The following is a 72,089-nucleotide window of genomic DNA, read 5'->3' on the forward strand; positions in this document are numbered from 1 at the left end:
TTAGCCTTTTTCTCATTTTTCTTTTCTTGCACTTTTTTCTTTCCTATTTTTTTATTTAGATTGACTTTTATTTTTTGTGAAATTCTTAATAGAAATAAAAAAATATTGGCAAAGCTTAGACAGTTTTACTACAGAAAACATTGATTCATTGAGCTGAAATCAGCACATCTCCCAGACCTTTTGTATATAACACTACAATGCCACAATATTAATGGTTGGTTGGTTTACATGTATTCTGGGACTAACAAAAAAAATTGCCTCAGGACATGTTTTTCTTGAAGCCAACACTTCTGCTTTGGAATTGTTCATTTAGCAGGGTTAACTTCAATCATTTTCCTTGATGTTATCTTACTAAAATTGTTGAACTTCTTTTGCCTTATTTATTTTCTTGTATTACCAAAATGTGTACTATTTTAAAAAAAAAAGGTTTATGGATGATTTTTACTTATTTATATGTCTCACCCTGTATTCATTTTAGAATACTGGCATGATAACAAAATTGCCATATAAAAATACAGTAAGGTGGTGCAATAGTTAAAATTCAGTATTTCGGGCAAACTCAATCTGGAGTTTGATCCTGAAAGGGCTAAATGTTGACTGAGCTTTTTATGCTTCTGAGATTGATAAAATTAGTGCACAGATTGTTGGGGGCAATTAGTACACAGATTATTGGGGGCAATATGCTGACATTGTAAACTGCCCAGAGAGTTATGTAAAGCACTATGTGATGGGATATAAGTCCAAGTGCTATTCATTATTATACATTAATTTCTGTAGAATTTAATTTCAGTGCTGAAAAAAATGTAATAATAGAATAACAGTATAAGTTAGATTTCTTTATTTATCACATTTGTTATTTATTTTTAAAGAACCTTAAAACAATTCTCCTAAATTAATTATACTTTCAATATAGCCTGGTTGAGTGATCACATGCCATCAAGTTACTGTTGATTCTTAATGGCATGGTGATATGTCCTTAATCTTGTATTTCAAGTCTTCCATTGGCCTCCCATTGTCATTGTAATTAAGTCTATTGAGCATGCTTTTGGCCATCATCTTCTCTTCTCTTCTCTTCTCTTCTCTTCTCTTCTCTTCTCTTCTCTTCTCTTCTTGCCCAGCTGTTTTGGGCAAATTTATGGGTTAGCTCATTACCAGCTGAGAATTTTTCTCAACTTCTTCTGTAATAATTTGGTAGCAATGAGCGAAACAGATAATTCAGATGCCTCTTTCCTCATCTAATTGGCAGATTGTATAATGAGCTACATGGACCAAAAGATAGTTTGCCATTGTCAATAAGAACACCTACTGCATTCAGTAACATCTATTCTGGCTTTGAATTATGATAACGGTCTTGCTCTTCTGTATTTTAGAAAAGGTTGTCTTGGAAACTGTCAGCTTTTCCCAGTGACTAACTAAACATATTATTTAGATGCACACATTTAGTCTGTGAAATCCTTGGTGCTCTCTGAGTATAGTTGTTTGGTTGCAAATGACACCAGTATATTGATGATCTTACCTAGCCAAGTAATGAGACACCTGCAAGCAAAACCCAGATCAAAGAGCACCACAGTTTGAGCTACATATATATTTTCTCCTATTGAAGACATTTAGTTTTCTTAGTTTCTAGGATCACTTCAAGAGAAGAAGTACAGTCATTGGCATTGATTTTACTTTGGCAAACTGCCTAACTTTTTTAGAAAGAGTTATCCAAAGTAAATTGGAGTAAATTTAAAATTCAGATACATGTGCTGTATATTGAAATAATATAGTCCAGGAATAGATATGCTATATCTTTCAGTTGATCATGTTATTTGCTTTGCAAGTTCTATTCTATAAAATGGAAATAATTGTAGCCTATTGCAGAGATAATTACTAGAGAGAACTCAGTAGTATTTTTCAAATTAAACAAGTTATCCCTTGTGATTGATTGTGAAGAAACATAGCAATATTCTACCATAGGCTTATTACATGAGTTTCGGCAAGAGCAAATTCTTACGATTTGAGAAAAAGCAAATATACTTTTTTTGTTGTTATCATTCCAGAATTCTCTCATGCAAGCACTCTGATAATATATAGCCTTCAGACAAGGCATTTTCTAATACAAAACACATCAGTATGACATTTTACTGTGCAGAGAGTAGAAAGAAATGGCTCACAAACTTTCTTTCTCCACTTTTGCTTCCATTATTGGCCACAAATAATAAATTGCATCTGCAAAAGCAGAGAACACCCTCAAAAGCAATGTCTAAAAATGCATTATAATGAATTATCACTGCCCTCAGGAATTAGAATAGATGTAAAAGGTAAGATAAATATCCTGAGGAATAAAAATTGAATTTAGTTTTTAATTTTTTGCTTTAGTATTTATTTTACTTCAGTACATATATTCATCTTGAAACAATACATTGGAGAGCATTTATACAAAACTTGAATTAAAATATATTTTACTTTTTTAAAAAAAATATGGCATTTGATATTTTGAACAATTAATAACATTAATGATATTAATTAATACCAAATAAATAATTTGGAATATTGAAGATAGAAGAGTCAAGTATAAATGATGCTCTGAATATATATGATAAATGGAGTAACCAATACCCTATTAAAGAATAACTAAGCATCAGTAGTTTTTATGAACAGTTCAAAAAAATTTAAGCAGGGAAGGAAATTGAGAGATTTTCTTGATCTCCTTCCTTACTATGTATATAAAAATTGTATGTACCTTTAGCCACGATAAACTAAATGGTAGCATGGATTAAATGAGAAGTGATTCGCTGAGCACAATTGGAATTCCTATATGATATAGTTCTTAAGATTTTTGGCAAAATATAGAGATGTAGACGTAGGGAGCTTGTGCAGGGATGCATCTCCCTAATCACGCTACACATTTACATATTCTGAGTACATAATGCAAATGTTTGATTTGATTATACCAGCAGAATAAACAATTTCCTGTGATAAATGTCACATAAACTGTTAATATGTTTAAATGAAAGAAGTTTAACATTTTCTTTATGCATAATTAAGGGAACAAACTGGGTCTGATTCAGAAGAAAATTGGGTTTATATTAAAAATGCTGTGTTGAACTTGAAATTTTGCTTTTGGAGTGTTTTTCTATTTTTCAAAAAGCATTGAAGTTTTTTTCTGTTTGAAAAAGCAGCAGTAAATCTGCATATATATATATGTGTGTGTGTGTGTGTGTGTGTGTGTGTGTGTGTGTATTTTCTTAAGTTTTCGCAGGTACTTACATGTATGGTATTCAGCTTTTTTTCGGGTATTTTCCCACGTCATTATAGTTGTGCTTTTAAAGTTGTAGCAACATTTCAGCAGAATCTCATCTGCCATCATCAGGCTTCTGTATTGTGTTCATCTGTGAGTCAGACTTTCACAGCCGTTTCAGTTTTAAATTTGGGGCTAGCCTACTGCTGTGCCAGAATGGTTTTTTCTTCACCCTGATTGGCTAGGAGTCTTGGTCTGTGTTTAGTGGTCTTGGAATTTGCTGTGTTCTGCTTGATTGGTGTTTCTAATATCTTCTGTCTGTTTTGTGGCTTTTTTTGTCTTGATTAGCTGACAACATTGTGCTTTGAGTGCAGCTTGGCTCTGAGTAAATGTATGGCTATCATTTATTAGGAAGCTAGGTTTCATCTGGATGCCTGGTTGGGGTGTGTTTGAGCTGGAGGTATCAGGGGGGATCTGTTTGTGCGCAGATGTTTACCTAGCTTGTGGTGTGGAGATTTTTTTGTTTGTGAGTGCAGGCTTCCAAATAATTGACAGTCTGGTGGAATCATCTCGTCTATTCAAGCTTTGAGGTCTTTTTCAATCTCTATGGCTTCTCTGATAATTCTGTGGCTGGGGTTTTCTATAGTGGCTAGGGTTTGGGTGCCACTGAAGTCGATGCTATGACCTGTTGCTTTCATGTGTTGGACTAGTGAGGAAATGTATTCCATCTTTTTTACTGCATTTTTGTATTCATTCAGGCAGGTACTTATTCTTCTATTGGTCTGTCCAATTTATGTGGCAGGACATGATGTACAGGGAACTTCATATATGCCTTGGTTTTCCAGGTCAATTTTATCTCTGGGGTTTCTTAGGATGGCTGCTATTTTTCTGTCTGTTTTGAAGGCAGCCTTGATGTGATGCCTGTGTAGTATCTTACTGATTTTGTCTGTGGTACCTCTTATGTAAGGCAGGACAGCTGTTCCATAGGTCTGTTCATCTTCTAGGTCTCCATTATGTCTCCGTGTGTTTTTGTGGATCAAGCCAGTGATTTTGCTTTTGTGGAAGCTGTTAGCTGCCAGTACTTTAGTCAGGGTGCACAGTTCAGTCTTTATGTGTGTCTTGTCTGCCAGGCATTTGGTTCTGGCAATTAGTGTTTTGGCCATGGAGTTTATCTATGCTGGGTGGTGGTGGGATTGGGCATTGAGGTAGCAGTTGGTGTGTGCTTTCTTCTGGTATATGGTGTGTCCTAGTGTGCCACCTGTTTTTTTGTAGATTAGTTCGTCTAGGAATGGTAGTTGTTTGTTTGTTTCCGTTTCCATGGTGAATTTGATTTTGGGGTGTGTGCTGTTTAGGTGTGTTAGGAAATCATTTAGGTTTTCTTTTCCATGGGGCCAAATCACAAATGTGTCATCGATGTATTTTAACCATAGTTTGGGTTTGTGGGTGGCATTAGCTAGGGCTCTGGATTCAAATTCTTCCATGAACAGGTTTGCAATGACGGGTGACAGTGGTGATCCCATAGGGGCTCCTTCAATTTGCTTGTATCTTTGTCCTTTGTATATGAAATATGTGTTGGTTAAGCAGTGTTCTGTTAGTTCCGTGAGGTGTTTAGCTGGTTGGTATTTATTTTTGATGATTTCAAAAATCATCAAAATCATATATGTATGTATGTATGTATGTATGTATGTATGTATGTATGTATATGTGAGTATTCAAATTCTATAGGTAAAAATGTAATATTTGATTACTTACAAATGCAAAATAAATATTATTTTATTATTTGCATAATATTTTGTCACACTTTTAGGACAGGATTATGTTTTAGTTATAACAGAAAGAAGGAGAAAAAATGCTGGAATAAAACATAATAAAACAAATTAATATAACACAAATTATTATAAAACACAGCATGAATAAACCAGTTTAACCATTCAGAAGGCTGAGATTATTATTATCTACTAGTAATGGAGGATGATAACAAGGGAAACTGAAAGAACATATCATTCTAGTTTAGATACTGACTCTATCATCTTGCCAATGGTGGTAACCAATGCATACAAAGGAAGGAAGAATCCATTTTCCCACATCGTTAATTAACCAAGCCTAATCTATGAGTGTGAAATAGATAAGTCTGTGAAGATCCTCTTGTTATTTGACTCAAGAAGCAGATTGACTTAGAATGTCCAGGGAGGTACAGTGTATGAGATAGAGCAAGCTTAGGCTGTACCAAGGAAAAAATGGTCATGAAAATAAAATCCTGTCATCCTTCTCTGCTAAGGAATATTGCTTGGGTTCCCTGAGAAAGTGTTTGTTCTCCAGAGAAACAACAAAATGCTAAATTGCCATGATGCCCAGAAGCACAAGAAGAAAGCCAGAGAAATACAGGTACACAGTATGAGAGGTACAATGTCAAACACTGTACTGAGATATTATGTTCACACTAACAGGTTTTTTTCACTAATAAAAATACTCTAACCAGAAAGAACTTCATACTCTTAGCACTGCATCTTTTCATCCTTTACAGCATAAGATCAAAGGCACTGTACACAGTACTAAAAAAAATAATATTGGCATTTCAGTACTGAGAATTTTTTTATAATCATTTTTTCTAATGATCTCTGCTAAAGAATTTGTCTTTTCAGCACTACTGTGCACTGAAGTAACATTTTCACTAGTCAATGGCCAAGATTTTTTTAACTTGAAATAGTATCTTTGCTTCATATGAAGAGGATATTTTTGCCCTTAGGTGCTGAATTTAAAATTAACATTAAATTGCATTTGTCACACTCTTGCCTATTCAGACAGATTTTTTTGTTAACTTTTTGCAACCCCTTTTTGCATGTATTTACTAAAATAATAAAAACTTGCCAGTCATCCTTCCCACATGTCCAATAAGCTGACTCATGTAGGAACCAAAAGTCCACTATTTTCAGCAGTGCTCATAAAGTTGTATAATAAGCTTTGAAGTAAGTATTACCATGAGGACAGCAATTGAACAATATGTTATTCCAACACTGATAAAATAGGCTCAATAAATAAGGATAGAATTAATTTAACAAGCAGTTTATCATATTTCACCACTCCCCCATTCCCCAAATCATCCTCTCAAAAGAAGCAGCCAGCTGGAGGAGTTCTAGATGAACAATTAAGAAATAATTTAAAGTCATATCTTGCCCTATTTTAGCTTAAGTTTCTCCTTCTGCTTCCTCAGGCTCATTGATAGGTCAAAGACAGATTTACATCTGAAGGGGAAGGGAAAGGACTCTAAATCTTAAATTGCCTCACTATGAATCAGACCATTGATCCATTTAATTCAGTTCTGTTTATATTAGAACTGGGCAAAGTTCACCTCTATGCAATCTGTCAATTGTTTTTAGAAATACAAAATCCACCAGCTACACATTGTGTAAAATACTCTTAGAATAAAGTAATTATTTTTTAAAAAGTAACATATAGATATAAGTGCATCAAGAACTGCTGCAAACTAGATTTAGATTTCCTTCTTTTTTCTGCTTTTCTGACCTTATTTTTTTCTACTTACCATACCTCAGTTTTTGTTTTATTTTACACCTTGCATAACACTGCTTGTGTTAAAAGGGCAGATTATTATGGGAATTATGTAAATATGTGTTTAATAAACTAAACTAAGGTTTGAATTTAATTCCCAAAGAGTACTGAAGCAGCAAATTAAATTTGATCCTTTGGCATTGTTTTGGAAATTTTTGAAGGCAATTTGGACTTTCTGGCTTTGCAAAGACTGAACTAGAGATCAGTAACATGTATGATCAATGTTGTCTGAGTGTTATGTCACAGTCTGCAAAGGGTTCAAATCAGGGGTGTTAAATTCACATCATCACAATCCAATCTCTTCTTTAAGATCCCAAGTGATGGTCTCTCACAACTTTCAAGGACAAGCTGTTCCATTGGTTGATTGTTCTCGGTGTCAGAAAGTTTCTCCTTATTTCCAGGTTAAATCTCTCCTTGTTCAGTTTCCATCTATTATTCCTTGTCTGGCCTACAGGTGCTTTAGAAAATAACTTGACCCCTTCCTCCCTGTGGCAGCCCCTCAAATATTGGAAGACTACTATCATGGTCCTTCTCTTCACTAGATTAGCCAAGCCCAGTTCCTGTAACCGTTTTCAAATGCCTTAGTCTCCAGTCCCCTCATCATCCTGGTTGCTCTTCTCTGCACTTTTTCTAGAATCTCAATATCTTTTTTATAATATGGTGACCAAAACTGGATGCAGTATTCTAGGTGTGGTCTTACTAAGGCTTTATAGAGTGGTATTAGTACCTCACTTGATCTTGATTGTATTCCTCTGTTAATGCAATTTAGGATTGCATTAGCTTTTTGGGCTGCTGCTACACAATGCTGGCTCATATTTAGCTGGTTGTCCACTAAGACTCCAAGATCCCTCTCACAATTACTGCTATTGAGCCTGGTTTCATCCAGTCTACCCAGTCTTCATTTTGTTAGATATGGCCCAGTGTTCTAGTCTGTCTTCTTGGGTGTTAGCTATTCCTGCCAGCTTAGTATCATCTGCAAATTTGGTAAGTTCCCCTTCTATTCCCTCATCTACATCATTAATGAAGATATTGAAGAGTACTTGGCCTAAGACAGAACCTTGTGGCACCCCACTGCTTACTTCCCTCCATGTAGACTTAGACCCATTAAGGATTACTCGTTGAGTATGGTTTGTCAGCCAGTTGCGAAACCATCGAGTGGTGGTGCTATCTATTCCACTTTTTTCTAGCTTACTAAGAAGTAGGTTGTAGTCTACTTTGTTGAATGCTGAAATCTAAATATATTATGGCCATAGTATTTTGCTGATCTACTAATTTAGTTACTATGTTGAAGAATGAAATAAGTTTGGTTTGGCATGATCTGTTTTTAACAAACCCATGCTGACTGCTAGTTATTACTTTACTTGTTCTGGATGTTGGCAGATGTTTTGTATTATTTTTTCCAGTATCTTCCTAGGTATTGATGTTAGGCTGATTGGTCTATAGTTTCCTGGGTCTCTTTTCCCCCCGTTTTTTGAAGATGGGAACCACATCAGCTCTTTTCTAGTCCTCTAGTAGTTCCCCAGTGCTCCAGGATTTTTGAAAGATATGGTGCAATGGTTCTGAGATGACCTCTGCCAGCTCCTTTAAAACTCTGGGATGTAATCCATCAGGCCCCAGTGGTTTGTGTTCATCAAGATCAGAGAGGTGTTCTTTTACTATTTTTTTGCTTATTTTAACTTTTATTTCTGGTCTGTCTTTTACAGTTGTGTTTTGAGCTATAGTTTCTTTTTGCATGAAGACTGATGCAAAGAATGAGTTAAGCAGTTCGGCTTTCTCTCTGTTGCCTGTTATTTCCTTGCCATCTTCTCCCTTTAGTACATTGACTGTTTCCTTGATTTTTTCTTGTTATTTATAGGTTGGAAGAAACTTTTTTATTATCTTTGACTTTTGTTGTTCATTCTGAGCCTTTGCTTTCTTGACTTGGTCTTTGCAGATTCTGGCTATCTGCTGATATTCTGCCTTAGCTGTATGTCCTTCTTTCCATTTTTTGTACTTGTCCTTTTTTTCTTTCAATTTGCCAGAGAGATCTTTGTGTAGCCATGCTGGTTTCTTCTTGGATTTCTTGTGTTTTTTTTTCTTCTCAGTGGTATTGTGCTGGTCCGAGCTTCTATAATCATACTTTTCAGAGTTTCCCAAGATCCTTGAGTTGTTTTCCCTTTTAGGATTTTCATCCATGGAATCTTTCCTAAGTTCTCTCTGAGTTTATTAAAATCAGCTCTTTTAAAATCCAAGACTCTGGTGTCATTATGTTCTGTTGCTTGTGTTTGTGTTATGTTGAATTCTAGTATGACAGGGTCACTCTCACCCAAGGTTCCTTCAGTTTCAACTCCCTCTATCACTTCTTCTCTGTTTGAAAGAATTAAGTCCAGTATGGCTGTCCCTTTAGTTTCACCCTCTACCTTTTGGACAACGACAATATCAGCTAGGTTGGTTAGGAACTTATTTGATTTCTCATGGTGCAGAATTAGTTTTCCAATTGATATCAGGATAATTGAAGTCCCCCCATTACTATTACTATCAGGCATGGGCATGGCCAGTGCATGACACATTGCCACAATGAATTCCCTAATATGTGCCTAATCCCTAATCCATGTTATGGTTTTCCCAGAGATTAGCATGACTGGGGCCATTCAAATCTCTGGGAGAACCTAACATGAATATACCATAAAGACCTGGCTTTTTCCAAGATTCTGGCCTAGGACTGGATTAGGCATCCATAAATGAGAAGTTTCAGTGAATATTGATTTACCATTCAGTAGATAGTGAATTATGATTATATGTCTTCCTTTTCTGTTTTACTTGTTATTTTATACCTTTAGTTTTTAATTTTGTGTGTTACCCAAGAACTGGGTGGCCCTAGTAACAGAATTATAAATAAATAAGTCATTCTCAGAAAAAAAAAAAAGGCATTAATTGCTTTCCAATTATGGAAAGTAAACAATAAAGGCTGTAGATTATGATATTTAGTTACAGCTTATAGTTTTTTGAAAGTTTTTAAAATGGCATAAGATACTATCTTCATTGTTTCAGTTCAATCTCTGTTTAGACTGAAGAATTTAAGATCTCCTGTCCTCTTCTTAATTTTGTAGGAGGAATAATTTAATATGTAACCCTTGATGTTAGGATTTATATTCTCTAAAGGTTATAGCATCCATGGTATTTACATCACACTCTGCAGAAGAAGAAGAAGAAGAAGGAGAAGAAGAAGAAGAAGAAGAAGAAGAAGAAGAAGAAGAAGAAGAAGAAGAAGAAGAAGAAGAAGAAGAAGAAGAAGAAGAAGCCGCCTGTGGTTAAATCTTTTATTAAAACAAATCTTAGTTGGATCGAAATAAATCTTATCGCATTCAAATTTCACATTTAAATAGGATCTTGTCTGGTTTGCACCTAATTCACCTCCTTATATTCAGGAAATTATTCTGGATATCACATGAAACTGATATACACTCCAATCAAACAAAAACCTCTTATTCATTATCCAAGCATATGTAGCTGTGCAAATAATCATATTCAATCCCATGAGTAAATAACTTATCAAGTTTATCTGATTAACAGTGAACTAAATCAATTTAAAACACAGGTAGATTGAGGAACTGTTGGAAGCTCTCCCTCAAACTTTTCTCATTCTTTTCAGCAATGAATCTGATAAAGCATGCTAGATGATCTGTAGAGGTCAAAGAAAACTTATTTATCCAATTTAAGGTTGTCAAGTAACATTGACTGCAATGGACTGCTCATCTCTCTCTCTTTTTGCAAGGTTTAAATATTTAGTTTAAAGATTTAGCCAATCTTTATCAATAGATATAATGTGTTAGCTTATTACAACAGCTCTTGCTCCAGTTTGAAAATCTTCCTATACAATCCTTCATCCTTTCATTTTCTCTTAAAACAGATGTTTCCTCATATATAACTAACCACTATGTAAATGCGTATTTTATCTTTCTTGTCTTTTCCTTTAAAAAGATTTTGCAATGTGATCTCCTCATTTATTTGTAATGGCACAAGTAAGTCTTTTTATTTTATAATACTAATGATAATTATATTATAATACTAATTATTATAATATTAATTTATTAGTACTGTCTATATGATTTTTCATACATTTAAACTTAAACCTCTAAGGAAAATATTCCAAGACTTCCATATTATTTTTTCATAGATTTCATTCACATCATTTGAGAATGTTATTACCCACTGAATAAACATGAAATCTTCAAATATTGTTGAATATTTTATTGCTTTATTTACCTCTGTTCTTCAATCTATCACCATCATACCCTTTTTCACTTACAATAGACTTCCTCGTTGATTTAAAATTATAATTTGGAAGGATTAGAGTAACTTTGAGAGCTAGATATAAATACACCAAGTTAGTTGTTGGTATCTTATTTATTTCTTAAGTGTCTTAGTATCTCCAAATCCCTTTTCAAACCCATATTTGTATGTAGTTACATGCATACATACATACATACATACATACATACATGCAGGCAATATAGTTGTCAGGCCTCAAACATCAAAAAGGACATGTAGTGAATCTTCCAAGTACATTTTTTTAATTTATATTTTATTTTTCTAGCTCTGTGGACAGAATCTTGCCAAAGTAAAGCAAACTACATAAAGCTTATACTTTGTTGTTAGGAATGCACTTCCATCCTCTTGAGAATCCACCTTCTTGCTACATTCCACAATGGTAGAAAAAATACCATGGTGACATGCAAGCTATATGCCATATTTGTTCCCAGATGGCCACTAACTAACCTGCACAAAATACAAGCTTGTTGTGTTGAAGTAGGGTAAAAGTGAGAGTCTGAAAGTTTGTCTGACCACACTAAGACTCATTATGAAAGACAACAAGTTTCTGGACAAGGAACAATAATGTCTATAGGCAGAAAGAATCTTCTAGAAGGAAAACAGGAAGATGGTTGGCAGCATGTAAACAGATACAAACTCAAGGTTAACCGCACCAAGCTTGATTGCAGGAAATACGACTTCAGCAACAGTGTGGTCAATGTCTGGAATACTCTACCCGACTCTGTAGTTTCTTCCCCAAACCCCAAAAACTTTAACCTTAGACTGTCTACTATTGACCTCACCCCTTTCCTAAGAGGTCTGTAGGGGGCGTGCATAAGTGCACCAACGTGCCTACCATCCCTGTCCTATTGTTTCTTTTATTTTTCTTTTATTTTTCTTATATGTACCCATTTCATGTATTCATAACTATGTATACACTTATACTTATTATCTTGTAAACAATTGACAAATAAAATAAAATAAAAAAATAAATAAAATGTAACTTAAAACACCAAGAGATGTTCCCAGTCATTGGAAATGTACAATCATGTTCATCTGTATGATGGATTAGTTTTATCCATAATCTTAACCTTCTGGAGAAGTTTTTCATCCAGGGTTTCCGTGGATTGGAAGAAAACAAAAAGAAACTTCAGTGATGGAAGTGAACAATAAAATAGTTATCAATAGTTATCTTCAAAAAGAAAAAAGACAGTGGTAATGACTGAATCATTACAGGATGGAACAAAGTTGTCAATTTCAGACCATGATATCTAGGGAAATGTAGTGTCTCCCAGGTGCAAAGATCCATGATGTGACAGAAATGTTTGTCCAGTTAATCAAAGCTACTGATCACTATCCCTTTCATCTTTAAATATTAGTCCTATATGCAACTATATAAGGATTGAGCTTATGCTGTTACATCATAATTCTTGTTTTGTCACTTCTATGAAATTTCAGCTGTTGCAGCACTCGAGTTGTTTTCAAACCTTTCTTAATCAAGTAGAAGTCAAGCAGTATTTACATAGCAAGCCATATAAGAAAATTATTTTTAATTAGATATCCTCAAATAGCCTCAGGAACTCTGGCATCAACTCTATCTTCATTAATTTTGATTTGCTGCAATATCTGCTTCGTTAACAATAATACAGTTATCAAAATGAAACGATCAATGTCATACATTGAGGTGCCACAAATATTCAATAACCATTCAGTCATAACATTTATTAAGTATATAGTGATTTCAGTTATACTAAGCAGAGCCTAGAGGCAATCAACAGCCCAATAGCTGACATCTTCAGAAATTTTAGTGCATCAGTGAATATCAGTAAATTTCCCCTGTTTTTGTTGCTGTTGTTCAGTTCTCATAAAATATCTAGGCAGATTGGTTAAGTCTCAGAGAACCACCTCTGATCAAAAGTCATTAAGAATTTTTTAATGACTTAAAAGTCATTAAGAACATAAACATAATAATCAATATTCAGTATTACTTTTTAATGTTTTTATAAAAAGGAGATTTTATAAAGACTTCAAAATCTATAGAAACTTGACAGAAAAAATTGAAAAAAATTAAATGGTAAAAAAAAGTAAAGAATAACAAAAAACAAAAAAACAAGAAAGGTACCTAAGAAGTGACTTCTCATCTTTTCAACATTTTTAAACCACCTTGCATGTTGCATATCATAGTTCCCTTCATCTCATTAACTCTTTTGGTGATAAATTGCCAAATCAGCAGTTTATTATTATCTCTTTTCAGAAAAAAAGTATACAAAGGGTTTTCAGACTTTTATTGTAATTGTTCATTGTAATCTTCTTGTTAATCAGCATTTTATATGCACTAGATCCACACCATGCTTCTGAATCAAGGCAAATATATTACTTCTGGTGTTGTAGGTTGCTAATATATTGCTAAGAAAGTCAATGATTTCTAAGAGAGAGAGAGAGAGAGAGAGAAAGCGGGGAGAGGGAAGGAGGAAGAGGGGGAGGGAAAGGGAGAAGGAGAGGGAAAGGGAGAAGGAGAGGGAGAGGGAGAGGGAGAATGAAACTGCTAAGGCCCAGAAGAATAAGGCTACCACAGCTTAGTATAGCCTATAAAATCCTCTTGTTTTACCAGTTTTTCTTTTTTTAAAAACTTTCAAAAAAAATTTAATTTCAGAGAAATTGGCATGTGATATTCATGCATCCTTTGCAGTTATAAACTGGCTAAGAAGGTAGTCTGATAAACATCCAATCTCACTTTGCAAAATCCTGGTTTTCTATTCCTCAATTAAATTGCATGGGAGAAGGCAATGGATAGAATTGGCTAGATTTGACCACCTACTTGGTAGAGGTTAAAATTTATACTACTATTTTGAAATATGAGACAAGTAATATTTTTGATACAAAGTTTTTTGATATTATATTTCATTACTGTTTTAAGCCTGAACTTTTTACCACCTTGATCCTAGAAACCTTACAAAGCTCACTACTATAGTAGCAGTATGATCATTATTCTACTCGCTTGCCATAGTTTAAATTATGATGACACTAATAATTGCTTTCCCAAAGTTTAATGTTCTTCTGGCTTAAGTCATCACAGATCTTCATTAAAAAAATAGTGTAGACGTATCTCAGACGCAGGATAGAATTTTTCCTCAGTATAAGAATGAATTAATCATCAGTAATTATCCTTCCACCTACTGATGAATCTGGTTATTAAATGGCTTTAAAATAAAAATAATAAAAATACTAGTTTTGAATATATATGTACACATATATGAAAGGCAGCTTTATCTCTGCCAATTGTTATCAGTACCCACTGCAGCTATTACTTCTTATCAAATCAGACAGATGCTGGAAATGAATTTATTAAATTTGCCACTTTGCCTGCAGAAAAGCCAGTGCTGTCCAAATTATTCTATTTTATTTATTTCCTTCAATTTATGTATAATTTTCTGAAAAAACTTTGCACAAGGTGACTGTTACCATAATATGTTCAGAATGCAAAACAAAAACATCATATAGTAGATATTCTGTTTATATATTTTATTATCAATACAAGTTTTTTTCATTTTTTCATAGTCTCTAGGATACAATTTATCACACACATAAACTGGATAGATAGAGAGATAAATAAATAAATAAATAAACAAATGAATAATAGAAATTAATTAATGATGACTTTCTTGTCAGGGCAAAGGTCCATTAAGCTGTAAAAATATTTGATTGGCACAATTAAAATCAATAAAAAGAAAAAGAAAAAAATAATGAACATTACATTGGAAAAATCCTATAAAATAATGTGTGCACCATAAAGTATATGATTAAAATATAATTTCTAGTAGAATTCCATATGATTTACAGATAATCCTCAACTTACAACCAGTCAATTAACAACTGTTTGAAGTTACAGTGAACTTTTAAAAAGTTATTTATGACTCATCCTCAAAGTTATAACTGCCCTCCATAATTACATGATTGCATTTTGGTCACTTAGCAATCAGCTTTCATCTATAACTGGTTCAGTGTCCCATGGTCAAATAATCATGATTTGTGGCAGTTTTTGCTGGTTTGAATTGATTTGCTTTACAACTGGATTGACTTCTTTGTGACCATTTGAAAATGGTCTTATCATAAGTCTGATCATCTTTACCTCAATTTATAACCACAAGTGACTTATAACTGTAATTCTTGTCTCTATTGTGATGGTAAATTGAGGACTACCTATATAAAGTTTCTGCTTTTATTACCTGCCCAAATACTTAATGAGTAATCAAGATATTAAAATGCCTGTGTATAGGAAAGGAGACTTGTCCTGTACATGCTTCTAATAAATTAAACAAATAAGCTCAAATATTCAACAATACTCCCAGTTGCTCTTCACATTTCATATTTAACTGGATCTTTTTTATATGACTGAATCAAATGAATTAGATGTTAAATAGATTCAGAGGATCAGGCAGTATGGGATAAGAGAGCTCTATTAGAATGTGAACAACAAGAAAGCCTTTATAGTTAGAGTGACTTGATACAAATCATATACAGTTTGCTTTTTATTTACAGTTCTTAAATAATCCATACTTTGGTAGTGACAGATTGAAAAGTTGCCTAAGACAACATATTCAAATAAATATTTCTGATCATTTCCCTTCAGTTAACTGAATAATTCATTCTGTGTTATATCTTATACACCCCTTCTTAGGATTCATGGATGTAGTAGCAGGAATAGCAGAACCTGGGGTTGGGGTGAAAAGGGAAATCAGCCTGGAATCCACAGTTATGTTTGGTATATTCTGCAAATTCAGTCATTGTTTATTGACTAACCTTTGTTTCAAAGTCCATTTCCAACATGATTTAAAAGGGAGCAGTATTAGTGATGGTGTCAATGATACCACTTAAGCAAATTCCAGCACAAAATAAGTTGAAATTAATAAAGAGAAAAAAGCTAGGTAGTCTTTATTTTCCGCAGTAATCATGATAAAAGATCACTCAACACACTATAGGCAGAAAATGTAGAAAACAGGAATTGAACTGTTTTCATGAAATTAATAAAGAGAAAAAAGCTAGGTAGTCTTTATTTTCCTCAGTAATCATGATAAAAGATCACTCAACACACTATAGGCAGAAAATGTAGAAAACAGGAATTGAACTGTTTTCATGAAACTTCTTTTGTGACATTCACTACAGTAAGACAGATTCCAGATAGCTATTGAACAGTGCTATATTATTTGATTAGATAGTTCTTCCTCACCTGCATTAAGAACATCTTGATAAAATACCAAAATAAATTCTATTTAGAATGAAAAGTCACAAAGCAATTTAAAAGAAGAAAGATTTATAGAATACAGATAGTACTAGGCTTGAACCAAAAGCTGCAGTTACATGAGAAAAACCAAGAACAAAGAAGAAACAAGAAAATAATTCACTTGAGTTCAAAGAGGGAATGTTTGTTACAAAGAGCAATGACTAGTTTGCTTTAGTACACAGCTGATGTCAGTGCCAAATGAATTATTAATTTTGTTTCTCACATATTTCTGTTTCTGATGGAAATGTCTCCCTGAGGAATATTGGCTCCTTATTTTCCTTTGCTCATTCCAGGAAAACGTTTTCCTTACATTTTAAATAATAATATTGATATTAAAAGGAGTTGAAGGCTTGACAAATATGTCAAATCTAGACCAAACATCTGGATGACTATAAGGAGGAGGAGGAGGAGGAGGAGGTGGAGGAGGAGGAGGAGGAGGAGGTGGAGGAGGAGGAGGAAACTAGGGAGAAGTTGTGTTTGTAGAAGCAATAATGCAATATATTTTATAATATATAATAATATATTTTAATTTTATTTAATAAAAAAGAAATAAAAACAATATATGTCACTTTAAATTTAGATTTATAGCATTAGAAACCATGATGATATATTGGTGCTAAACTGATATTATTTACAGATATGGGGTTGTAGAAGCAGTTGAATTAAAATTAGAATATGGGACGTCATGGTTATAAAGTGCATCCTTAACTCAGCAATGTATCAGCCTACTACATATATCTAAGCATGTTTACTTGAAAAATAAGTATAAATAAGTAAAATACTTACATATGAATATAATATTTTTTTAAAAAAATTAAAATATAATTAAAATCAATAATGGTTCAGGACCATGCATAAACCCAATCATAAAGTTCATATGAACTGAAATGTCTCTTCCAACTATTGGACATTATCATCTACAATACACCTACCTTCAAGGCTTATTCAACAGCTGAGGTAGAATAGACCTCATTACCTTTTATGTAGGTATGGCTCAAGTTCAGATCTGGATCTATTCTGCTTCTGATACTATCATTTATGGTTATTCTTATAAACTTCATAAATTATATTTAGGATTGTTGTAGTCATCAGGAGCTGCTTATGCTTTTTTCAATGATGAGATAGAATAAAGAATTTTCACCTACTTTTTCCCATCTCTTCCTCCTGTCACATGAGATGTCATTATAGCTGAATGCCAAATAAATGTAAAATGAGAAATCTAAGGACCATGTTGGCATAAGTAAGGTCTAATTATCTTAGGGACATAGCATCTGCTGCCCACCAGGAATTCCACAGAGTTGGTTTTATTTGGTCTCAGCCTTTATGAAGTATAATTTAATCTAGTGGGACAAAAAGCAAGCCTTGTCTCTTCCTCCAACTGCCCTCTAAAACAGTATCCTTCTGCAGATAATGATATCTTTCTGCCTACCTTTAAAAAGACTGTTAAAACCTTGCTTTTCTTCCAAGTCTTGGGTTACTGGTTGGGCCCATTGAAGTTAAAGGATGGGCTAAGTCTAAGTGATATTTTTATTTGTTACTTCTGGGCAACCACTATTCTTTTTATGTATGTATTGTTTTCTCTGTGTTTTTCAATTACGAAAATATCTAGAACAGCGGTCCCCAACCCCTTGATCCACAGCATACCAGAAATCAGGCCGTGTAAATAAGCAAAACTCCATCCATGAAATGCAGGCAGTACACGAAATCATGCTTCCTCCATTCCACAGAAAAAAAAACTCTGTACAGAACCAATCCCTGGTGCCCAAAAGGTTGGGGGCCACTGATCTAGAATCATTTTGGAATTGGACAGCCTGTATTAGAAGGAACAAATGGTGAGTGAATGAATAAATAAATCAATAAATCTTGTCAATGCCATCATTTTAATATAGCTATATTTGGAATAAAAATTCTTCCCTGTGCAGGTAACAGCTGAAACTGGAGAAATTGGATAGGGTCACTGGCTTTAACATATCTCAAGGCTATAAGAATGCACCCAATTCATATTCTGAGGTACTTACAAAGTTCACTGATATCAGCATTTCCTCAGAATTTCTAAGTAGCCAACTGTGGTTGAATTAAAGGAAAGCTATATGATATTTTTCATATGAAAAAGAGATAACTGAATCAATTGTGGGAGCTATGAATTTTATGAAAATAGTTTACCAAGCATAATGGCTTCTTCTAATCCCCTAGCTTGTTAAAAGCAACATCAGATAAATCAAGCATTTTAATTCTTATTTTCCCACTCAAACTGGAAAAGATTGTATTGCATTCCTGCTGGAAATGATTCCTCTGACGTGTTTTTTTTTAAAAAAAATATTGTAATATTTGTGATACACAACAAATAATAGTAATGTAACAGCACTATACCTATGAGATACTTATGTATCTTGCAGCAATGGCCGTATTTGAATATTTGCTATTTAGAATATTCTAAATGCTTTGAATATGAAATGCAGTAACTGCTTGACAAGAGAGTCAAAATGGAAATTAAAAGCTTGATATAATGAACAACTCTTACTTAAATGCTGCATGCATAGTATTACATTATCTCAAAGATACCTTGGAGTGTCTCTGTCTCTCTCTAAGCATTCAATTAACAGTTAAAATACATGCAAACCCACTTTGTGATTTTATATGTGGCACATTGAGCACATGGATGTGAAGAAATATGATAGCTCTTCATTATTTGTTGTCATTGTTCTCCAAATATTGGCAGTGAACATCTGCAGGGTCAGTCCCAATAGTGGTTCTTGGTATGTTCCCCTGAAGAGGTTTTGAAAATGTTGGCATATTCTTACACCAATGAAACTGAATCCATGGATGGAGAAATGCCATTTCAACATGGTGGATGACTTTACAGAAACTACATGAAGGATCAGTTTGTGCTCTCTTTAGAAGGGATTTCTTGATAATCATACTATCCACCTTCTGAGTTCCTACATTTTCTGAAGGCAACAGAAGTTTAATATATAGCAAGCATTGAAACATGGGAAAATATAAACAGGAAGGTAAATTATTTATTGCAAGCACCACTTATTTATCAAATTATTTCCTCTTATTTTAATGAATGGAGAAAGAATTACAAATAAATAATAAAATAAAGTTTGCAGGATTGTGCATTTTTGTCAAGATAACAAGCATTGGATGATTATTTTTCTCTACAAACTTACAAAAAATCTTATTTTACAAGTTACAAAAGTTACTATTGCCTTGTTGCTAGTGTTTATATTTTATTTAACTATGTTGATTAATTATAATGTTTATGTAACAAAAGATGAGAAACTAGCATCTACGGCACTTGTGAGAAAATGATACCAATGAGGAATACTTTTCTAAAATACCCGAGGAAGCTTTGACAGTAAGATAATATTAATATAGTTCTATTGTTTTATCTTTTTCATTTACATTATCCCCTTGGAATTATACATAATACTTGTATAAAATAATTTGCAGCATTGATCTCAAGGAACAAGAGATACAAAATGTACAATATCTGGACCAGTATATGCATGCAGAAGATTTGAAGTAAAATAATTACCTTGTATCAGTTCTGTGCCACAATGAATATTTATGGTAAAATTGGCATTTGAGAATTCTTAATTTGCATAAGTTTTGGTTTTTAATCAAGGCTCTTATCTTTACATACAATATTTCTTGAAAACACTATGAAGGAGTTTTGATTTTTTTCACATATTTCACATTTTTTCATATCTGAAAAGAATGTTCAATACAAAAAGGAAGCATCTTTCAGATTAGTTCATTTTCTTAACAGCAATTATATTCATATTTTCCCCTCTCTCTCTAAGGTTACATCAAAGTTTTTAAATGAACAATTCATCTTTTCTTCTTTTTTCAGCAAAAGGTCCATAAGAGGTTTTCAGTAACTAAGAAATGTAATAGTCAATCTTTCCAAGCAAACAATTTAATTTATTTTTTACTGCAGAAAAGTCTAAATAAGCATATTAGTTTTGCCATATTTTCTAGTTCTCACTTTCCTTCATGTGCATATGATGTTTGTTTACTAAATGAATAACTTCAAATCTGACTCTGAATTTCACTCTGTTATTTCTAGTTTTACTGCTCTAAACTATCAACATTGCTTAAGTGAAAATATGAAACAATATACAGTAGTAAATGCTTTATGTTAACTAGTTCTATGTCTTTTTTTCTTCTATTATTCATCATTTTTTCTGTACGTTAAAATAAGCACACACAGGCACATATGTGTTTTAGTACAATCCATATGTAACTTGTTATTTATTTATTGAAGAAATGTAATTAAGTCATTACATTCCTTAAAGAGTCACCTGTTACCCTGATACTTGGATGCTAATTGACTAATCATTAAGAACCCATATTAGCTGCTAAATTAGGAATGAAAGTAATTGGAATCAGTACAAATCACTTTCTTTAATCTTAAGCAACAAAGTGATGCATGACATCATATGAAGACCTGGAAGGCAGTGAGTAATAGCCTGTAGACATTCCTTCTGATGCTAATTGCAGTCTATAACCTTATCCTGGAGGGTTTACATTAAAGCTCTGGAATCAGAGGTGTGAAATGGCAGCTTGATTTAAAAAAAACAACAACAACAGGGTTTTACACCTGACCTAAAAAAAGGTATATTTTCAAGACTTCCATTTAGCACATTTTCTCAAAGTCTTAAATTTATTGCTCAAGAATGAATTTGTGTTGCCATTATATAGTAAAGCTTTTACTCAGTAAGCTATTGTGCAGAGGTAGATGAACCATAGTGGCCACTGTCTCATTGGATAAAACTGCACAAAGGATTGTATCCTACTGTCTAAAATATCAGTTAAACACAAACACCGTTATTTCCTGAGGATTTTAACTATAAACTGACAGGATTTAAAGACCAACAAGGTTTAGAGAAGGAACCAACAGGGAGTAAAGCAAACAGAATGAATGCCAAAACAGCCAAACAGAAGTTAAATCAATGTAATCAATACTATTTTTGATTAATTGTCCAGGGTAGTAATAAATAGGACATTTATTTTAGGACATGGAATGTCCATCTTAATTAAAATAGTAATGAAGTGACTTTTGCATATTCAGGAGATATATTCTACTGTGTAAAAATCCCTCCCACTGATTAACCAGATTAGAAATTAGCATATGCCAATTGCAACTTTCTTCTCCTAGCTGATCTCAAATTTTGCTTGGTCAATCTTCCTGGGGAAAACAATAAAAAGATGAAAACAAGATACTAAGATACTAGGATACTAATTAGATACTTACTATCTAAAAAAAGAAAAAGAAAACAACTCAATGGAGCACTGGCTAATTTCCTTGGTAACCCATTCGTAGCTGAAACTTTCCCTACAGCTAGTATAGAAAAAATATATTTATTTTTATACTTTCAGACTAACATGAAATAGAAATTCTATTTCAAATCCCTTTTTCTCAATTAATGCAACTTATGATAGAATGACCAAGAAGACAAAATGATCCCTATCTTTTATTTTTTCATTGTCTTCATTCTGTTTCATGTAAAATATAACACACATAAGAAGAATGTTGCTAGGTACATCACATATTTGGTTGTTCTCATACACATTTTATAAAGTCTCTACATTTTAATATGAATATCTGTGTACAAATTGAGATGAGATTTTATAGAAAGGAAACTCAAACATTAAGCAAAACTGTTGCTAAGTAAAAATGTTTCTGTGCTTATGAACTTACTTCAGCTTTCCTTTGCTTTGCAGAACTGCAAAAGTCATAAATCTTGTATGCTTTTTTTTCCCCATCATCGTTGTAACTGCAAATGGTTACAGACATTGAAGTGCCCCTACAATCACCTGAACAAATTTGCTGCCCACACTTACAATCACAGGGTCTCCTCACCTCCCCATTTGCCTATCTTCCCCATCTCTGCCCCTTTGGTGCTTTGCATAGTGGCACTCCTTGACAGCAGTATACACTGAAATAGTGCATAATGCAACCAAAGAGCTTAGATATTATTTGGTATATATAACATAATATTTGATGTATTTATTTAGATTTTATATTGCTCCAAAATATCAGACCCTTCAATCAGATCTATTATCTTCCTCTTACACCCCAACTAAACTTTCTTCCCTTCCTTCCTTCTTATATTATGTCACATGATGTTACATTACATTTTATTACATTACTTTATTCATACTCTGTTATTCTTTTTCTGTTCCAAGCCATACTCTTCATATGGCATATTCAAATCCAGTTAATTATTTTTAATTGATCATAGCTTTTATAAGACACAGATTTTATATGACATCCTTTCATTAAATGGGATAGCCCAGTGGCTCAGTGGAAGATGAGCACCTATCTTTGCCTAGCTCCTGCCACCTAGCAGTGAAAAACCATGCAAATGCAAGTAGATAAATAAGCACCACTTCTGTGGGGAGGAAACAGTCTCTGTGATGTCATGCTGACCAAGGAAATGGCCAAGGAAATGTCTTCAGACACTGCTGCTCATGGTCTCAAAATGGAGATGAGTGCCACCCCTATATTCAGCAGTGACTAGTGAAGTAAAATCCGCAAAAACTCTTTCCTTCCTTAGTAAAATGTTCTGAAGATGGCTGCACATAGCTAGGAAGGTGAGGCTCTCACTCTGCTGGTCAACTGATCGTGAGTGGGGCTCTTACCATTTCCCTTCCTGATTTAATTGTATGGTTGATTATGGGAAGATTTGCTGATCATCCCCAATCAAGAGAGACTCTGTTGGGTTGCCGCCTGCATCGGTTATTGGCAATTGGTCACTGGAACTTGTGATGGAGGGCCAATTTCCAGTGTGCTCGCCACCTGATTACCATCCTTGATGACCGCTTATACCAGAGATCCCAGAGCACTGAAGCTCCTGATTCTTTGGTGACACTGTAGCCCTGAGCCCGTTAGTGCCTTTACCACCCATCAAGACCACCACCTACACAAGAGATCTCAGGGAGCTGAAGTTCCTAATTCATCGGGGAGAGCTGTAGCCCAGAGCCTGTTGGAACCTTTGCCACCTTTTAAATCCATTGCCTGCACCGGAGATCCCAGGAAGCTGAATCTCCTAATTCCATGGGGTGCACTGAAACCCAGAGCCCATTGGAGCCTTACCACCTGTGGCATCCACGGCCTGCACCAGAGATCCCGGGGAGCCTTAGTTCCTAATTCCTTGGGGTGCGCTGTGGTCCAGAGCCTGTTAGAGCCTTTATCAACGGCAGAGCTCTAACCACTAAACTTTCAACGGCTGAAGGCTGGATCCCAGAGTGCTGACTTTCCAATTGCTGCCTAAATTACCACCTACACCACTGATCGGAGGTCCTGATCACAGAGTATAGCCCTACTTATTCAAGCAGCAGCCTAATTCTCAAGATCGCTGACCAAGACAAGGGGATCCGTGAAAAGACAGACCTGATCCCTAAATTCGCTAGGTGATGATCTGAAGTGACAAGAGAAGAGTAGCCTTCTGCCAAAAGACATTCACCTATATTTTTCAGCCTAATACATCCTTTCTTTATATACTCCCCAGTAGCCACACAAACCTAATCTTCTCCTCTTTCTGCCCTACACCCCAATTATTCTCTTCCTTCCCTAACATTTTTTTTCCTCAATATAACTCTGTTTAATTGATAAACTGACCTTAACTAATTAATTAATTAATTAATTCTACAATTATTTATCTTTAGTGATTAATAGATTATTACAGATTATTAGTGACGAATGGTTATTAATTAGGATAATTAATTGTTTTGAATATTAGTATTATCAGAATGTTTAGTGTAAATTAGTGATTAGTGCAATTAACTGACTAGTGTATTTAGTGATTAGTATAATTAATTATTAGAATGATTATTGATTAGTTAAATTAATTCACTAGGGTGTTTAGTATAATTAACTGTTTGGTGTGATATTACTTTATTGATTATCTTGTTTGATTGATAATCCAATCAACAAACCATCTCAACAAACCCACCATGCCAGGAAAACAATCCAACGTCAAACCACAACCTAAAAAGAAAGAAATCCCTATTAAAGAACCACAAGACTCTTGCTCTTGCCTTATTTGTAAAGAATCTTTAAAGGAGATGGAAGATTACATCAAATGTTCTCTTTGTGATAACTATGCTCACCATAATTGCTTAGGTTTACCTAAGCAAATGACTCTATTCCTAAAATCATCCACCAATGCTTTTCCATATTTCTGCCCACTATACAAACCCAAACTAGAAAAATGCATTACCCTGTTTGAAAGAGTTGATACTATAGAAACACATATAACATCCCCTGACACCGTTGTAGCATCCCTGGACACTATACAAGCTACATTGATAAACCTTGAAATAAAAGAGACAACACAAAAAAATGAATACCAAACATCTACAAACCATACTTCCACCCAACTACGGCAACCAAAACCCAATCCACAAAAAAAAAACAAATCCTACAAATATTGATATCCCCATCTTCATCAAAGAAGCTGTTGAGCATGAATGGAAACAACCAAATGCCATCTTATTTGGTCTAGAGGTCACCGACAATGATGACATCACTAACGTTTGAAACATCATCAGGAAATATCAAGCATCAACCATCTCCCCTGATGAAATACTTGATATTTCTCATGTCAGTCCCAAGCTCAAAAATAAAGACAGTTTGATGTCCTCCACGCCTCTGCAAAAATGAATCAAGCAAACACAAATTGATCTTCTCAATAAATTCACTTGCAAAGAGCAACAACAACCACAAGAACCTTCGTTCTCATCCTAATCTAACCTTACAGCAACATGTACGATCCCGGGAATTACATTCTGAGGTCAAAAGACTACACAAATTAGGTAATACTAATCTATACATTGATTACCATGCTGACTGTATCAAAAGCAAGAGCCACAATCCAGGTCACAATAACCATCACCCAATCATCCAACATTAGGAATGCACACCCCTTACTTCCACCAGATCCACTCCCTCACATCTTAAATGCAAACTACTCAATGCAAGAAGCCTTGCAAATAAAATGTATGAACTCCTCATCCTTCTAAGCTCAACTACATTTGATATTATATTTGTCTGTGAGACATGGTTAAATGCATCTGTCCCAGTCTCCATTACCACTAAGAGAATATCAAGTTTATCAGCCTGATTGCAAAATCCGTAGAGGAGGTGGAGTTGCTATATTCTATAAAAAGTCTCTAAATCTAAAAAAGATCCAAATTATACAAGAGCTTGCTCTTCCCAAGACCATCATCAAGACCATCATCTGTGAACTGTCCTTAAACATCTCAATCCACTTCTTACTTTGCTATTGTGCCCCTGACTATGATATAATTCATGCAAACAAGCTAACTTCACTACTGACATGGGCTGCCTCCTGCCCACACTCTCTCATTTTTCTTGGTGACCTCAACTTATCTCTTATAAATTGGACACTAAATGAATGTACATCTGAACCCATTCATACAACCCTGTACAATGCCGTTACCACACTAGGACTGGAACAACTAGTAACCAACAATACTAGACTTAACAACTGCCTCAACCTCATCTTCTGCAATAGCTCAAACTCAATTTATGGCCTACAAATTCAGGAACCATTTTCAAACAGTGACCATAGCATGATTGACTTTTGTCTAAATTTACACCCATTAAAAGAGGATCATAATGACGGATCTCCAAAATACAATTTTAAAAAAGCCAATTATGAACTCATAGCTGCCAACTTATCATCTCTTGATTGGCACATTCTGTTCTCTGACTGTAACACTACAGAAGAACATTATAATGCCTTCTTTCTTGAACTTAAAAGAGTCATTAAACTATATGTTCCATTAATAACTGCTCTAAACAAAAAAAAAAAAACAATTTACACAAATTAATAAGAAAACTTCAATCTAAAAATAAATCCTTATGGTGTAAAAACAAAACTAAACATGTAACTAACTTTAAAAACCAATGCAACACCTTATGCTGACAGATAAAGGCAGAATGAATCTATTACCACTGCAAGCAAGAGGAAAATCTTCTATGCACAAAATCCACCTGTGCCTTCTATAACTTTGTAAAACTAAACTTAAAGACTCAAAAACCACCTCTAAAAGGTCCTAATGGAAAAGACTATAGAAATGAAGCTGTTAAGGCAAACCTCCTCAACACGTTCATCAGTTTAGTCTTTGTTAACAGTAATGGCTCATGCCCCTTATTTCCTAATCATACAACAACTAACTGCAACGAGCTACAAATTGACTTTACTGAAGATAACGTAGAAAATGCACTACGCCCCCTTAAACCATCTTTATCTATTGGCCCTGATGGATTTCGTGCATTCTTCTTAAAAAGTTCTCCACTTCTATAGCAGAACCACTAAGCATAATATATGAGTTATCATTCAGAACCACCTCTTTAGCAAACCTATGGTCTTTAGCAATGGTCATTCCCATTTTCAAAAAAGGTGACCCTTGCTTAGTTGATAACTATAGACCAATCTCATTGTGTTGTGTTACATGCAAAGTTATGGAATCAATTATTAATCAATGCATTACCTTCCACCTAGAGTCTAACAACTTACTCTCCAATAATCAATTTGGTTTCAGAAAAAAATTGTCCTGCAATTTGCAACTTCTACACTGCAAAAGCATATGGATTACATTTCTCAACCAGGGTAAAGCAATAGATGTAATTTACATTGACTTCTGCAAAGCATTTGACTCAGTGATACATGATAAACTACTATTAAAATTAAATTCTTACGGCATTTCTGGATCCTTTCACAAGTGGATTACTGCCTTCCTGACAAACAGGCAACAAAGAGTAAAAATAGGAAATGCCCTATCAAACCCTACACCAGTTATCAGCGGTGTCTCACAAGGGAGTGTTCTAGGACCCACACTCTTTACACTCTGTATAAATGACCTTTGTAATCACCTTATTAGCAACTGCGTCCTCTTCGCTGATGATGTTAAACTATTCAATACCACCATCAATGCTATCGTCCTTCAAAAAGACCTTGATTATGTGTCTGAATGGTCTAACAGTTGGCAGCTCCAAATATCTACCAACAAATGGTAAAAAAAAAATAATCTATATATCAAATACAAGCTAGGCGGACATGACCTTGTTGATGACCCTCACTTTGTCAAGGACCTTGGAGTTCTCATATCAAATGATCTAGGTGCCAAAGCTCACTGCAACAGTATTGCCAAAAAGGCTTTAAGAGTTGTAAATTTAATTTAATTTTACGAAGCTTCTCCTCTAGTAATACTGTTTTGCTAACTAGGACATTCAAAACCTTTGCTAGACCAATACTTGAATTCAGCCCTGTTGTCTGGAATGTGCACTGAATATCTGACATAAATACAATTGAGTGAGTCTAGAAGTATTTTACCAGAAAAGTACTACATTCTTCTGTTCACAGCAGAGTACCCTACAGCACCAGACTTGAGATTCTTGGCTTAGACAACTTTGAACTACGCCGACTAAGATTAGACTTAAGCATAGTACATGAAATCATATGTTAAAACATCTTACCAGTTAATGAATATTTCAACAACAACAACACATATAAACTAAAGAGCGCACAACAAATATAAACTAAATGTAAACCACTCCAAACTCGATTGCAGGAAGTATGATTTCAGCAACAGAGTGGTCAATGTCTGGAACTCACTACCTGATTCTGTTGTCACCTGCTGAAAGCCCCACTCCTTTACCCTCAAACTAACCTCTGTTGACCTCACCCCATTCCTAAGAGGTCTGTAATAGGCATGCATAAGCACACAATCGTGCCTACCATCCCTGTCCTATTGTCCCCAATTATTAGTTCCTTTTTCTTGTATTTAAACTTATGTTTATTCTTGTTTCTGTTATAATATAAGCTTTTGACAAATAAATAAAAATAAATAAAATAAAAAATAAAATAGAGGAATGATAAACAAATGTAGTAGCTTTAGATTTTCTTCCCCTCCCCTTCCCTTTACTGCTAATGGTAAAGACAAAACAATCAGTACTCAGATATTTTGGATGATATGTCAGAAGTGCAACCAAAGCCAAATTTTATATAAAAACAACTTTTGATATTCTCTGCAGGATGCAAGTTAGGACCTATAATCTAAAGATTCTTTTGCAAGGCAACCTATTGTTACATACATCCTACCAGTTATGACACACACTCAGAACAGCTTTATGTAAAATAATTGCCTGTAGTGTGGTTTATTTATTATGTCATACAGTAAAATGAAAATATAATTATATCTGTATGTCATGCACATATTTTTTGGTATCTAGATACAAGTGGAGAGAGAAAAAAATGAAGGCTGGAATTTTTAATAGTATTGAAAAATCAATAACTTAAAAATAAAAGAAGATTCTACATCTTTTGTTCCCCTTGCCTTCCTTTCCTCTTATATCCTGTTAAGTACTTAGTTGTTTTATAATGACATTTCTCATTTGTTTTTATTTTGAGAAACATGTCCATGTCAGCAAGATTTCAAATTTATTATCACTGGAATTAGAACAAATAGTTTACCTACAGTAATTCAGGGGAACAAAATATTTCACTGCGTATTGGCATCTCTATAAATTCAGTGAGTTATATTACAAAAATGAATTATTTTGAGAACAAGAGATCAAACCTTGGCAGGAAGAAAGGATTCTTCTTGCCAAAATAAAAAAGATGGTCACAACTCTGACATTCTAAATAAACTTTTAATTTAATAGGGTGCTGTCTGCTTGGTTTTATTCTCAGTATAATTATACCGTATGACTGCTCAGAATATTTATTTCCCCCTATTGGAAAAAAATCTTCTGGCAAAAGTATCCAAACTGAAATTGGAAGCTGGAAATAGGGGGTAGCTATCCTACTTTTAAAATAGATAATAACAAATATTTTATTTTACAATAAAAACTGAAAAAGAAAAGACACAGAGAAAAATAGAGAGAGACATTTCAGCAACTTAGGCATCCAGGAGTATATCAGTAAGATAGCATCCAAAGATGAAAGAATTCCTGGGAGGAAAATCAAGTAGAGGAAGTGTAATGGCAAGACAAGACCCTGTTTTGGGTGTACCATCAAGAGATAGCTGAAGTGGCAAGCATTAGAGAATCTGATCACTGTCGGGAAAGAGATGACAAAAACACCGAGGCACTGATCATAGTAGCACAAGAAGACGCACAAAGCACTAGATCCCCAGAAACATGAAGCAATACAGGCCTCAGAGAAAGTCCAGTGGCAATATGTAAGATGCAGGCTGTATTGACATACAGTGGCAATATGTAAGATGCAGGCAGGAACAGCATTTACTGAATGGCATAACCAAGCAGTTGGCATTATGTATAGAAACAACCTGCACAGTGTATCGGCTAGGTTTTCACAAGTCCAGAAGGGAGATTCCACAGAGGGTCATGTCAAATCATAGGAATAGATACTCTGGGATTTCCCATTTCAAATGACTAGGCAGATAATAGCCACTACTACTAGACATCATGGTAGTAGACAAGGACCAGAAGAAATGATGGTGATGGATGTAACAGTGCCAAGTGATAGCAATGTCAGGAAGAAGGAATATGAGAAATTGGAGAAGTACTAGAGCATGAAAGAGGAACTAGAAAGGATGTGGAAAGTAAAGATCAAAATGGTTCCAAAGATGGTAAAAGCACTGTGATTGCAAGTGGGGAGAGTAAGAGAGAGAGAGAATGATAGATAGATAGATGATAGATGATAGATAGATAGATAGATAGATAGATAGATAGATAGATAGATAGATAGATAGATAGACAGACAGACATCCTACTGTTTGGTGAAATTACATAAAGTCATATAAATAGATAAGCGCCATTCCACTAGCTGTAACAGTAACCACAATTATACATATAACCCAGATCACCCAGGCATTTTAACATTCTATCCTACAGTTAGAGATCTAGTTTTAATCTTGTGTGCTTTCTTGTTTTAATATTATTGTTGCTGCTGTTTTATAGAATTTTTGCACTCATCCCACTGTTAACAGAGAAGATAGCATCTAATTTTTTTAAATAAATAAACATCTAACAGTTTTTCATGAAAGAGCACAGAATTATTAACATTATATTAGGCTATATAAGTGGTCTATCAACAAAATTAAAATAAAAAAAAAGATTCCTGAAAAGTATTTCATGAATTAGAGTTTCTTTTAGAAGATTGCTAATTATTTTCTCACCACTCACTCTTTTCACCAGGATCTTCTAAGCAACTCTCCTATGACTGGGAAGGCTGTAAAATGATTTATATATATTTTTTCATGGAGTAGGCACAGATGTACTACTTAAACTAACTTGGGGGAAATCTACTTATTTATACAATTTATACAAAGTAATGATATTATTTATATAAAGATAATGATATCTTTCAGGCCACATTGTTTTTACAGCAACAGTATTTACCCGTGCTTGCAATAGCTTTTTGAGTGGTTTACTATTATCATGTTTTGGATCTTGGGATTCCCTGGTGATTTTTCTTCTGATTATGCTATGAGAGGAGAATCTCATGCAACTGTATATTTGTCATTTGTTTGCCTTTCATGCAGGAATGCTATTTGAGTGAAATCATTCTCAAAGCATTTGGACAGTGTGAAGTAAGATGCCCAAGTACTTACTAAAACCTCTTCCTAACATAGGAATTAAATATATCTTCAAACAGAATTACATATACAAAGTACAGACCTAGAGATTCGTTCCACCACTATGGAAGGAGCTAACCTCATCTTTGTTGAGCTAAATACTTTAATTTATCATGTTTTTTAAATTATTATACTTTGTTTATAGGTTTGGGTTTTTTTGCTACATAAGAGTCCACTGTCATTATTCTGAATATAAATAACTAATTACGTTAGGTAGAGTGGATACATTCCAAATCCCCTCCCTTGCCACCTGATGGGTCCTCAGAGATGCATCTTCTGCTAGCTTTCCCCCCAGTCCTTTGGAAAAGTACCCCATTTAATTTAAGTGGCAAGGGAAAATTAGTTAAATATAAAATGTTACAAGAAAGAGAAGCATTGAATTTAAGGATTTGAAACTGCATTTTGCTCCTTGTTGTTTTGTCTGAATAAAAGGATAGATGTTGCTGAGAAACCAGAGACTTTTACAGTTGTAAGCTTACAACCTGAGATTTAGATGGCATGAATATTTATGGTATGAGAAAGTTAAGGTTAATATGGACTTTAAAAATAAGTTTATTAGATATGCCACATTGAGGCTATTGAATACATGTAAACCCAGATTTTGTCTGTAAATGCTTTTACAGATTTCAGCTCAAGAAGCATATTATAGAAGCGAAATGGCACATAATGATAAATGATTTATGTGCAAGGATTTATTGGAAAATTATCAAGGACAATTTAAAATCAAAGCAGGGCAACAGTTAAAAGCAGAAGGATATAGTTGTCAGTGGTTTTTCCACTTTATCTGAAAATAATAAATTGGCTATAAAACAAACAATTTCTTAGACTGTTATAAGGAAGTCTTTTATAAAAAGTAAAGCCCAACTATTATTTAAAATCTGTATCTTTGATGCAAAACCAAACTATGTTGGAAAACTGTTACACATAAACGGTTTCTAAAAATAATTGTAGCCGCACCTAAACAGTATCAGTGAACACTATTTCTGCTTGACCAAAACAAAAAGCATATGAAGCAACTTCTGCTCTGTTTACCATGTTTACCAAGTGAGGCTGCAATATTGGTCTCAAAGAAACAATCTACTGGGCTTTGATGAAGAATTGATAGATTCTGAAAGTGAAGATTAAAAGGATTAATTGCTATTTGCTAGACAATAGACACAAGAAAATAAGCAGCCAACAGAAGCACTGCAGGGTCTCTGTGTAATGTCATTAGAGGCTAGAAAAATCCATTTATCATCATGCCTAATTCTGTGTGTGTGTGTGTGTGTGTGTGTGTGCATGCGCGAGCATGTGCACACGTGTATGTGTGTGCATGTGCAAATGTTTGTGTGCATTATTATTATTACTGTATTATTAAGAAGATTTAAGAGGAGAATAAGGGTTTAGTGACTGTAAATGCTGAATCATATAAAGTGAATTGTTGTCATCATATAGTTGTTTGAGTCCCAAAACAGGCGTTACCATAAAAAACACCATATATGGGGAAATAGAATAACATGGACTTTTCTCCTGTGAACTGGACTTGTGATATAACTGGCAAGATCTTTGGCTAAACTTGTACAGGTTTGTAGGTGGATCTTTATATACGAGGATTTCTAGCCAATAAGATTGTCGTTTAGGAAAGAAGGATATATCATTTTTCAGATATTGCTGAACTCAGTTCACATCAGTCTGAACAACATACCCTACAGCAATCTACAGTATATCTGTTGCCAAAGCTTTAAGTGTCACTTTATTTAGCGTCACAAAAGAGAGAAATACTATAGGAAAATACTGACATTCCTGTTTGGAATTCTAAAGTTTGTTCACCGAGGCCTCTAATAAAGTCTAAATGTGTCAGTAGAACTAAGCTCATTAAGAAAACTTGGGTCAGTTGTTTTAGCCTTAAAAGGATAAGTTTATGAATAAAGTTATATGCTCCACAGAAACTTGCATCAACAAAGCTTTTATTGTCATGGTGGAAAAAAGAGAAGTAGATACTCTGTTCTTCTTGTATTTCAGACAGAAAAAGCAAACCTATCAGTGTTCCAATGGCAGAAGATAGACACCAGGAGGAACAAATGGTTCCTTTGTGTATCTATTCCTAACTCCACTACTGTTTGATAAGATAAAAGGTACAAAGAATAAAGCAGAATGGGATAACTCATTGCAGCCAACTTGTCTTAGCCTATTCATCAAGGCAACTACACCACAGGACAACTCACCATGACCAATTCACCACACGATAACTTGCTTCAGAACAATTCAATTTAATTATTTAAAATAATGAAAAATATTTAAATTTCTGTCATCTGCATTTTATTGTATTCTCCCAACAGTACCATATTTAAATGGAAATACCTTTGGAGGCCTGATCAGGCATCTTCTACCTACTATGTAGTCAGAGAATTCTAATTCATTTTTGATCTTTCAGATAAATTGCTGATATTTGCCATTGAATTAAGCAAACATATTTCTGTATACAACAGAATAGAACCATGACTAACATCTGATGATATACATTATTCACATAAAGGGTTTAATACTCTTCTGTGTTGCATGCAATATTTTATTTAGCAAGTATTGATTGAAATTTTGATATGATAAAATAAAATGATATTTGTTGTATTTACACATTATAGTGTTTTAATTACCAGGAAAAGAAAAAGTGTCAAGGTAAAATATCAGAAATTTAAAAATCATGATTCATATATATACGGAATGCTACCCATTTCTAGAAGTGTGATTGCTTATCCCTACAACTGTAAAAGTCTGACTCACAGACGAACACAATACAGAAGCCTGATGATGGCAGATGAGATTCTGCTGAAACGTTGCTACAACTTTAAAAGCACAACTATAATGATGTGGGAAAATACCCGAACAAAGCTGAATAACATACATACATACACACACACAAACACATACACATATAAACAATTGAAGGAAAAAATACTTCAATAGTCCTTAACATGGGCAGGAGAATTATGTTTTAAAAGTTGCATATTTTGTTCTGTTATGTTTTCACAAGACCCTATAAGAAGGTTTCATAAGACTGTCTTAAGTGAAGAAAAGCAGAAAGACAGACACATTTCAATTTAATGGACATTATAGTTTATCAATACCTCTTCTATTCAAAACTTCCTACTAAATCATGGTTCTAATGTTTATAGCATACCCACTATGTACCAAATGATTTAATTAAACAATGTCTTCAAGTTAACATGGTATAAGTTGCTAATGACAAATACCACACAACTTCTAATATATATTACATTATTTTATAGGTGTTTGCACATCTTGTGCTTTTATAATTTGGTTTGAAAATTACTCAGATCCTCCTGTATCTCTTTTCAAAGTTGTGAAGAATACTTGCCTTCCTCCAGGTTATTTGACACTTAAAGTGTCAAATTTACTGAGAATGTGATGCAGCCACACAATTTTACAAATTTCACTTTTTATCTTTTAGCGGGAAATTATTGATAATATGATAGCAACAGGGAGTTCTAGAAAAGGTGGATTATTTTGATCGCTTTCAGTCAAGGTTCAGACTCACAAAAAAACATTGGTTGCTTTGACATGTGCCCTTTGTCAGGAGCTGAATGATTACACCATTCTGGTCCTTTGACTCTTGGTGTCACAGTGATAAGAATGCTGTACTGCAAGCCACTTTAGCTGCTACTGGCTGCCTGTAATTTGGCAGTTCAAATCCCACCAGGCTCAAGGTTGACTTAGCCTTCCATCCTTCTGAAGTCAGTAAAATGAGGACCCAGATTGTGGGGGTAATCTAATTGTAAAGAACATTGGAGGGGACATTGGATTCTTGGCACCTAACATTCATGATAGTAAGAAAAAGAATAATTGATACTGATTATCAAAGAGAGGAAAGTGTCATTCTAGTAACACAAGTAAATGTAATCTTTCAATAGTCTTCTGCCAAAGGACAGAGGATAGAAAAGAGAATTTTCACAAACTTTTCCCTTCCAGGATCCTTTTAGATTCTATTCTCAAATCCTATTTTACAAATCTTACAAATTGAGGAGGTGGATACAGCAGCCCAATATTTTAATGCTGCTTACATAAATAGTTGTATTTCAGTTTATACTTTCTTTTAACTGATCAATGTTTCCTCGCATGTGCAATGTTATCTGAGATTCAAAATATAAGTTAAAATTTTATTTTATTTATTCAGCCAATAATAATTGTTTCTCTGTTAGTTATATCAAAAGAAATGAGGAATGTAAAGCTTATTGCTAGGAACACTTTGAAATGTTTGAGTATGTAATATGAAAGTAATGCAGCAGAGTTTTACTATACTTTTTTGCAAATCAAATAAACAATTTTTTATTCTGGCTGTATAACCTTGATAGATACTTCTATCAAATCATGACAAGAATATCTTATAAAAATCCACTCCTTTTCTTATCCAAAACAGGTTGTTGTTGTATAAATTCAATTTAAAGTGAGGCAAAATGAATGTGAGTGCACTTATTCATGTTTCATATAATGATTTATGGATCTGGAGAATATTATGTAAGCCTATATGAGGTTTTTTTTGGTTAAGTGTATAATTAATTCATCAATCTGTCAAATAAAGTATCTAAGACTGTGTAAGAAGTTTTGGCTTATGATCCTTCCGGAATTGGAAATAGATTGTATTGTTAATCTGCATTAACTCTATGACAACATTCATGGATCAATAAGTATTGGCACTACAGTATATAAGTAAACTGGCCATGACAGCAGGATAATATAGAACAATAGGCTCTAAATAGAACAACCTGAAATGCATGATAATGAAAGAACATCCATTGTATCCTTATTCAGGGCTTTTTAGATGAAGTTTGGAAAAGGGAACCTCTTAGATATTTGCTTGGAATTTGGAACCCAGAAAGTTATTTAGGATAACATCCCTAAAATTTTAGTTTTTAGATAGATGATAGCAAGTAGGAAGTACATTGATTCTGACTCTGAGCAAATTAGATTGGTCTACAACAAATTTGCCAGAAGATGTAAAACTACTTCAATCACTTGCATTTTAGAATTGTTTTCTGATTTTAATAAAATAAAGTTAATTATCTGAATTGATCTACAGGATGTAGCTTATATCTTTATCCTAAGTTTGACATCTTGCCTAGGTGGCTTGTGAATGTTAGAATAATTTTCTATATTTTTAAAAACAATCACATATAAAGCTAGATTTTTCTTTTCTGTTCAATCATTTTCTGCCTTGGAAAGGATTGTGGGGACTGTTTGAAATATACAATATTATAAATATTTTTTAAAAAACTTGCTAACTATAAGTAATACAAAGGAGATTGGCTTGACTAAGCATTGAACTTTATGGCATCTGCGAGCAATGCACATATGCAAAAAGATGACAGCTGATTTTTCTTTTGTATATGAATTTTAAGTTTATTGCAAGGAAAACTGGTCAGGGCTTCCAAGAGGATAGTTAATCTTGGTTGAAGTACCTCAGTCCTCAGATTTACTATCCAACTTTAACAAAAATTTGTTCAGAAAGCTTTGAGTATTAAGAACTTGAGTCTTTTTTATTATCTAATATTATTGTATTTATCTTTTTCCATTTCAAACCATTAAAAAAAAGAAAAAACAACAATAAAAATTTCCACCCTCAGACAATCCTTATTGTACTTTGAAATGTGATTTGCTTAATTTAATAGCAGTCTTTCTGGTTTTAAATCTCTTTTCCTACCACAGCTGACTGGGTTATAATATGTAACTTTAATAAGTCACATTTTGTTACTAACTGGAGTGGAATTATAATAATTCCAAACTCTATTAAATTAAAAGGCTATGCAATTATTACTTAAAGGTCATGGAAGGTCTCTGCACTGACTTATTCATTATTCTAATGTGTTTTCAACCTCTGGATGCAGACTCCAATGTATTATGCATAAAAATTCATAATAAACAATGGGGTAAAGAAGCATTTAAAATGACTCATTTTTAAGGCTTCTTTCATCTAACTTTCACATATTGTTTGAGCTAAGTAAAAGCCATGAGTTTAATTGCCCTGCCTACTTCACTTTTGTCAGAGGAAAAAAAAAGGTAGGAAATTCTGGGGAAATAACTTGTCAGTCATTCATTATTTTCTATCTGAAGAGAAAAAGTTGTACCTGAAGGCATCTACTTTGACTTAAATGAAAAGCATACAATTAGTTTGAATATAACTACCTTATTTATCATTTGAAAGATGGATTGCCAGAAAATAGCTACATATATCTAGCTTAGTCACAGATAGCCTATCTGGTTTCATCAGGATAATAAAAAATAAGGTGGAAATCAGCTTACTGTTTATTTTCAGAATGATGAATAACCCTAAATCAAGACATAGGAAACTTTTCCACCGTTCTTCTTGGGAAATAATAATGGAAGAAGTTTGCTATCTTCTCCTTTTGAGATGTTTTTGAACTGCCAATTTACCTTATTGCCTTAGTATTTCTTGGTGGCCTGACAGTGACCAGTACTGAATAGGCTCAACTTTAAAAAGAAAGAAACCCCTACTAAAGAACCACAAGACTCTTGCTCTTGCCTTATTTGTAAGGAATCTTTAAAGGAGAATGAAGATTACATCAAATGTTCTCTTTGTAACAACTACGCTCACCATAATTGCTTAGGATTACCCAAGCAAATGGCTTTATTACTAAAACATCTGCCAATGCTTTTTCATATTTCTGTCCACCATGCAGACCCAAACTAGAAAAATACATTACCCTGTTTGAAAGAGTTGATACATGTATAACATCCCTTGTATAATGTCCCTTGACATCACTGTATAACATGTATAACATGAAACATGTATAACATCCCTTGACATCATTGTAGCATCCCCGGACACTATACAAACTAAATTGGCAAACCTTGAAAAAAAAGACAACACTAAAAAATGAACATCAAACATCTACAGACCATATCTCTACTCAACAACTGCAACCAAAACCCAATCCACAAAAAACAACAAATCCTACAAATATTGATATCCCCACCCTCATCAAAGAAGCTGTTGAGCATGAACGCAAGCGACCAAATGCCATCTTATTTGGTCTAGAGGTCAATGACAATGATGACATCTCTAATATTTGAAACATCATTAGAGAAAATCAAACAACAACCATCTCCCTTGATGAAATACTTGATATTTCCCATATTGGTCCTGAGTTTAAAAACAAAGATGGCTTGATAATCCCACGCCTCTGCAGGGTTGTTTGCAAAAATGAAACATACAAACGCAAATTCATTTTCTCAATAAATTCATTTGCAAAGAACAACAATAACCATAAGAACCTCCATTCCCGCCCTGATCTAACCTTACAGGAACATGTACAATCCCAGGAGCTACATTTTGAGCTCAAAAGATTACATGAATTAGGTACTACAAATCTATACCCTGATTACTGTGCTGACTGTATCAAAAGCAAGAGCCTCAACCCACGTCACAATATCCACCACCCAAACATCCAACGTTAGGGATGCATGCCCCTTACTTCCTCCAGACCCACTACTTCATATCTTAAATGCAAACTATTTAATGCAAGAAGCCTCGCAAATAAAATGCATGAACTCCTCATCCTCCTAACCTCAACCACATTTGACATTATATTTGTCTGTGAGACATGGTTAAATGCATATTTCACAGTCTCCATTATCACTACAAGAGAATATTAAGTTTATCAGTCTGATTGCAAAATCCGTAGAGGAGGTGGAGTTGCTATATTCTATAAAAAGTCTCTAAATCTAAAAAAGATCCAAATTATACAAGAACTTGCTCTTCCTGAGACCATCATCTGTGAACTGTCCTTAAACATCTCAATATTCTTCTTACATTGCTATCATGCCCCTGACTATGATATAATTCATGCAAACAAGCTAACTTCAATACTGACATGTGCTGCCTCCTGCCCACACCCTCTCATTTTTCTTGGTGACCTCAACTTATCTCTTATAAATTGGACACTAAATGAATGTACATCTGAACCCATTCATACAACCCTGTACAATGCCGTTACCACACTAGGACTGGAACAACTAGTAACCAACAATACTGGACTTAACAACTGCCTCGATCTCATCTTCTGCAACCATTTGAATTCAATTTATTGAATACAAATTAATGAACTCTTTTCCAGCAGTGACCACAGCATGATTGACTTTGTCTCAAAATATGTCCTCACAAAAATCACCATAACGACAGGATCCCCAATTATAACTTCAAAAAAGGCAACTATGATCTTATAGACAATGATATCTCATCTCTTGATTAGCAAATTCTATTCACTAGATGCAATACTGTTGAAGAACACTACATCATATTTTTACTTGAAGTCAAAAGAGTCATCAAACTATGTGTACCAATAACAACTCCCAAAACCAGAGAAAACAAATTACCCATAACAATAAGGAAGCTCCAATCCAAAAAGAAATCCCTTTGGCGGAAAAACAAATCTGGTCACGTTGCCAACTTTAAAAGCCAATACAAAAATTTATGCCACCAGATAAAGACTGAATGTACCAATTATCAAGCTAAAAAAGAGGAAAACCTTCTACGCACCAATTCCACCCGCGCTTTCTACAATTTTGTAAACAACAAACTAAAAGACTCAAGGTGCATCCTACCCCTAAAAGAACCAAATGGTAAAGACTGCAATGATGACACCATTAAAGCCAACCTCTTTAACAAATTCTTTGGCTCAGTATTTGTAAACAGCAATGGATTATGCCCAATATTTCCTAGTCAAACCACAGACAACTACCATGATCTAATGCATATCGATTTTACAGAAGACAATGTTGAAAAAGCACTCTGCAATCTAAAACCATCTTTATCTATTGGACCGGATGGAGTTTGTGCCTACTTCCTAAAAAAGCTATCCACGGCCATAGCTGAACCTCTAAGCATAATCTTTGAAAAATCTTTCAGGACCAGCTCCTTGACAAATCTATGGTCATTAGCCACAGTTATTCCCATCTTCAAAAAGGGAGATCCCAGTCTAGTTGAAAATTACAGACCAATCTCTTTATGCTGTGTCACCTGTAAAGTCGTGGAATCAATTATTAACCAATCCATTATCCTCCACTTAGAGACAAACAACCTACTTTCTAACAAGCAGTTTGGTTTCAGAAGGAAACTGTCCTGTAACCTGCAACTCTTGCACTGTAAAAACATATGGATTACACAATTTGATCAAGGCAAAGCAATTGACGCAATTTACATAGACTTCTGCAAAGCCTTTGATTCAGTGGTACACAACGAACTACTCCTAAAACTAAGGTCTTATGGTATCTCTGGATACCTGCATAACTGGATAAAAGCATTCCTGTTAAACAGACAACAAATGGTCAAAATTGGGAGCGTCCTATCAACAGTGGTGTACCTGTCAACAGTGGTGTCCCCCAAGGCAGTGTTCTAGGACCAACTCTCTTCATACTCTATGTTAATGACCTCTGTGATTATATTAAGAGCAACTGCGTTCTTTTCTCTGACGATGTAAAGCTATTCAACACCACAGACAATACTGCTACCCTTCAAAAAGACCTCGACTATGTTTCAGAATGGTCAAACAAATGGCAACTTAAAATCTCAACAAATAAATGCTCTCTTACATATTGGCAAAAAAAATAAAAAATAAAATACAAGCATTGTATGATGACAAAAACTTTGTCAAGGACCTTGGAGTACTCATCTCTAATGATCTAAGTGCTAGAGCCCACTGTAACTACATAGCCAAAAAGGCATTAAGAGTTGTTAACCTAATCCTGCATAGCTTTTTCTCCGGTAATATCACTCTACTAACTACAGCATACAAAACATTTGCTAGACCAATACTTGAATACAGCTCATCAGTCTGGAACCCATATTATTATCTGATATTAATACAATTGAGAAAGTCCAGAAATATTTTACAAGAAGAATACTCCACTCTTCTACTTGTAGCAGAATACCTTATGCCACCAGACTTGAAATTTTAGGCCTAGAAAACCTAGAACTACGCCACCTTCGGTCCGATCTAAATATATTATATAAAATCATACATTGAAATGTCCTACCTGTCAATGAATACTTCAGCTTCAACCATAACAACACAATAGCAAACGATAGATACAAACTAAAGATAAACCTCACCAAACTTATTTGCAGGAAATACGACTTCAGCAAGAGAGTAGTCAATGTCTGGAATACTCTACCTGACTCTGTGGTTTTTTTTTCTCCAAACCCCCAAATCTTCAACATTAGACTGTCTACTATTGACCTCACCCCTTTGCTAAAAGGTCTGTAGGGGAAGTGCATAAGTGCACCAAAACGTGCCTACCGTCCCTGTCCTATTGTTTCTTTTTTTTCTTATTTGTATCCATTTCATATATTTATAACCATGTTTATACTTATACCTGTTATTTAATAATTGTTTGAATGAATGTATGAATGAATGAATAAATAAATAAATAAATAAATAAATGAACAAAAACTTTGCTAAGCCTTGATAAAGTGAATTAGATGTCACTTTCTGTGTATACTTTGCTCAAGAGCTGGGATGTTGGTAACAATCGCAAAGAAATCTAGGGAGTTTTGAAGACATGACCAGAAAGCAGAGGTGGTATTCAGCAGGTTCTGACTAGGTCTGGAGAACCAGTAGCGGAAATTTTGAATAGTTTGGAGAACCAGAAAATACCACCTCTGACTAGACATTTTACAGGAACCTTCCCCTGTCACACCCACCAAGCCACAGAACTGGTAGTAAAAAAAAATAAATCCTACCACTGCCAGAAAGGGTTAAAAAAATCTCAATGCCAACCCTGATGAAAATGGCCTCTTTAAAGCAAAAATATCATTAAAGCTATACATATTTGAAGCTAAACTTACCCTGAAATTATTTGGGGTAAGTTATGAGACCGGTTAGGGGGAAAAAGATGCTTAGTATGTGACTCAAGTACTGTATAATATTATCATCTATTCTACGGTGGCTCTTCCTTGATATCTCTGTAAAATAAGATATTTTATCTGTAATTCTAGATTGCATATTTGAAATAAAATCAATAGTCCCTGATCCCTATAGAAAAAGAACAAGTTATGTTAAAGCAACTCAATAACAGTGAACTACAGAGTTTATTATTTTTAAATGTTAATGCAAAACCAGTTCTGATTTAAAATTCTCAGCAACCTATAAGCTCTTCTTAGGCTATGCTGTGTTCAGAACATAGAAATAATACAAAATAGGAGTTTCAGAAAGGAAGGAGCATTAAAATATAATAAAGTATAATGTGTGGGTGGTTGTGGGCTGTAGATAATGATTCATTTAGAAATATGGACAAATGCAATAAATAGATAAATGACAATCAACACTAGTTCATAAAATAAATGGGGGAGTAAAAGATTAGCCATTTAGATAATGAAAGGCAATCAGAGTAAAATGGCAGAATGGGAGGAAAAAATTTGCAGAACAAATGGGGATTGATTTTAAAAACTTAGATGATGATATATGAACTGAATACATGTTCACATAAGAACTCCAACTTGCAAAGCTAAGAGAAATGGTAAATTTTTAACATATAACTTAATGTGAAAAATGGTTCAGTGTTGTTATTAATCCTGTAACTAATGAACAGGAATAGCTTACTAATTTATAAATAACTTACAAATCAAGCAATCTCTATTTGAAATCTTGCTTCTAGCATTATCTCACTAGAGAGTAGCACATACTCTTGTAGAATCTTTCCTCTCTGCAATATGGGGATTATATAAGTTTATCTACATTACAGTGTTGTAAACATGACAACAGGTAAAACATGTGGAATGTTATTAACATAATAAAGTAGTTGTCATTTATGTCAATTTATGAATAATCATTAAGAACGTAAAATTGCTTATTCATTGAAAGCAGAAATTGAAATTCTATAAAGCAAAGTTCCTAATTAATTAGTATAACTCAGGACATACCTGCACTACTACTACTACTACCTCTTCCTCCTCCTCCTCCTCTTCCTCCTCGTCCTCCCCCCCTGAAAATGTTGATTCATAACAACTGCCTGGAGTCCTGGACAAATCCCTACATTTTTTTTTTGCAATATTTCAGAAGTCATTTGCCAAAGTGGTTTGTCGTTCCTAGGTCTGAGAGTGACTGGCCCAAGGTCATCAACCTGGATTCCAGGGGAATGACTTTGGGAGGCATGAATAAATTTCTTTGTTTGTAGCCTGATGCCTTAACCATCACACCAAACTGACTCTCATTATCTGGCTTACTTTTATCTTTTCTCTAGGCTTATGGATACACCCAACATAGCATTACTATTAGTTGATTAACCATGGCTACTATTTTACTTATTTATTTTGAGAGTGTTTTAATTGCTTTTTTAATTTTAAAATTTTCAGCTACCCAAAGTCACTTGGTTGAGTCAGGGAGCTATAGGGAGTACATAAAAAATAAAAATAAATAGCACTGGACTACAGTAATCCATTATTTTATTTGCATACTTACAGTCTATGTAGTATCCCAAAAATACCATGAAATAAATATGTTGCTTTAATCTATTTGTTATTTAATTTTCCAGTTATTTTGATTATTAAATTATTAATTATTTAAATGAATCTAGCAGGCACCAAAGTTAGTGCTCACAAGCATTGGTCTCTATAATCATCACACCGCCAACTATATTTCTATTCCCAGGGAAATAAAGAAGTTGTCATAAAAATGCTTGGTATTGGGATTAAAAATTGTAAAACAAATACTGAGGTTCATGTTCCATGGATTGAACCAAAAATTAATAAGGAAGAAAAGTAACCTATTACAATTGAATTGCTTATCACTTTTGGTGCATTGATATCTAATTGTAATGGCGTGTGGCAATGACCTTGGGAAACAGGAGGTAGAACTGTAGACTAGACAACCATCATGCAAGATATTTCTTAATCTCCCAAAGCAGAAGAGATATAGGAAATATTTTTTAAAAAACTTTCTCTAGTTTTCCAGAGAGCGAAAGGGAAAAAAAGAAATATTATCAGAGTGGTCAGATCCTGTTAATGTAATTTTACAAAGAAATGGGATTAATAAATATTAGTGATTAGGAATTCAACGTTTGGAAGAGATTTTAGGAACTAGCACATTAAAATGTATCTGCCAACAATGATAAAAATAAATTATTGCACAAAATTATACTTAAAGTTTAGCCTTTAGTGAGAATAAATTGTTCCTAGAAGAAAACTTCTAATAGGAAACCAGAAAACAGTTTTGGACAGCTAAATTCATCAAACTCAAACTATGGAGACTTACAATTATTTATTGAACTCTAATTTAAATAACAGAAAATGGCTTCAGTAAAATTAAGCCACTATATTATCCTAAAGGTAAAGGTTTCCCTCACACATGTGCTGATTGTTTCCAGCTCTATGGAGCAGTGCTAATCTCCATTACAAAGCTGAAGAGCCAGCACTGTCTGAAGACAGTCATCTGGCCGGCAAGACTAAATGCTGAAGACACACAGAACACTGTTACCTTACCACCAAAGTGGTCCCTATTTTTCAACTTGCATTTTTACATGTTTTTGAACTGCTAGGTTGGCAGAAGCTGGGACAAGTAAGGGGAGCTCACTCCATTACACAGTGCTAGGGATTTGAACTGCCAACCTTTCTGATCGACAAGCTCAGCATCTTAGCCACTGTGCCACCACGTCCCTTTATATTATCCTAGCTAATAGTAATTCTTTAGATTTGATAAAGGGTACTGTTATGTCCTGAGGACTCAAGGAGTTCTCACTCAGGTCCACTCACTTTGTGTGGGTGTTATTCCCCCATTCCCATTGGTCAGTTCTCCCCAGCAGCCAGCTATAAAAGCAGGCTGCGGGGTCCAACTGGCTGCTGATTGTTGCGAGCCAGTTCCAGGCTTGGCAAGCACGGTCAGCCCTTTATTTGTAAAATAAAGTACTGTTGCACTCATGCTCTGGTTCAGCCTTTCATTGCTCAAACTTAACACTGGCGACGAGGATGGGATGGCTACCAGAAGCACCTTGCAACCGCTGAGTCACTAGCCACCGATCTACAGCCCAGAGAGAGCGATCGGCTGGCAACAAGGGAAACGCTGATCCGCAGCCAGAGAGAGCGGTCAGCTAACGAAACGAGCGATCAAAAGAGCAAACGCAGATCCGCAGCCAGAGAAAGCGGTCTGAGTCAAATAGTTAGAAGCGTCTGTAGCCGCTTGTTAGCCTCGCTACGGGGAAAGTGAAGCGCTGCGAGCCGCAGCCGCTCTGCATTTGGCGCGAAATTCAAACGGGTGTCATTTGAATTTCGAGCCAGTAGGAATCACAGCACAGCGCTGTAGAGAGTCACTAACGCCCACTTTTTGGCGCGAATCAAGACACCTCCAACGGCTAGCAGCCAAAGTGGTAACCCAGAGAGAGAGAAAGAGAGGGTAGCAAAAAACCTCTCCAGAGCTGATATCACTAGTAACTCACGAGCGTTCGTAGTCCCAGAGAGATTTCTCCGCAGGTAGCCCAGCCGTTCCAGCACCATGGGTTCCAATCCAGTATTCCGGCGTTTAAACCAGACGAAGAGAAGTGGGAATCGTATAAGAACCGTTTCAATCATTACATCGATGCGGTCGGCCTGTCGGATGCGGGAGAGCATCGGAAAAATCCTATTTCCTAATCTACTGCGGAGCCACCGTTTACGATACCGCTGCAGCACTCGTGGCGCCGAGAGAATTAAAAAACGTTCCGTGGTCCGGAGTTGCTTGAGATCCTCACAAACCACTACGCTCCCAGGCCTTCACAAATCGCCAGGAGGTTCACGTTCCGAATGAGGAAGCAATCAAGTAAGGAGACCATCAACCAATATATGGCCGCCTCAGAACAGCAGCCCTGCACTGCGGGTTTGGAACATACCTGGAGGACATGCTCCTCGATCAATTGGTTTGTGGGGTCAAGGATCTCAACCTACAGAGGCGACTGCTAGCTAAAAAGACCTCAACCTCGCGCAAGCGGTAGAGGAGGCCCTAGCAGCCGAGCTAGCAACGAACTCAGCCACCGAAATTCAGGGCCCAAGCGCCAAGCTAGCAGCGTTCCCAGTCCATTCCGAAGAGGTGGAAGCGGAGGAAGGCCACAACGATGAGAACGATGTCCATCGCCTCACCAATGACAGACGGTCGCAGGTAGGGGCCAAACAAGAATACACCGGTCCACCCAAGCACATCACCCTGTGCCTAGCCTGTGGGGATCACATCAAAGGGCCACCTGCAAGTTTAAAGGAGCCGTTTGCAACAACTGCCATAAGAGGGGGCACATTGCGAGAGTCTGCCAAGCCCCCAAAGCGCTGCACAAAGACCCCCGTCCTCGCACTTGGGACCACAGAGGCAAGTATTAAACTGTCGCACGCACCGCCTTGCCAGGCGCACTTGCCACTCTGTTAGTAAAATTTCTCTCTCCGTTTCCCTAGAAGGTAAACCGTGCCACATGGAGGTTGACACAGGGTCAGCGCTCTCAATAATCTCGTGGAACACCCTCAAGAGACTCCACCCCAGCCTATCTACTACCCGGCTTCAGAGATGCCAGTTCGGTCTGAAGGACTACCAGGGGAAGGCCATTCCCGTGATCGGCAGAGGCAAGTTCTTTGTCAGTTTTAGAGCTTTTAAAGGCCACCTACCTCTAGTGGTAGTTAACGGCAATCTACCCACCTTATTGGGGCTCGATTGGTTTCCCCACCTCGGCCTAGGGTTAACAGGAGTCCATGCTGTCTCAACCTCAGACACTGACTCCTTATTCGCTGACTACGCAGATGTGTTCAGCGAGGAGCTGGGGTGTTATAATGGAACCCCCATCTCGTTCACCGTTGACCCCCAGGCAGTCCCAATCAGATTAAAACCACGTAGAGTTCCATTTGCTATTCGACCAAAACTAGACGCTGAATTGGATAAACTACTAAAACAAGGGGTCATTGAGCCAACAGATTTCGCCAAGTGGGAGACGCCCATTGTCACACCCTCAAAAAAGATGGTAGCCTGAGAATTTGCTCGGATTACAAGACAACAATCAATAAATATTTACAAGTTAGCGCCTACCCCGTGCCCGTCATTCAGCACTTATTGCACACATTCGAACCGGGCAGTATTTTTGCTAAATTGGACATGTCTCAAGCATATCAACAGTTCCCTGTTGATAACCAAACAGCGGAACTTCAGACCATCGTCACTCACAGGGGTGCCTTCCGATGCAAGCGTCTCCAATTTGGCGTAAGTGTTGCCCGGGTATTTTCAATCCCTCATGGAGCGGATTTTACAGGGCCTCCCTGGTGTAGTACCCTACTTCGACGACATCTTGGTCTCGGCCAGGGACAGACCCCAACTCTTCCAGAGAGTGCGAGCAGTGTTAGAGAGGTTCAGACAGCATGGCCTCAAGTTAAAAAAGAAAAATGCACCATTGCCACTAGACAGGTGGACTTTCTGGGTTATAAAATTGACGCCTCTGGCATTCACCCCCTGGAGTCCAAGGTCAGGGCGATCCACGAAGCTCCCACACCGACCTCCAAAACGGAGCTACAAGCTTTCTTGGGACTCCTAAACTTTTATGCATCCTTTTTGCCCCATAAAGCCTCAGTAGCCGAACCCCTACACAGATTACTAGACAAAAAGTCACCGTGGCACTGGGGGCACAAAGAAGACCAGGCGTTTAACGCCGTCAAATCACTACTTACGTCAGAGGCAGTGCTCATCCAATTCGACCCCAACCTTCCTTTAGTACTGGCAGCAGACGCATCCCCTTTTGGAATTGGGGCGGTCCTTAGTCACCGACTCGCCAATGGCGCCGAGGCCCCCATCGCCTTTTTCTCCAGGACGCTCTCGGCCACGGAGCGAAATTACAGCCAAATAGACAAGGAAGCCCTAGCAGCTGTTGCAGCCGTGAAAAAGTTTCACGAATTCCTTTTTGGCCACTTCTTCGAACTGATCACCGACCATAAGCCCCTCCTGGGCCTACTGGCCGGCGACAAACAGACACCTCAAGTCCTCTCCCTCGGATGACAAGGTGGACGCTTTTCCTAGCGGCCTACTCATACAAACTTATCCACCGCCCAGGCAAAACTCTATCCCACGCTGACGCACTCAGTCGCTGCCCTTACCCGCTCCGGCTGAAGACCCAGCTCCTGTCAACGCCATTTTTGAAATCACCCAGTTGGACCTGCCCATCACCGCCCTTGACATCGCCGCCAAAACCAAGGCAGACCAAACGCTCGCCCAGGTGCTCGACTGGGTGAGGAGGTGGCCGGGAGGCAATGTTGATAACAAATTCGCACCCTTTAAGACTCGCATGCAGGAGCTGTCCAGTTTGCAGGGTTGTCTACTGTGGGGCACTCGAGTGATCATTCCGACCTCGCTGGGTACCCGAGTCCTGGAGGCGTTGCACGAGGACACCCGGCATTGTGAGAATGAAGGCGTTGGCACGCAGCTACGTGTGGTGGCGGGTCTAGACGAGGACATTGTCAATTGGGTAAGTTCCTGCAGCATTTGCCAGGAATCCCGTCCTGCTCCCCCATCGCCACCCCTACCAGATGGGAGAGCGCCAGCGCCCCTTGGTCTAGAATCCATATCGATCTGGCCGGCCCGTGCATGGAAAGATGTTCCTAGTGGTCGTGGACACTTATTCCAAGTGGATAGACGTGGCGCAGCTATCCACGACCACCACACTAGCAATCACCAACGTGTTAACGCGCCTGTTCGTTACCCATGGACTACCCGACTCCTTGGTCTCCGATAATGGCCCACAGTTCGCATCAGTAGAATTCAGCCGTTTTGCAGCCAACCTAGGCATTCGCCACATTTTCACAGCCCCATTTCACCCTGCGAGTAATGGGTTGGCTGAAAGGGCCGTCAGGACCACCAAAGAGGCCCTCGCTAGGTTTGGCAGAGATGACTGGCACCACAAACTCTCACGGTTCCTGATGAGCCAGCACTCAACCCCTGTGCAGTCACCAATAAGTCCCCAGCGGAACTTCTGATGGGCCGGCGCCTGAGGACTGTATTAGATAGACTGCACCCACAATACTGCCCTGACTCTCCCCTCGCTTCCATTTCGGGGTTAGACATTTTATGTTACAGGAGCCGATATTCGCAAGGAATTTCGCTGGGGACCCACTTTGGATTCCGGCGAGGTCATCGCCGTCACCGGGCCGAGATCATATAGAGTCAGGCTGGAGGATGGTCGCGTCTGGAGGAGACACATAGACCAACTCAGAAGGCGCCTCAACAACCTCGCAAACAAGAATCCAGAGTCTCCAGTCGAAGGGGGAACCGTCCCATCCGCCACACAGCCACACCGCACCCAGTGACCAGTCTGCGCCAGCGGTCGTTCCGGTCAGCCCAAACTCGGACAACAGCACCCAGAGAGTTGATCAACCGGATCCAACCCACGAGAGTTTGACTCCAGAAACCAACCCGGTGGTTTCCGAGGATGCCCAGTCCAGAGAGAGTGTTGGCGACACTATGCCAGCTCAACCGTCACAGACTGATACCGAACAGTCAGACAATGTTCCCGAGTTGCGCCTCCGGCGCCAACACAAACCCCCATCTACCTCAAGGACTATGCGTGTTCGCATCTGGGGGGAAGGGGTGTTATGTCCTGAGGACTCAAGGAGTTCTCACTCAGGTCCACTCACTTTGTGTGGGCGTTATTCCCCCATTCCCATTGGTCAGTTCTCCCCAGCAGCCAGCTATAAAAGCAGGCTGCGGGGTCCAACTGGCTGCTGATTGTTGCGAGCCAGTTCCAGGCTTGGCAAGCACGGTCAGCCCTTTATTTGTAAAATAAAGTACTGTTGCACTCATGCTCTGGTTCAGCCTTTCATTGCTCAAACTTAACAGGTACAAGCTATGATTTAAAAATTAGCTTTATCAGAAGCTCGTTTTTGACATGTGATTGCCATTTTTAAATATAGATGGTACTTTAATGAAATTTCATAATTTTGGCCCCTTATTGTTATACAGGCATCATAAATAACAATTTCATTATGCATTTGGATCTTAATTAGGCTAAAGCAACAACTAGTGGTTAGCACCAAGCAGGTTTTCATTACAGTCAAACAGTTGGGAATCAGAACCACTCCTTTGACACACACACTCAGCATGCTGGCTAGGGAATTCTGGGATTTGAAGTCCACATATCTTAAAGATGCTGAGACTGGAAAACACTATTCTAGAAGAAGACATAATAACATATTTAACCAGTTTTGATGAGAAAGTAGCTCTTTTTAGTTCCTTAGATATCATCGAGCAATTAGGCTGCAGCAAAGAAATAAATAAGTGAGATATTTCCACAATTTTTTTCTGCTGAAAAGTTGGCATCATCTCTTTTCCTTGGTTTCCATGATGACTTTTAAATATAATAAATATTTGTTAAATATAATAATGTATACAGTATCTCTCTTTTAAATGGCATAGACTGAACATATGAGAAGAATATCATCCTTTATCTGCAGCACAGAAATTTTCCCATTCAGTAAGATGAAATTTGTTTTCTTTTCTCTTAAAACTATATAAGAGATATGTAATTTCAATTAGTGTCATATTGTGGAGGATAGAAATTTCTGAATCTTTTGTGCCATTTGTCAATTTATGTAATTTTTATGGAAATAAGCTCAAATTAAGCAAATATCACTAAAGTAGATGTGTATGTGTATGAAGGTGATGGAGTAATAAATTTGGACTATATCAAATTCCCTTTATGTTCTATTGATTTAAAGAGAAATTAAATCTATCTGGTCCTATCTAACGCATATTTTTCATGGGCTTTCTCAAATATTTTAAAATACACTTTATGTCATTTTTTGTGGATTGTAAACTTAAAGGTAGGGACTATTAGCTTATGAAAAGCACACTGAGACCCTGTTCTAGTTAGACAAAAGAAAAAACAGACAACACACACGCACGCACGCACACACACACACATACATGAATAAATAAGAAATTATCAAAGCAGTGCTATTCAAAGTGTGTTTACATTTCACAGAAGTCAATTCATATTCCAGAACAGATGTAGTTCACAAGTTCCTGGTGGACGCCTCTCTTGATGCCTATTAATTCTAATGTGCTGGGAGTAGGTGCAAAGTAAGATATCAGTAGGAATAAAATCAGTATTCATTTTTGTTAGGGAAGAAGGGGGAGGGCGAGGAGGGGGAGGGGGGAAAGGGAAGGAGAAGGAGACAACCTCAATGGATGTCAGGAGAAAACAGCCAGAACCATTCGTAAAAAGTCTCAATAGCAAGATACGGCTCAAAGAATTCAGGTGGAGCTCCAGCCTGTGCTGTTTATTCTAAACTCAGCCCCCTCTTGACCCCTCAGTCTACTCTAGCTGAAGATTTCATACAGTGAGAATAGATACTGATTGTCCTTTATTTAAGATACATATTTCTTTTAAAAATGTAAAGCATTCTAAATCCATCATTCCTATTACTTTAATTTGGTGTATGTGTATATTTGCTAGAATATGCTTATTTTCACAAGTCTGTTCTATTTTTTAAAAGTGTGAATTTTTTTTATATGCAATTTTTCCAATATAAATAAAATATTCATCTTTGTCCACAGCTTTTAAACTAATTACTATATCACAAAATTTGGAAATTTTGTTAAAGGGAAAGCATTGCTCAAATGCAAAATATTTCAGGACATTCTAAGGCAGGGATGTCAAACTCACGTCATCATATTGGTGTCACATGATGTATCAGGACTTTTTCCCCATTCACTAAACCAGGCATAGGCATGGCCAGCACGTGATTCATTCTTGGGCTGGGAGTTTGACAGCCTTGTTCCAAGGCAACATAAAATAAATAAAAAGAAAGAAAGAAAGAAAGAAAGAAAGAAAGAAAGAAAGAAAGAAAGAAAGAAAGAAAGAAAGAAAGAAAGAAAGAAAGAAAGAAAGACAAACAGCATTCCCCCCCATAGATCTTCAGATTACTTTTTCACAGCTGCTAGTCACTGGTGAAAAGTAATGTATGAGAATATGACATACAGTTGCGGCACATTGACATAAACTACATCTCACAGGACAAGCTTATCTTAGCATCTTAGCTACCATGTCAGAGTGAACAACAACCTTTCTAAACATTCTTAAAGGCAAAAGTGTTGGAGCCATTCAAAATCAGGAAGAAATATCATTGTAACAGTAGACATCATATTTCAAGGAAGGGATCTAATTATACTCTGTTGGCTCATAAGAAATAGGTAGCAACCATTATAGAATGGTTGTCCCACAAATAATCTGATCTTGCAGAACAGGGATTTAGTTATAGATCTCTTCTGAAGAAGATTAATGCGTAAATCGTGAAATTCCAGTACATTTTCATTGTCTCATGCAACATTTCCTGAAAATCATTTTGCTCATCCCTCAGTCCTCATATCAAATGTATTGTTGTGACATTAAGACAGTACTGCTATGCACGTAATTATTTTTGTTTTTAACTGAGAAATGATTAAGACATTCTGAAATTTAACTTCACAGATTCCCAGGAGGCATCTCCAGATATATGAAAGAAAAATGGTTCAGAAATGCTCACTATCTAGCCAGCGTCTACTATATATTATTTATTGATAAAATTTGAATAGATATTTTTTGTCTTTTAATGACTCCATAACCCCTTGCATTGGGGTGGAGTTGGGGCAACTGAATGAAGCTGAGTGTTTACTGGCTGGATGTCCTTCCTGTTGCCAATGCAGAGTTCACAGCTGATACTTCCTCATTGTGTCCAGAGAGAGAAATATCTGCTGTTACCCCTAGAATAGAACTTATAGCCTCCTGATTGTCAGGCGAGAACTCTACCTCTAGGCCACTGTTCCACTCCATAAGATTTGTACAGATGCCCATCTCAAAACCCAGTGAATTTTACAACTTCAAACCATCCTTCCCATGTTGCATCATCAAATTCACCCTACATAACTAAACATTGGGGAAAAGCATGCATGCACGCATATACGCATACAGAAAGAGAGAGTGGGGGGGGAGGGAAGGAGGAAGGGAGGGAGGGAGAAGGAGAAGGAGAGAGAGAGAATACCATTAATGTATCTTAAATAGCCAACTCCTTCATAGCAAAATAAGTGTCCTCTGTTTATGAGATACCACAATTTTACAATTTCATCGCCTATGCCTCTTGTCCGCATTTTTTTAATCTGATTTATTCATCTACTAAGCGCTTGCTGTGTGAACCAAAGAATTTTTTTATTTCAGATTTCAGTGGATGAGTAAATAATGAAATAATGTATCATCACTCCCCCCCCACACATACTACCACTATAGCTTTGTGAAAATGTAAAGATTTTTTTTCATGTGCAGCTTGTTTTGTCTTGTCCTTTGTTATCTGCAGCTCGCAAAGCAGGATTAGCTCTAGGCAAGACAGAAATATCAGAGGCTTCAGAGCTGTCACTCTGACCATACTAACAATAAGTAACTATCTGCAGAACCATGAAGCTATGTTAGAGAGCCTTCCTTGGAGAGCCCTAGAAATTCTGACACTGGTGTTCATCTTCTGTTGTGCTTTGATGTGTTGCCAGAAAATTGAAGAAGGAAGGAGCCATTCAGAATATCCTGCTGAATCAAGAGGAACCTATATCTCATCTACATCTCTCTAGTTTCCACAATATATAAACTGCTTAGTGGAAGTGGAAGCAGAATGTTTAAGCCCAGGAAGTAGGGACATCTAGAGGTGGGATGCTACCAGTTTGGTCCAGTTCTATAGAACCTGTAGCTGCAAAAAAACAGCTGACACTGAACTTGTTTGGTGTTTGGCCCACCCGCCTGTCTGGCTCTAGGCTATCCTTTATTCCCTGCTTGCCTGGTTTGCTAAGTTTCTATTTTTCCTTCTCCCCCCCCACCCCAACTATCAGCTGTTCTGCTCTGCCAGGAGATTTAGATTAGCTAGAAAGCAGGAAATCCTTGGATTTCTTGCTTTTTAGCTAATCTAAAAGCAGAGCCAAACTTTCCTTAGGACTGAAGCTTTTCAGTGCAGACTCAGGTACTCGATTGCAGATAGATAGATCTCTAAGTGAATCTGTGAATCTCTGAGCAACTCAATCTGCCTGCCTGCTTTGCCTACTTTTGGGTAAAAATTGCTCTTTTTTAATAAAAAAAATCAATATTTACATAAATATTTATAATATTTAGATACAAGCCATGCTCACCCAGTAACATGACCACCAAGCCATACCCAGTCAGCAAGCCATGCCCACCAAGCCACACCCACAAATTAGGCCACACCTATAGAACTGGTTGTTAAGAAATTTGAATCCCACCCCTGGGGACATCAAATAGAAGACAACTAGAGAAACCAATTAGCTTAATAAAGAAACAATATGTATGTTTGTGTGTGTACAAATACACACAAACATACATAGAATGGCAGTGGCTTTGATGAAAATTCTTGATATCCATATCAAAAATTTTCTTAAGGTAAAATGGGTTTATAATTTATGGTGCTAGTTCAAAAACTGTATAAAGATGTATATATTAAGGAAAGATGCATGCTAAATGTGCTGCTGTGAGGAAAAATGATACATCATGGTAATTTCAAGGTTTGGTACAAGTTTCATTTGTACAATCTAGATAATTTGAACTGAATGCATACTATTTGATATGGACTACATTTTGTACATCTTTCATTTCTTGCAATCATAGATGCCAGTTTGTTTTTATTTATAGGTTTATGCTTTGAATTTAAAGGGGGCATTCAAATATTATTTTAGAAGGAAACCATTTCTGTAACAATTTATTTATCATTCATTTTTAAACATTCATATACATCCGCTTTTTTCCTGACCTAATTATCCCCACATGCCATTTCTTTTGCATTTTTTTTAGCAGGAGTTAGGAAGATTGATAATCAGACTTAACAGGAGAAATAAATTATGCAACTCTAACAAATCTCTGTATGGAAATCTAATTATATGGGAGCAAGCAAGGGAGGGAGGGAGGGATGAGAAAGAAAGAAGAAAGGAAGGAAGGAAGAAAGGAAGAAAGTAAGTTAGTTTATTATATGAAAATTAAACATTCTGGACAGGTTTTGTGAAAATGTCAACAAAACACTTGTATATGTATTAGCTAGCAATCCAAGGCACAGAGATAATCTGATCACATAAATCTGAAGCTTAAAGGAAAGAAAAAGCTTAAAGTAAAGAAAAAGTAAAAGTGGGGCATATAATATCATCTGTAAGATTATATATTAAAACTCTCAGCTATTGTAGCACTGATCACCAATGTTGATACTGAAATTCATATTCATTCTAAAGTTTAATCATCATTCCCAACAGATATTTCTTTGTTCATGACTAGCATTCCTGGAGCATTTGTGTGTAGCATGAAATATAAATCTTTCTGCTTTTGGCAAACACTGTTGGTAGAACTCATGAGAAAAAGGAAAAGTAACCTGTACAACAGGAACAAAATATTTTGCCTTCTGACATAAAAGATATAATTAATTTCACATAGAGATGTGTACTAGCCTGTAGATGAAATTTATGATGAAGTAATATATCTTTACCTGAGGCATCAAGTACAAACTAGAGATATAGGTAGCTAGAATGAAAAACACAATTGTATACCATAATACAGGACTCTGGAGGAAGAAGCTAGTGCAAAGTACCACAAACTTGTTTCTTGAGGCAAATTTATTACCATGTTTCACGGTAACGTTGGCCTTAGGGATAGTGTTCTCCAGTTATGTATAGGTGTCAGGTGCAAGAAACCGAGAACCAAGGCTGTTCAAATGACTACAAGTTTATTCAATGCTAACCCTCTAAAAGAATTTGAACTACTAAAAGTGAAGTCAAATTGTTGATAGATAAGTGTCAACAGAATTCAAGGTGGGATGGGATTAGATAGCTTGTGAACATGAAGAGACTCCAAATTAATGATGCTCTTGACCCCTTCCTCAGGCTCAGTCTGTGGATATCTTACATCAGGGCTTCAAACCTACATATAAAAATTTGGGAAAAATACACCTTTGGGGTGATTACTTAAATGCATTTGAACTATGGAGGAGCTGTTAACTTAAAAGTGGTTAGTTTATTAGAAAAAAGGAAGTTTATGATCAGATTAAATTGAAATTTTGATAATATAGGTGAGTAAAAATTAGCAAAGTTATAGAAGTTGGCACAGAGATAAAATTTAGTCAGGAAATAAAAAAAATATATCTTGCTTTTGTAGCAAAATATGCTGTTGCAGATTGGCAGCAAATCTATATGAAAATATATTTTAACAACATGAAAATCAAACATATAAAAGACAGGCATTATAGATTATATGCCCTGTTTCCCTCAAAATAAGACCTATCCCAACAATAAGCCCTAGCACGTTTTTATGCAAGCCCCTAATATAAACCCTACACCCAAAATAACCCCTACTTAAATACCTGCACAGATAGCTGCCTACACATTCCATCTATTTGCTCATTGTCCCACTGACACAAGATGAACAGAATGGGATTGGAGCTGCGCCACATGGCCCACACTGGCTTACCTTAGGGACCCCGGAATCAGGCCATCCATGCCCTAATAACTGCTTTGTCACCATGGCACTTATGCATCACTCGGCCTCCTGCTCTGTTGTGGCAGTGAGCATTCAGAAGAATTGGGCTGGCAGCCATGTGGAGTCCTGCTGGACAGGATACTGTGGCTGTGAGGCAAGGCAAGGACATAGGTGGCCAGGCTCCTGAGATAAGCCAGTGTGTGGCACTGGCATGCCATGCAGCCTCCTGGTCTGCCATGAACAAGTAGAAGTAGGTCCCCTGTACATGGGGAAAAAATAAGACATCCCCTGAAAATAAGCCCTAGTACTTATTTCATAGCCCAAAAGAAAAAAAGACTGGGTTTTATTTTTGGAGAAACATGGTTATTTATAATATAGTTTGTGACCTTAATGTATAAAATATAGTTAACAAGGTCCAAAGAAAAACCTGTTGCTCAAGATGTAATGCTTCAATTGAACTGTACTTTCTATGAACAAGTAGTAGGTTTTCTTTGTGCCCTATAACTAAGTGAGATGATAAGTAGCTGTATAAATCTCATAAAAAGTAGTAGTTTGAGCAAAGTAGCAGTGTTTCTTTTTAGTAAAATTCAGTGAAAAGAATAATAATGAGAAAAAATTAATCATTGTCATAATCCAGTCAAAGACAATGCAGATTTAAACTGCATTGATTTTATTGGTGGAGAATTAAGTACCTGCTCAAACTTCCTGTTGAAATTGATAGGCTATAAGATATGTTTAATAATAGTGGATTCTGTCCTAAATGATTTATACCAAACAAGTACAATGGAAATGTATGCATGTTATTCTGAATCTCATAAAGGGTTTTTGCTTTTGCAGAATGTACATATTTCTTTAAACACACAATATAAATATGATTGCGATGATTGAATATGAAAAAAGAAAGATTTATCCATGTGATTCTTAATTCTGCAGAAGTCAGGGTCCGACCCTCCACTTATCATGTTCAAAGTACTGAACAAAATTTATTGCTTTTTCTTTTGCCCTGACAATCACCTCATCATTAGTGGCTACACATGAGGCAGGTAAAACATGGTCCACATTAGGAATATCTGTCCCTAATGGATTTTTCTGATGCAGGAGAGTGAGAAATCACCCTTATTATAACATTATAAATGGTAAGAAATTGATATTAGGAGACACCGAATGCAGGAAAAGATGCATGTATTCCTAATCAGAAGAAATCCAAGAAGACTTACTCAAGGAAAATTAATGGAAAACTTCAACGGAAGAACCAACTGTTACTAAAATGTAATTTACTAGAAAAATGCCTTGCCCAATCATTATTGAAATAGCTGAAATTATAAATTAAAATAAAACGCTAATCAATAGTTAATGAACTAAATGAAACCTGCCAGCTAAGTATTGTTGCATTTTGCAATATACTGTATGCTATCTGTGTCTCAGGCTTTATGTAGAATTTCTAGTACATGCAAACATCTTTTCAAGCTCTGCCAGATGCAGTAGTGTGATTCAACCAATGTAACAACTAGTTCAATGAGACACCAAACATGTGCTTGCTCTACAGATAAAAACACATTTTCAACTCAATTACTTACCTTCTACTGCAGCCCCTGGGACTAAAACAGCTGATCTGCTGCGCTAATCAACTGTGCTCAAAAACCAGGAAATAAAGCACAGGAAAGAGCAGGGGAGGGTAGGCAGGGCCAAATGCTCACTGGAACTACCGATTTGCCTAAACCAGTAGAATCCCACCTCTGGCCAGATGTATGTAGAATTAAAACTAGGAGTGTTCACCATAAATCACCCTTATTATAGCATTATATATGGGAAGAAATTGATATTAGGGACACCGAATGCCGGAAAAGATGCATTCACATTCAGTGAATTTTAAACCCAATTGTATTAATTTAGATAGATACAGAAAATGTCCAGCTCCTTAAAAGTGAAAAGGATTTAAATTTTGTTTTCAATTATTTCAACAGGTGGCAGAAAATAATGTGGGTATTTCTAAACAACCACTGTTTTTTTTTTTTACCCCTTATCTCTTAAAAGCAGTTTGAAACTGATTGCATTTTTTTTTCTGTTCTGGTAATAAGCAGAGAATATCATAAGGTAATCAGTGCTCCTTTTATCTGATCAATAAGGAAGTGACATAAAATGGCATTCAACTATTTTGCTGCCTTGCAAGCAGCTGTTTCTCCTGGTACCACACCCCAAAACATCATTTTCTACACTTAACAGAAAAGGGAAAAATAATATGCTGTTAATGTAACATACATTTCTTATGAAAAAGTAAAGTCTGGATATCTCTAGATAATAGGCTGAAAAGGGGGTTACCAAATATGAGAGGCAATTATCTCAAAGTCCAGAGTGCCTAAAAATATTACTTTAGAAAGGAGCAGAGTTTAAAGTATTCTTATACTAATGCACTATCTACTTGATCTCTGCACACTTCTATAATTGTAACTGCAAGAGGGATTTTGGAATCATAGCAGACAATCACTTAAACATGAGCCAGCAATGTGCTGAAGCTGCCAAAAAACCTGAATACAATCCTAGGCTGCATTAACAGAAGCATAAAGTAAAAATCAGCTGAAGTGTTAATACTTATTTATAATGCCTTGTTTATAATGTCTACTGAATTGAAAAGAAGGACTAGTGTGATATGATACCAGTGTTCCAATATCTAAAGGGCCACTACAAAGGAGAAGGGGTCAACCTATTCCATAAAGCACCAGAAGGCAAGATAAGAAGCAATGGATGGAAACTAAACAAGGTGAGAACCGACCTAGAACTAAGGAGAAATTTGCTGACAATTAGAATAATTAGTTAGTAGATTAACTTGTCTCCAGAAATTATGGATGCTCCAGTACTGGAGGTTTTTAAGAAGAGATTGGACAACCATTTGTCTGAAAGGATAACAGGTTTCTGGTTTGAGCAGGGGGTTCAACTAGAAGGACCCTTCTATTATTCTGTTAAATGTTATATGTCCACAGTGTTTGGTGATTTGCAAAAAAGGGAAAAATCTGAATAGTTGATATAAGAAATTCACTTGACTACAAAGATATCATTATTTTAGTTTCTATTTAAAAAAAACTACTGAGAGTTTTGGACCTAGAATGAAATATGTCAGCATATTGTCCAGCCAGGTGTTCTCCACAGTAAATCTGACCATGGCTGCTTGATGCTGAGTTGGACTGAAGAAGCAATCAGGTTTGATCTGAGCATTTTTGACTCCTTTTCCCAGGCACATAGTACAGCAAACAAAGCAGGTATCAGGAAACTGATGAGAGTTTTGTATTCCTCTTCTCTCTACAGAATCAAAGCATCTGGCGTTAAGACAGAAATTCCCTTAAGATACTGGAACCGAACTTTTGTGAGAGGTCTGTGTATCCAGAGAAAATAATAGTTGCCTGAATCCCTACAAGATCTGAATTTCAAAATATTGCTAAAAGAAATATTACCTTTGACAGAGTTTAAATTCACTGCAGGTAGGCCAGAACTAAACCTTGTTAATATTGCAGAATCATAGATGTCTGGAACAGCTTTTCAACCAGCCCAGAATCTTTCTGTAATGGTACTCTGTGTTTGCAAAAACTGATATGCTTCTTCTGAAGTTCCTTAAAGAAGAAAACATGATTATAAGAAGCAGGAGAAAGATGCATAGCTTTTTAATGGAATGCTCTAGTCTCTGATTAAATTTTCAGAACCTTGGGAGAGTCTGCTGAAGTATTATAATGCAAATTATCCTACTTGGTAGTTTCTTATTGGATGGATGATGATGACAGGAACTTAACATGCAGTGATGGGATTCAATTTTTTTTTGCTACTGGTTTTGTGGGCGTGGCTTGGTGGGCATGGCAGGGGAAGGATACTGTAAAATCTCCAGTCAGAAGCGGTATTTGCTGGTTCTCTGAACTACTCAAAATTTCCTCTACTGGTTCTCCAGAACTGGTCAGAACCTGCTGAATACCACCTCTGTTAACATGTAAATGTTAACATGCTGTCGAACCTTACTCCAGGTAGCTTAAAGATCTCAACCTTGAAAGTGATTATGTATCATATGTCAAATGTATTTCAGATTGATAAAATGAATCACTATTCAGTCAAGCTATCATTCTTTTTAGTTAGAGTTCAATTTGTTTCAAAATTGAATTGTAGTAATTATTTATATAGATATCATTAGTTTTACATCATAAAACTATAAAAATGATAAACTTTATAAATTTAGTTTTACTTGTATCCATTTTTGTTATCTTTTTCTTTCTGCAAAGGACCATTAATTCTGATCTAGGTAGCTGGGTAAGTTTAGGCTGAAAAGGCAGTTTCACAGGTAGTTGGGCAACAAGATATCAAAAGTTTTAAAAGTCAGTCAAAATACCTTGAACTGTGGCAAGCTCTTTTAACCTGTGCTTATCCTTCAATATAGGTATTAGGTAATCTCTTGCCAGACATACCTGTGATCTGGACCCATTATCATTATTTAAGAGGTCTTTCTTGGGTCTTTCTATACTTAACAACTATAATTGTTACATTTTCAGTCTCCCTTTTTAGGAAGGTTTATTGAGCAAGAAGTTATCTTCAGAGTATACTAAAAGTAGATTATATGGATATGAAAGGGGAACAGTCCATTTTTCAGACAACAAAATTGACATATTCTAGATGGGTTTACATGTTCTTCCTGATCCTATTAGGTGTCTCTGTATAATTAATTTTATACCATTAATTTTAGTAGGCTTCAGGTCTGCCTGTAAGACTTGAGGTTTGGAGCTACTCCATTAAAATGGTTACATGCCTTCTTTAGCTGTAATTAGTCAGTGTTTGTGAAAGAATAAAAGACAGCTTTATGATCACAGCAGTGTAGGATGCACCAAACTCACTTCTTCCCTTTTATTTAATAATTATATGAAACCATTCAGAAAGTCATTTGTTGGTTTACCGTGTTGTGCAGATGATACTCAATTATTTATGCCACCTTGGGCTGGGTCTAAAATTGCTATCAAAGCCTTATCTTGATATATTTAGAAGGTAAGGTCTGGGTATGACAAAAAGGACAAAGTAGAACACAAACAAGATTAGCTGCTCTTTGTTCATTGTGATTCTTCAGTGTTGTCTCTTTGGGGTAAAATGCTGTCCCTGAGAAAACAAGTCTCCAACTTGTAGATCTTTCAGGATTCATGGAGGATGAGGAATGGGCTAATGGAGGGAATGGCCAGCTGTAATGTTATTTGGGAATAACCTTGAAAAATAGGGCAAAAAGACATAGCCCAGAGAACAGGGAGATAAAAGGCAGCTGCCCATATTCTGGCTGTGGTTCAGTTGACATTTTTCTGCCATTCTCGTGATTGTTTTCTTGTATTCCAAAGCATTTCTAGATGCCATTACATTAGGTGCTCAGTTGAACTTCTGCCGGGATAAGTGGATCCCAAGAATAACTCACAACATCATCACTCTTGATCAGATTAATGCAGTATAAATCTGGTTTATAGTCTGCCCATGTGTGGTGCTCATAATCATAAAAGTAATACAGCAGTGCTGAAGGTGTTTCATGGCCTTCCAGTAAATTTCCATATGCAGTTCAAAGTGCTAATCTAGTAAAAGGTTTTGTATCAGTCAGAAGCCCCGCCCTCTGATTAGAACTAACTCATCCAGTATCTTCATTCCAGGAAAAAGTGCTTGTGGTTCCTACTTATATGTGGTAAGGGAAACTAAGGATAAAAGGTGGATTTTTTCTGTAATGGCACCAATTCTGTTGAACAGCCTCACACAGATTTTCCAGAAGACATTTGGTATGATGGATCTATAGTTATTATCTTCCATTGCTTCATTTTGAATTGAGTTGAACTGTTTAAGTATATCTTATTTAGTAATAAAATTGCCTTGTTGATTTTGGGAAAAAATGCTTGCTATTGTTGTATATTATTGAAAAATGTTTGGAGTCTAATTCCTTAAGGATTACAGTGGTATATTAATTTGGAGGATAAATAAATAATTTATTTAACACATTCTTGTGTTAAATTGATTAAATAATTAATTTATTATTTATCTCTGTCTGAATTCAAAATGGGAAAGGCATGACTATCATAATATTTTAATTTGTTCTTGTATCTCATCACATTTTAGTGAAATACAATACAATTGGTACAGTATTGATAATAAGTGATTTTTGTTTTATTGGAGGACACTTTTGAAACATTAATATATCAATAAAAGGAAATATGATTGTGCTGTAGGAGGCATGTTAAACTTCAAGGCCTTTGATTTTTGTGTATAGAAAATGTGGAAGTATTTAATATCATGTTAAGTTCAAATATTTGTGAGAGATTTAAGAGAAATTACTATAAAGTGTAAGTTGCTGGCATGAATTCGGCTTAAAGAAAACCCTAGAAGGAAAGTGCTTACTACTGTTGGGCCATTTATTTTTAAACAATGAACTCATTTGTTGTCTACACGCTTATCAAAATCTTAATGTTATCCATTAGTACACAGATGCTCCTGCTCTTGATGCAAAAGCTCTGGGAGGCTGCATGGATCATTAGTTTTCCAATTAGCTTGTTTTTATTAAACATCTATTTCACAAACACTTAAAAAAACTGATCTGCAATTGAAATTATATGGTGCACTGTCGTTGTGTCCAGGCCCTGAAAATTCCTAAAATTACATACATTAGCATGAGCATATTCTTGATGTGCTGAATGTGAACAAAGTAAACAACTGTCTTTCTGTATGTTAATGAATGGTGTATATATGTCAGTGAATGATTACATATGTAACTAAAAAAGATATTTGAGACGCCAGATCTTGTCACATCTTGTATATCCCAAATGTTAATCAGTGTAAAAATGAAGGAGGGAGGGAAGGAAAATGTGGGTGAGTTTGACATATCTCTGTTTCTGAACCAGTAATTTGTAATCCACTACAGTATTTTAAAACTCCCAAATTCCCATTCTCACATTGCTTTAAAAAAATTAAGATTAACTTCCTAGAGAAAAGCAGTCAAAACATTTGTTCTTCCATCTTGCAGAAAAGTCTTTACTTGACTTTGCAGAAAGTTGCTTTCTCTCAGCAGCAGTGAAGCAATTGAAATATTAATTCATTTTGTATTTGTCTACCTTCTGAGGATAATGAAATAAAGGGTTGCTGCTGAGTTCTCACTTCCTTTTTTACCCAAGTAATACTTTCTTCTAATTTCCTTTGCTGAATCACAATATTATCAGGTGATATCCCAGAAGAAGGATAAAGCATATTTCATCTTACATACTGAATCTCATACAAACAACACTTCTTGGAAGTCGGGTATAAAAAAGGAGAAAGCTAATGAACTTTTTTTGAGCTGTATTTTCTGCAGAACACTGACACTTGAGAATGCCCTAAGCACATGCTTTTCACACTGTACATTGATATAAAACAAAACAAAACAAAGTTAAGAATAAAAAGATTTACCTTGAAGCAAAATAAAACAATGTCTGAACTAAGGCTTTTATCCACATGATTTTTACATCAAGAATCTATATTATTCCAAATTTGGGGAAAAAATAGAAGACATGAAATATCATGGCATTTTTTTAAAAAAGAAGGGAGGCAAAACTATTACAGGAATCATAAAAGAAACCATGGCATTGAAAATGGAATTAGATTAAACAATAAGAAAAGCATCAGTGATGCCAAAGAAGAACTAGTGGGACCTGCAACAAATACTTCTGATATAGAATATTGTGTTCACTTTTCCAATTTTTTACCCATGTCTTCTTCATTCTTCTCCTTGCCTCTAGAATCAGCATCCATGCAGACAGAGGGTGTTAAGTTTGGGTAATGAGAGGCTGAACCAGGGCATGGATGCAACAAATACTTTATTAGAATAATAAAGGACTGAACGTGCTTGCCAAGCCTGGAACTGGCTCGCAGCGATCAGCAACTGGTCGGACCCCGCAGCCTGCTTTTATAGCTGGCTGCTGGGGAGAACCAACCAATGAGAGGGGGCAACCGCCCCGCAGCGCGAACGGACCTGGGTGGGAACTCTTTAAGTTCCAGGGACATAACACCCTTCCCCCAGATGCGAACACGCATAGTCTTTAAGGTACGCGGGAGGCTTGTGCTGGCGCCCAGAATGGCGCAACTCTGGGGAGTTGTCTGGTAGTTCAGAGTCTGCAAGGGAAGGTTGGACCGGTGGGATGTCACGAACGTGTTCCTCGGTCAGTGCCGGTTCGGGACTCGTAGGGCTGGTTACTGGGGATGTGCTTCCGTTGGCTGGTTCGGACTGGTCAGCCATCTGGTGGTCACGATTCGTGTTCGAGCTCCCCGACTTGGCTGCAGGCGTTAACTGGTCCCCGGGATTGGTGCTGATGTGGGGTTGATGCTGAAGCCTCACACCGGTCTGCAACCATGAGTCACTGCTGACGTGAGTGCCTTGGCGTCTCCGCAGCTGATCCAGGTGCCTTCTCCAGACCCGGCCATCCTCCAGTCTGACTCGATACGACCTGGGTCCGGTGATGGCCACGATCTCGCCCGGGATCCACAGAGGGTCTCCAGCGAAGTTCCTCATGAACACGGGTTCCTGTAAGACAAAATGCCTAACCCCGACGTGGAAGTGAGGGGAGAGTCAGGGCAGTAATGTGGGTGAAGCCTGTCCAATACAGTCCGCAGGCGTCTACCCATCAGGAGTTCAGCCGTGGGACTTATTAGTGACTGTGCACGGGGTTGAGTGCTGGCTCAGCAAGAAACGGGAGAGTCTGTGGTGCCAGTCTTCTTTGCTGAACCTAGCTAGGGCTTCTTTGGTGGTCCTAACGGCTCTTTCTGCCAATCCGTTACTGGCAGGATGAAAGGGAGCTGTGAAGATGTGGCGGATGCCCAGGTTGGCAGCGAAGCGACTGAACTCGGCCGATGCGAACTGGGGGCCATTGTCGGAAACAATTGAGTCTGGAAGCCCGTGCTTACGAACAGGCGAGTTAATACCTTGGTAACCGCTTGCGTGGTGGTTGTGGATAGTTGTGCTACGTCAATCCATTTAGAGTAAGAGTCCACGACCACCAGGAACATTTTGCCGTGCATCGGGCCCGCTAGGTCGATGTGGATCCTGGACCAAGGTGCGCTGGCGCTTTCCCACTTGGTGGGTGTGGCAATTGGAGGGGATGGACGGGATTCCTGGCAGGGATGGCAGGAGCTTACCCATCTGATGATGTCATTGTCGAGGCCCGGCCACCATACGTAGCTTCGCGCTAATGCCTTCATCCTGACGATGCCAGGGTGGCCCTCGTGCAGCGCTCCAGAACTCGGGCACGCAGTGAGGTCGGGATGACCACCGTGTGCCCCACAGCAAACATCCCTGCAAACTGGATAACTCCTTTAGGCGGGTCTTAAAAGGCGTGAATTTGGTTTCAACATCACTGCCCGGCCACCCCTCCTCACCCAGTCCAGTACCTGGGCGATCATTTTGTCTGCCTTGGATTTGGCAGCAATGTCTAGGGCAGTGATGGGGAGGTCCAGTTGGGTGACCTCAAAAATAGCGTGGACCGGGGCAGGATCCTCAGCTGGAGCAGGCAGGGGGCAGCGGCTGAGGGCGTCTGCATGAGACAATGTTTTACCTGGACGGTGTATGAGTCTATACGAGTATGCCGCTAGGAAAAGAGTCCACCTCGTCATTCTAGGAGACAGGACTTGAGGGGTCTGTTTGTCACCTGCGAGTAGGCCCAGGAGAGGCTTATGATCCGTGACCAGCTCGAAAAAGTGGCCAAAAAGAAATTCATGGAATTTCTTCACAGCTGCGACAGCTGCTAAAGCTTCCTTATCGATTTGGCTATAGTTGCGCTCTGTTGCAGAGAGCATCCTGGAAAAAAAAGCGATGGGGGCCTCGGAGCCATTGGGGAGCCTGTGGCTTAACACTGCCCCAATTCCAAAAGGGGATGCGTCCGCTGCTAGCACTAATGGAAGGTTGGGGTCAAACTGAATAAGGACCGCCTCCGACGTGAGTAGTGATTTGACTGCGCGAAAAGCGGAGTCTTCCTTGTGACCCCAATGCCAAGCCGATTTTTATCCAAAAGTCTGTGCAGGGGTTCCGCCACAGATGCTTTATGGGGCAGGAACGATGCGTAAAAATTCAAGAGCCCCAAGAAGGCCTGTAGTTCCGCTTTGGAGGTTGGAGTGGGTGCCTCGTGAATTGCCTTAACCTTGGACTCCAGGGGGTGAATGCCTGAGGCGTCAATTTTATAACCCAGAAAGTCCACCTGTCTAGTGGCAATGGCACATTTTTCTTTTTTTAATTTGAGGCCATGCTGTCTGAACCTCTCTAACACTGCTCGAACTCTCTGGAAGAGTTGGGGTCTGTCCCTGGCCGAGACTAAGATGTCGTCAAGTAGGGTACTACACCAGGGAGGCCCTGCAAAATCCGCTCCATGAGGGATTGAAAATGCCTGGGGCAACACTTATGCCAAATTGGAGACGCTTGCACCGGAAAGCACCCCTGTGGGTGACGATGGTCTGGAGTTCCGCTGTTTGGTTGTCAACAGGGAACTGTTGATACGCTTGAGACATGTCCAATTTGGCAAAAATGCTGCCAGGTTCAAAAGTGTGTAATAAGTGCTGAATGACAGGCACTGGGTAAGCGCTAACTTGTAAAAATTTATTAATTGTGGTTTTGTAGTCCGAGCAAATTCTCAGGCTACCATCTTTTTTGAGGGGTGTGACAATGGGCGTCTCCCATTTGGCGAAATCTGTTGGCTCAATGACCCCTTGTTTTAATAATTTATCCAGTTCCGCATCTAATTTAGGCCGAATAGCGAATGGGACTCTACGAGGTTTTAGCCTGATTGGGACTGCTTGGGGGTTGACTGAGAATGAGATAGGGGTACCGTTATAACACCCCAGTTCATTGCTGAATACGTCTGAGTAGTCAGCGAATAAGGAGTCAGTGTCTGAGGTTGAGACAGCATGGACTCCTGTTAACCCTAGGCCGAGATGGGGGAACCAATCAAGCCCCAAGAGTGTGGGGAGGTTGCCGTTAACTACCACTAGAGGTAGGTGACCTTTGAAAGTTTTAAAATTGACAAGAAACTTGCCTCTGCCGATTACAGGAATGTCCTTCCCCTGGTAGTCCTTCAGGCTAAACTGGCACTTCTGGAGCCGGTTTCTGGATAGATTGGGCTGTAGTCTCTTGATGGTGCTCCAAGAGATAATTGAGAGCGCTGACCCCGTGTCAACCTCCATGCGACAAGGTCTATCTTCTAACAAAACGGAGAGAGAGATTTTACTAATGGCATGGCAAGCGTGCTTAGCATGGTGGCGAGTGCGACAGTTCAATACTTGCCTTTGGGGTCCAGAATGTGAAAAGGAGGGGTGCCTTTGTGCTGAGTTGTGAGCAGCCTGGCAGACTCTAGTGATGTGCCCCTTTTTGTGGCAAATGTTGCAAGTGGCTCCCTTGAATTTGCAGATGGTCCTCAGGTGAGATCCACCACAGGATAGGCACAGGGTGATGTGCTTGGGTGGACTGACGCTTTCTTGCTTGGCTCCTACCTGCGGGGGTCTGGCGTGGGCGAGGCAGTGGATGTCGGCTGCATCGCTGGGGTCCTCTTCGATGACCACCTCTTCAGAGTGGACTGAAACTGCACTTTGCTTGGAAGCAGGACCTTGGATTTCGGTGGCTGAGTGTGCTGCCAGCTCTGCTGCCAGGGCTTCCTCGACGGCTTGCGCGAGGTTGAGGTCCTTCTTAGCGAGTAGGCGCCTTTGGAGGTGAAGGTCCTTGACTCCGCAGACTAGCTGGTCGAGGAGCATGTCCTCCAGGTAGGTCCCAAACCCACAATGGAGAGCTGCAGTCCTGAGGGCAGCCATGTACTGGTTGATGGTCTCTTTGTCTGATTGCTTCCTCATTCGGAAAGTGAACCGCCTGGCAATCTGTGAGGGTCTAGGAGAATAGTGGTTAGTAAGGATTTCTAACAGTTCTGTCCAGGGAACGTTTTTTAACTCACGTGGAGCCACGAGTGCTGTGGCAGTATCAAAGACGATGGCTCCACAGTAGATCAGGAAATATGATTTTTTCCGGTGCTCCCCTGCATCAGCCAACCCAATTGCGTCGATGTAATGGTTAAAGCGATTCTTGTATGACTCCCACTTCTCCTCATCCGGCTTGAACGCTGGGAAAACCGGGTTGGAGTTCATGATGAAAAAAAAATCAGGTTGGAATAATCTGTTGAGAAAATCTCTCTGGGGCAGCAGCAGGAAGGTTTTTGTGCCTGTGGCAGGCAAGTGACTTCAGCTCTGGAGAGGCTTTTCACAACTCTCTCTCTCTCTCTGGGTTAACACGAGGTTAGGCTGCAACGGTCGTTGGCAGCGTTTTGAAATTCGCGCCTGCGTGGGCGTCAGTGACTTTGTAATACAGCACCGCGCTGTACTTCTAGGGCGGAAATTCAAATGACAGCCGTTTGAATTTCGCGCCTAAAGAAACGAGCGGCTGCGGCTCGCAGCGCTTCACTTTCCCTGTAGCTTGGCTAACTAGCGGCTACAGACGCTTCTCACTCTCGCTGCTTGCTGACCGCTTTCTCTGGCTGCGGATCAGCGTTCGCTCTCGTTGCCTGCTGACCGCTCTCTCTGGCTGCGGATCAACGTTTGCTCTTATCGCCTGCTGATCGTTCTCTCTGGCTACAGATCAGCGGCTAGTGATTCAGCGGTTGCATTGTGCCTCTGGTAGCCATCCCACCTTCGTCGCCAGTGTTAAGTTCGGGTAATGAGAGGCTGAACCAGGGCATGGATGCAACAAATACTTTATTAGAATAATAAAGGACTGAACGTGCTTGCCAAGCCTGGAACTGGCTCGCAGCGATCAGCAACTGGTCGGACCCCGCAGCCTGCTTTTATAGCTGGCTGCTGGGGAGAACCAACCAATGAGAGGGGGCAACCGCCCCCACAGCGCGAACGGACCTGGGTGGGAACTTCTTTAAGTTCCAGGGACATAACAGAGGGCTTTTGCATTTTGTACCCTGAAGGGACCTTTTTCCTTTTTCCTGGCTGATTAGTCAGATAATCAGCCAATAAATCCATTTGGATCTCGGTTTATGCTTTATCTTGGCTTAACAACATTTCTGGAAAACCTGTTTAAAGTTCCTAATTGTTGAATTCCTATTATCCTTCCATTGTGCTGACAGGGAAGTAGGTCTTTTTGGTGATTCTATAAGGTGAGCAATCTGGAGGATCAGACTACTAGACTGAAGGAGTTGTGTTTCTTCCCTTTCTCTCTCATACTTCTTTTCCAATGAAGAGAGGAAATAATTCTTTCATCCTACAAAGTGACCTTATGGTAAGATTGAAGAACTGGCATTTAGGATGTCCTCATTCTCCTCCTCCTTTTCACTTTCTGATTCTTCTGTCACTACAACTTGACAAGAGATGTGAAGCTTTTGAAATAGTGGGAGAGGTTGATCTCTTAGAAATGGTTGTGAAAATCAGTGATCATGTGAAACAGTGGCCAGGGGCCAGAGTAGAATATCTTAATGGAGTCAATAGAAATGGAGCGTTCTCCAAAAGTACCTTTGCTTTATTCTCTTCACAGCCTTTCAATCTCTTACATTGAGAGGGTGGTAATTCCACGCCTTCATTTTTAAAAAGTTGGAGCAGCTGTCTCTGTTGTTTGCTGTTTTGCTCTACTTTCTTTGCCTGCTTGGACAACAATCTGCCTGCCTGCTGGAGCTGGATGCTTGACATCTGTCAGCACTTCTGAAGTATGCTCTGGAGTTGGCTGTTCAGTTTTGGTCTCCTCTGCCACAAATCCATATTTGATTCCACTGTGGCAATGTCATCCACCCAAGTTTTTCAAATTCATTTCCTGAAGTATTGCCAATCTAGATTTGGCAGGTAGTCATAAGAAACAAACTTAAATATTTTGAACACATCTAACTACAGATGCAGAACAAAAAGGAAAATAGATAAATGCTGATAAACCTTTGGAATCAGTTTTTATAAATGAAATTATAAAATAGTGTATGTTTCAAAAGCATAAAGAACATTATTGAGAGGTAGAACATATTTTAAACAAGGTTTACTTTTTGATTGATTAATGGAAGCCAATGGCATCATCATTTTTTAATTAGTGGCTGCAAATAAAAGTCTGAGAAAGGCAATATACCCTTGAGGTTTAATTGGTTCTTGTAATGTAATGTAAAACTAACATTATAAAAAGCAAAGAAACAATGTATATTATCTATTCTTGATATTTTATATGATTATCTTGCTTATAGAATGTTAATTGCAGTGGGCACTAACTTTCTAGTGAAATTGAAATACAAATGAATGAAAATATAAATGAATGAAAACATTTTTATGAAGCTGCATGTGTGTATGTACAGTATATATGTGTATAAAAGCGTGCATTTGTAATTGTACACACTCATGCACAAACTAGCATCTTAAGCAATTACAGAAAGTGAGCAGATTTCAATTTCAGTTTGTCTCATGGTTTTAGGCACAAAAGCCGCTAGAAGTGCTAAAATGCATATTCCCCAATGAAATTATTTATTAATATCATTATGTGTTTTTACATTGCCACTAATTCATTCTTACTTCAATAAAGAGAATGTTCATATGGAGCTTAAGAGAAGAGCACACATTTCCAGAAAATATCAATTTTTAAAGAGAAGATATATGTATGTGTTGAAAGGCACAAAAAGCTTTTCTTTTTAAATTAAGCCAATAGAATGCTGCCATTAGCAAAGTAATTCTTGACTTATGACCATAACTGGTATCAGAATTTGCTAAGCAAGGCAGATATTAAGCGAGTTATGTTTGATTTTATGACCCTTTTTATGGCAGCCTTCACCATTCTTACTTATTTTATACTTCACAACAACTCTGTGAGAGGCACTGGACTGAGAGATTATAGCTGGCCCAGAGTTACCCATTGAGCTTCTAAATCTGGAGACTGGGTAGGTCTAAGAAAAATAAAAACCCTGGCCTATTTTATTCACATCACATGCTGTTTAATATTCTGGTCTTTTATAAACTTCTTTCTTATGCATTTATACACTTAAGAACTCTTCATAGCACTTTGATAAAGTATTATCTTCCTTCTTAATACAGCACTGAGAAATAAATGGGAACGTTTGCTACTTTAAAAAAAAACAGCTCAGGCTTATTGTTGAATTTTGTAGTCTAGAAATATATGGCCACGACCATATCAAGTTTTTTTTCCCAATATTTAGTTTAATCTTGCTATGCTTGAGGCAACATTTAAAGCTTTTGGACCCACAAATGTTATGTGTAATTTGCATTGGAGCCTGTAAATGTTACAATAAAATAAAATGAATTAATGTTGAATCAGTAAGTTCTTATAATCAAAATATGAACTATGTGTTTTTTTCAAAAGGAATTCTGTATAAGCAGAGGTTTGATTTATTTCACATTTGTGCCTGCTACAGTTAGACAGTATAAGTACCCATTTTCTCCTGCTAATTAATTAAACCCCCACAGTGACTTTTTTTAAATGAATAGTTGTTGGGATTCCAGCCCCATACATGTTTGTAAATCACAGATATAAACAATAGTATAGTACTATTAAGGAATTTTTTAAAAAGAAAATGTATAAAACAAAACAAAGCAGGGCTTTTGCATAATTTTTCATCCACTGCATTTAAGCAGTTTTGTTGGAAG

This window comes from Pseudonaja textilis, chromosome 4, assembly GCF_049901715.1.
Source record: "Pseudonaja textilis isolate UNSWEBS1 chromosome 4, rPseTex1.2, whole genome shotgun sequence".
Classification (NCBI taxonomy): domain Eukaryota; kingdom Metazoa; phylum Chordata; class Lepidosauria; order Squamata; family Elapidae; genus Pseudonaja; species Pseudonaja textilis.